This window comes from Myotis daubentonii, chromosome 7 (assembly GCF_963259705.1).
Source record: "Myotis daubentonii chromosome 7, mMyoDau2.1, whole genome shotgun sequence".
NCBI classification, from domain to species: domain Eukaryota; kingdom Metazoa; phylum Chordata; class Mammalia; order Chiroptera; family Vespertilionidae; genus Myotis; species Myotis daubentonii.
The window spans coordinates 51,891,984-51,955,465 of record NC_081846.1 but is presented as its reverse complement, the minus strand read 5'-3'; the positions used below and the strand labels follow the sequence as shown (position 1 = coordinate 51,955,465).

General features: G+C 37.9%; 1 protein-coding gene across 1 annotated transcript; it reads right to left on the bottom strand.

The window, feature by feature from the left end:
- Positions 1 to 2,977: 2,977 nt before the first annotated feature.
- SLC38A11 (solute carrier family 38 member 11) lies at positions 2,978 to 57,192 on the bottom strand. The gene is made up of 12 exons (XM_059702498.1): positions 57,034 to 57,192; positions 56,404 to 56,521; positions 54,598 to 54,672; positions 47,999 to 48,133; positions 47,064 to 47,129; positions 43,096 to 43,202; positions 40,477 to 40,556; positions 25,037 to 25,107; positions 24,198 to 24,359; positions 20,559 to 20,671; positions 13,328 to 13,459; positions 2,978 to 3,473 (listed from the first exon to the last, which is right to left on the bottom strand). The coding sequence occupies exons 1-12, from the start codon at positions 57,070 to 57,072 to the stop codon at positions 3,180 to 3,182; spliced, it is 1,392 nt and encodes a 463-aa protein (XP_059558481.1). The 5' UTR covers positions 57,073 to 57,192; the 3' UTR covers positions 2,978 to 3,179.
- Positions 57,193 to 63,482: the final 6,290 nt, after the last annotated feature.

The following is a 63,482-nucleotide window of genomic DNA, read 5'->3' as shown; positions in this document are numbered from 1 at the left end:
ATTTTCTTAATTGGGTAACCTGGACTTCAGAGTCTTTTAAGAAAGACAAAAAGCAACAATTATTGCTTGACACCATTGGACACAGTCAGAGGCAAGGCAGTCTACCTGTTCTGATATTTAAAAATGAAAAATGATTCAAGTTAGGATTGAGATGAAAGATCCTATCATCAGTGACATGGACGGGGACCCAATTTACGTTATACAGATGAAATTCCATCTATCTCCTTAAAGGAAATGTGTTGCTTGGCATTTGCATTAGTGTGTAAAGGTACTATCGCCTCCTCTCTTTAAAAACTAAGCATTTTATAAGTTCAAATGTAGTGACAACTTCAAAAATTGGTTTAAAAATCTCAAATTGCTTTGTTAAGAACAAGCATTAGCAGAGAGGGCATGAGTTTATTTGAAATCTCACTGAGGCAGAAAATAGATTGGGGGGTTTCTTAAGGTTCTGAATGGTGAATAATGAAACAGACAGATATTCTTGCAAAATAGATGTGAGTTTCTAAGATTTATTCTATCATACCTTAAAAGTGTGATAACTGCATCCAAGGCAGTCTTGTTCTACAGTGGACTTGGAAAACCAACAACAACAACAACAACAAAGAACAACAGAACAAATATTTATTTGGCCTTAATGTAGCATTCAGTTCCTATCAAAAACTTTTGACTTACTTGAAGAGTCAAGGTTAATTTATCTGAAGCCATAACGAAAGTACAAGATAATAGGCAGTTAAGTGCTAAATTACGTTATCCTTGACGTGCTTCTCTTTGTACATTCTTGGAAATCTCATCTCTCATGATGTTATGTAATAACTATGTAGGTCAGTGTTTCTCAGTCTTGAGTAATGTAGGGATAGGCTGCTAAATTTTTTTTTCTTGCACTCCCTCAGTATGGAATGAAAGAATTTTTATTATTTTACCAAAACATGTAGCAATCTAAAAATAGCCACAAACTACTTAACCTTATGATTCTTGAGCAACTGTAAAATCTACAAATTAAATACAGGAAATCTTCATAGTCAATAGAATTTAAATTGATTTAGTGGCATGCACGATGCTGAATTGAAGCAAAATCACTACTCTAAGCCTGAGCATGGATCTGCCTGCTAAGGTGCAGCTTCCTTTGCTTTCAATAGGCCTTTCTTACTATGCGAGACACATGATGACTCAGCCCTCACCACTTCTTTATTCAAAGGACAGTGACACTCTTCCTGTGGAATTTTTTTTTTGTGTGCCTGTGATTGATACAAACACACATGTATGTATGTATTACCCCTGCTTGTGATGTTGTCTCAGTATTTGGCAATAGTTAATATAATACTATGGATTATCAACTTGATTGAAATATAAATGAAACGGTGAGAAATAAAATCTTGGGTGATACTTGATATAAGGTAGCCACTCAGATGGTCCCAAAGTATGTTTTACTTTTAAAAGATTGCCATAGAATGGTGCCAGGTGGGTACTGGAAATATCGAGGGAACACTTTGTAAAGTATAGGAGTGTCCAATCACTATGCTGTATACTTGAAACTAATACAAAATAATATTAAACGTAAATTATAATTGAAAAACAAAATAAAAGATAGTCATAGATATAAAGACATAAAATCCTCATTTCCTGCCTTGGACAGTGTGGCTCACTTGATTGGATCATTGTCCTGTTCACCAAAGAGTCGTCAGTTCAATTCCCTGTCACAGCACATATCCAGGTTGTGGGTTTGATCTGTAGTCGGGGCACATACGGGAGGCAATGGATCGATGTTTCTCTCTCTCTTCCTCGCCCTTCCTTTCTCTCTAATATCAATAAAAACATATCCTCGGGTGAGGATTTAAATTTAAAAATGAGACAGATATAAGAAATCCTAATTAAAACTGAGGTCAGCTGTGGTGGACACAGCTGTGCCTCCCAGGTCCCCTAAAGGAAGCATGTGGTGCCCAGCTACCAGCAGACAGCCTCCAGCTTTCAGTTGCTTTAGGTTGGTTGGCTGCAAAGAGCTGCCTAGCCCAAGGGCACGTCCTTCCACTGGAGCCCACCTTCAAGGACTGATGCAGGCGGTGGTGCTGAAACCCGGCCATTTCTCCTGAACAGGGACAACTCTGATGGGCCAGGTATGCTCCAAGCTCCCTGTGGACTTGGCTGAGGCTCTGTTGGTCTGCACTGCAGTTCCACTTTGCCCTCCCAATCCTGCTTTCCTCCTCGCTCCCATTAGCTGTGATCCCTAATAAATACCCTGCATGCCAAACCCCATCTCAGTGTCTGCTCCTGGAGAATCCAGGCAACCAAAGCTCCCATGAATTCCTCTGAGGAACGCCCTCACCCACCCCACCCCGCCTCTGGAAGGAGTGAGAATGCCTTTCTGCAGCCCCGATTGTTCTTGCAAGCTTCTTGTCTGAAAGTTCAGCTTCCAGTTGTATATTCCTGCCAGCACTTCAAATTCAACAGGCCCAAAGCTGATGCAAAATGACCTAGTGGGCTCCTACCTCAGAACAACTTGTGGGTTTTCCCCCTCCTGTTTCATAATTTATTTAATGGCACTACCATCGTATTCTCACAAGATCAGAAGTTGGGAGGTATATTGATTCCTCACACACCTTGCTCCGTAAGTCCAGTCTATTATTTATGCTCTTAACACAGCAAGGACCTTACTCGTTTCTCCAGGGATTCACTTCCCTCTGAACGAGGGATGCTGCTGAAATTATAATGAGAGCTTCACTTTGCTTTCAGAATATTTACTCTCTAACAGGTTCCCTTCTCTTCCCTTCGATACCATAGATGAAAACTGTGGGGGGTTTTTTGTTTGTTTTTCATAAAGGACACACATAAAAAAATTATACCAACAATCACCCACTTATTTGAAAGCAGAGTATGTTGGCTCACATATTAAATAACAGAATAATGCTTTGAGAGGATGACAGCAAATGTCAAAGGCTTCACTTTCCTTCTGAAATTAAGATGAGTGCAGCGGTCGGTAAAACAAGACATTTATTTTGTCCCAGCTTAAGAAAAAGTGGATTTGATTCTTCTTTTTAAATTTCCTATTGAGCTAAAGAATAAGGAAAGCCAAGTCTTAATAAATGCCAAGGTAATAATTTTATAATATAGATACTAAAACGTGTGAATGCCATAATGTGGTTAAGAACTCTATGAAAATGTACATATTTTTTAAAGCAGTCAACTCATTGAGAGGTACTGATGTTTAAAACTGAAAGCTGAGTGGTCAGTTGAAAATGAGAAACTGAGATGTTTGTGAGAGAGAAATTGTCAGGAAAGCAGTAGAACATTTCCTGGCCGTGCGTGCAGTCCTGCGGATTTGTCACGGCCATGACGAACCCCACGACCATCACCACAGCACCAATGGGGAGCATGACACAGGACATAATCTTGTCGGAGTGTGTCCTCGGTTCTTCAGACAGTTTCAGATAACATGCTGATGGAATGATAAAAATTAGGGGAGCTGCACAAAGCACACCCTGCATATTGAAAATGAGAAACGAGATAATGTTATCGGATGGAACATTCCTTGGACAGTTTTTAAAAACATTTACAAAATGTATTTGTCACTGCACATATTAAAAGTTAGATAGGTTTGGTTAACTCAAACAAAGGAAAGAAAAAAAAATCCCCAAATAAATTGAGAAATAGGGTTTTTCTTTTCTGGTGGCATATTTACAAATGAGAGAGTGAAATAAGAGTAAAAAAATATACATACAGTAGATTAAAATATAATTCAGTAACATAAAATTATATTAAATAAGATAAAATAAAAATTTTAAGACTAGAAAAATAATCAGAAAATAAAAATGATGGTAAAACTGACTTCTGGAAAACTTGAAATTTTTCATATTTTCATTATATCATAATACCTTATACAAATTATTTCATATCTACTATGCCATTTAAATCTAAGAGATCTAGTTGTCATTGTGTTTGAGAGGAAACTATTGAGATGCATGTTGGGCATATCATCTTTTCTTTTTTACTTGAGTTTGTATAAAAGTAAGTGCCTATTTGAGAAAGAATAACTATAGCCCTAAGGGCACTCAACATGAAATTGTATTTCTAAATCATCTTTCAAGTAAAGTGAAACACATTAATTACCCTAGAAAACTGACAGTAGAACCTAAATGACTGTGACTCATTCGCCCTCCCCCACACTAGCTTATGGATAAGTCTAACCTGAGGGGAAATGTCGGTTTGAAAATTATGAGTAGTGTTTGTCTAGCATACAAATACCAAGAGTGTTTGACTTGAAAGGAAAAGAGACTTTCCCCTGGAGGAGGCCAAATTTGCACTGGAGACAGACAGCTCTGGTTGAGGGGAGGGGTATTGGGGATGGTGGAGGGATTAAGCAAAAAAGAAAAGAAGTGAGAGAACTCATGGACATTGTGGGGGAAGGGAGAGGGGGGAAGAAGGTGTAAGAATGCATAGAGGGGATAAATGGTGATGGGAAAAAAATAAAATAAAAAGTATAATGTTGCCCAGCTGCGGTGGCTCAGTGGTTGAGCATCAACCTATGAACCAGGAGGTCACTAGTTCCATTCCTGGTTAAGGCACATGCCCAGATTGCAGGCTTGATCCCCAGTAGTGGATGTGCAGGAGGCAGCTGAGCAATGATTCTTTCTCAACATTGATGTTTCTATCTCTCTCTCCCTTTTCCATCCTCTCTGAAATCAATAAAATATATTTAAAAATAAAATAAAAATATGTTAAAATTTAAGTCATTTTAATAGATTTACTAATTCTATTAAATGTTAATTACTATATATTAAACAAAATATGACATATTAATTAAATATAATTATATAACAAACAATATTCTCTTAAGCCATAAAACACAAGTTGTTGTTTTTTTATAACATATACTCAATAGCAAATATGACATTGGTTTAAGATTAAAATCAAGTTTCCATAAAATTCATGTTTTGCTATATTTGAAAAAGTTATGAAATTTGTAAATGTACAGAAACATAGAAAGATGAATACTAGTATAATGAAACCTTATACACCTATAACCTATGATCTAAAAGCTTTTTGACGACACAGTATTTGGGTAATTTTAAGTTTAAATATTTTTCTAAAAAATTTTGAGCCCTAGCCAGTTTGGCTCAGTGGATAGAGTGACAGCCTGTGGACTAAAGGGTCCCATATTCAATTCAGGTGAAGGGCACATGCCATGATTGCAGGCTCAATCCCCAGTAGGGGGTGTGCAGGAGGCAGCCATTCAACGCTTCTCTGTCATCATTGATGTTTCTAATTCTCTCTCCCTCTCCCTTCCTTTCTGAAATCAATAAAAATATATTTTAAAAAAAGATTTGAAAGCTTTTTGACACAACTGTAGTTATTTGGTAAAATCATAGAAAACTGATTTTGAAGTTGGATTATGTAAAACAACATTTTATACCCTAAAAATAGGTTTAAAGAAAATATTTTCTTCATATCACCATTTACTAAAATTACTGGGTTTTATAATAAGTACCATCCGCATAGCAGAAATATTACAACTATGATTCCCAAAATATATTTAACTTTTTAACAAAAACAGCAAATGTACAGAAGAATGAAAATTAAGGAGGACAGGTTATAAAATCAGACTAGCCAGGCAGCATCTAAAAATCTGGGGATGAACAGGACTGACCACATTTCATGGAAAATATTTCTACAGTCAGAGATATAAGAATGACAAACTACTAAGAGGTACCAAATTGTATTCTAATTTAAAATATATGGACAATATAATTTTGCCATACAAATGGATACCTGTAAAGGTACACACTATACACATGATTAGTTTTCATACAGAATTGAATGAATTATGGATTCCTTGAGCTCTATAGTGACATTTGAAACTGACATTGTGTTTTAAATTATGGGAAATCCTGGATGACTTAGTCTGTGTTAATAATAACTATTTCTCAATATCTTGGAAATAATTTTTGAAACAACAAAAAGACAATTAACACACACACACACACACACACACACATATATGTATGTATATGGAGAAAGTCTTTTCTCTTTATAGGAACAAGCTATAATTCATCTGGAATTGGGACTGTGGAAGTGCCATCAGGGTGAACACTGCCACCAGCTGCTGCTAAGAAGCTGTTGTCAGTTAGCATTCTGGGACTGTTCCAAACCTAACTTGCTGGGCAGTGCAAAGCATAGGTGTTCTGTTTATATTATAATTCTTAAGCATTGAAAAAGTAGCAATCCTATCTAGTAAAAGACAAAAAGGGTAATTGACCGTACCTTCACTACGCTTCCCATTGGCTAATCAGCGCCATATGCAAATTAACCGCCACCAAAAGATGGCAGTTAATTTGCATACTGAAGGTAGGGCTGGCCAGTGCCAGACACCATCCGGGCCCCGTGTGCGGCCCTGGGCAGCCAGGTTTAGGCGGTGCGATCGCATCACCTAAGCCCCGCCCCCAGCCGGGACCCCTGTGTGCTGCCTAAGCCCTGCTGCCAGCTGGGACCCCATGGCGATCCCAGAGCAGGCAAATGCAGAGGGCAGACGGCCCCCAGGTGGGCCTGCTCCTGGGATCGCCATGGCAAACCCAGAGCAGGAAAGTTCCCTTACAGGCAGCACCCAGCAGGGTCTGCCCCTGGTCTCTGCAGTGATCCAGTGATCCATGAGCAGGAAAGCGCAGCCTGTAGGCAGCACCCCAACCTGGCCAGAGCTCAAGGGAGAGAAAAACACACAGTGGAGGCCAGGAGCCTGAGAGATCAACACAGAGGGGCACCTACTCCAAGCCTCCATGGTGTGGCTGGGGGCAGGCCCCCAGCAGACACACACACACACACACACACACACACACACACACACACAGTGTCTGCTCTGAGCCTCCAATGCGGCTGGGGGAAGGCCCCAGCAGACACATACATACACACACACACACACACACACACACACACACACACACACACAGAACGCCTGCTCTGAGCCTCTGCTGCCAGACTGTGGCTGTCAGTAGGACATCCACTGAGGGCTCCCGGACTGTGAGAGGGACAGGCTGGGCTGAGGGAACCCCACCCCCCAGTGCACAAATTTCGTGCACCGGGCCTCTAGTTAGACTATATAGCTGATGTTTGTACTGGAAGAAGTCCAGTTGGGCCTCTTGTCTAGGCAGCCATTACTTTATTAACATATGAAAGCCCAGTCTTGCTACAGGTTGTTGTGAGGACCCAAGATCAAGTGTAAAATGATCAAGCAGTCCCAGCTGCTGTACTTCTCATAAAGAAGTGCAGTTTATTTAATCTATTTAATATGGCCATGATTCAGAATACACCACTGGGTTTGTAATAATTTTTTGAAATTGCTTGATAGGACATAAAAATACTGTAATAGTATCTTAAAGAGATCATAAAATATAGCCTTATTTATAAAGCCAGGACAGAATTTCCTTTGATAATAACACTGTTGATGCCAGGGCATTTTGCAGTCTGCTGTAGGGAAACAACAGAAGGTGTTAAAGATTTTTATTGGCAATACAGATGGGAAAAGTATCTGAATTCTCCTACCTGAATAGAAACCTCTCAAATGATGAAATGAAGCTGAAAACTAAATAAAAGAATGCTTTTAAATTTATACTTTGGACTCATGAAATGTATTCCCACATCTTAAGAACAAACTCTGGCTGGGGAGGGCTTTGATAGCTTGGACCACGTCCTGCTCACCCTCGTGACTGGCGCTCTACATCTGGGCACTGGCTTACTTTCCCTCCCACTGTAAGCTGCACACAATGCTTGTTGAGCTGGTTACCCTGGCCACAGGCACCAGCTGCTTCATCTTTTCTGTTTGTGCTGCTGCAAGTGGGAACCGCTAGGGCCCAATTAACACAGATGCCTCTTTTCTCCAATGGCAGCATCAGTGTGAGATGCTACCAAGAATGGGACTTATATTTATTTTATTTGCTTCTAAAATGAATCCTTTAAAACCAAGGATGAGTTTGCTTTGGAAAAACTTGTCATTGTTGTCTATAGCCATGAAAACTATGAAATTACAGGGAAGCTAAGTTCTAAATGAGGTTTTGCTTTTTATTAAACAAATAATATAACACTGAATAATTTATCCAATTTTTTATTATCCTGAGTAACAGCATTTCGATAACTTTACAAATTGAAGGTCTGATTCTATTATACATCTCATCTGTGAAGATCATCATTCTACTTAGTGATGATTCAGAAGCCAAAATAGAACATAATTCCTAAAGTATTACAATTATTAACTAAGATAAAGTCTATTAGTTAAAAATTATTAGTTTAGATGAAAAGCTTTAGTAGCATTTAATTTCATCTCATGGTATTCATTTTAAACCATTATTAAAATCTATCCTATATATTATGGATTACTCTTACTGGTAAACTCAATGAATAGATATTTAACTTAAAAAATGAATAGAGAAATGAACATATTTATTTTACATAATTTAGAGCCCATACTTTGGAAACCTCAGACTAGCATAATGATTAAAAATGTGGGCTTTAGGTCTGGAAACCTGTGTTCAAGTGTTGTAAACACAGTGACTTATTTAATCACTTTGCGCCTCAGTTTCTTCATCTGTAACATTAATGCAAATGAAGGAAAATAGTGCATGCAAAATGCATGGTACAGAGTAAGTATACAATACATATTAGCTCACATTGTTGTTCTAAAGTGGAACACAGATGCTTTCATTACGTTTAGTGATATATGATCCAGCCTGCATTAGTTACTGACAGAAATGATGCCTGATGTGACTCTATTAAACATGACAAATTTCCACACCAAAGGGAGTTGAGTGAAGGCCTAAATATGTCATTGTGTGTACCAAAAGACTTTTCATTGGAAAAATATGCTCAGGTGGTCTGGAAGAGAAAGGAGATCTTAGATTTTATTAACATACCAAGTGCTTTAAAATGAGTATAACGGTTTATTGGATAATAACAGAAAATTTAGCACTCTTCTTTAGTTGTTGTTGTTTTTTTTTAATGAATGTCTATATAACCAAGTTTTTAAAAATCTAAGGAACTACAAGCATGTTTTAAATTTTTTAAAAAAGTAGTCCCCTACAGCCAGCTCAGATCTTGACTTTATAACGGATACTCACTGAATATTTTTCTCTGATTACAATACCAGAATTCTGTCTGAACCACAAAAAAATTTCAACATAAGTACAATAGAGAATATTTAATGGATTGAATACTTACTATTTGTTGTGCAAGTGTCAGGGAGATTAGCAATTAATAGAAAGTAATGGTCAAATTTACAAAAATAAATCATTCCTGAAGAGTAAATAATATGTGTATGGCTTGGTGAACTTAAAGGGTATAAAAAATTGTTAGGCTATCAAGATGTGGTGAGTGGTCAGGCAGTTGATAAACATATTTTCTCTCATATCAAAATCCTACTATATTAAAAAAAGGGAACTCAAATAAAACAGGTCATGAAATAAGAAATAACAGAGCTGGTAATTATTATGTTGATCCTCTCCTCAGCCTAGTTGAAGGATTACTATTACTGTCATCACCAACAATTTTTCAAAAATTGTTATTTATTGATTAATTTTAGAGAGAGAGAAACATCAATTTATTGTTCCACTTATTTACGCATTCACTGGTTGATTCTTGTATGTGCCCTGACCAGGGATTGAACCCACAATGCCGGTATATCAGAGAAGGATGCTCTAAACAACTGAGCTTCTTGGCTAGGGCACCAAAATTTTTTTGTAACACTTAATTTCCTGGTGCTACACTGAACAATGTCCCTTATGTCCAGGAGCACTTGTAGAAATAGTTCCTAAACTGTGGTCCCCAAGGAGCAATTACTCATGTAGTAATTTGAGCACTGTGATCTTAGCACTGTGCCGTACATGTGGAGGATAGAGAAGGCAGCTAAATTCATTCTTGTCTTCAAAGAGCTTATAATTTGATAGGGAAGAACTGCTTATGGACAGTCTAAACAGTACATGATAAAAGGTAACATATACGTTAGTACATTAAGATAGCAGTTATCCATTTACATAAATCAAGATTGGAACATAAAATGATTTGGGGTATAAAGGTGCTGGGAAATTTGGTTGGTCAGAAACATGCAAAAAAAATGAAACTAGATCACCAATTTACACCATACACACACAAAAAAACTCAAAATGGCTAAAGGACTTAAATGTAAGTCAGGAAACCATAAAAATCCTACAAGACTACATAGGCAGCAAAATAGCAGACATATGTCGTAGCAATATCTTTACCGACACAGTTCCTAGGGCAATGGAGACTAAGGAGAAAATAAACAAAGGGGACTACATCAAAATAAAAAGCTTCTGCACAGCAAAAGAAATCATCAACAAAACAACAAGAAAGCCCACTGCATGAGAGAACATATTTGCCAATGCTATTTCAGATAAGAGTTTAATCTCCAAAATTTTCAGAGAACTCATACAACTTAACAAAAGAAAGATAAATGATCCAATCAAAAAATGGGCAAAGGACCTAAGTAGACACTTTTCGAAAGAGGACATACAGAAGGCCAAGAGACATATAAAAACATGCTCAAAGTCACTAATCATCCGAGAGATGCAAGTCAAAACGACAATGAGATACCATCTCACACCTGTCACAATGGCTATCATTAACAAATCAACAAGTGCTGGCAAGGATGTGGAGAAAAAGGAACCCTCGTGCACTGCTGGTGGGAATGCAGACTGGTGCAGCCACTGTGGAGAACAGTATGAGTTTCCTCAAAAAACTAAACATGGAGTTCCCATTTGACCCAGTGATCCCACTTCTAGGACTATATCCCAAGAAACCAGAAACACCAATCAGAAAGGATATATGCACCCCTATGTTCATAGCAGCACACTTTACAATAGCTAAGATTTGGAAACAGCCTAAGTGCCCATCAGCAGATGAGTGGATTAAAAAACTATGGTACATCTACACAATGGAATATTACACCGCTATAAAAAAGAAGGAACTTTTACCATTTGCAACAGCATGGATGGAACTGGAGAGCATTATGTTAAGTGAAATAAGCCAGTTGGAGATATAAATATCACATGATCTCACTCATATGTGGGATATAATGATCAACATAATTTGGTGAACATGAATAGATCCAGAGACAAATGGTAGGGGAGGGGGTCGGTTAGAGAGCAACCAAAGGACTTGTATGCATGCATATTAGCATAACCAATGGACACAGACACTGGGACGGTGGGGGCTTACCCAGGGTGGGAATGGTTGTGGGGGGGAATCAATTGGGGAAAAAGGAGACATATGTAAAACTTAAGACAATAAAAAATAAAATAAAATAAAATAAAATAAAATAAAATAAAATAAAATAAAATAAATGATTTGGGGTGAACCTACTAGGCTTGGCCTATGCAAAATGAGGAAGTAGGTACAGGTTACTTTGAATTTTGCCCATTTATCCCATGAGATTTCTTTCTATTGCTGGTCAAATAGATGGCTCCCCAGTCCTCTGTGGTTTGGGAAGCTATTTACTCCCTACTTTCCACATACTCTGCTACAAGAAATTCGTATAGTATGTTCCTGACTGAATCTCCCACTGCCTTTGTCTGGAACTTCAAATGCAAATGGCATCTGGAAGGAACAGTGTCTCGGACACTGACAATAATACCTTCACCTATCCCTCAACTCTCAGCGGAGTGAGTAAATAATGACTTGGGATCCCACCTGTAAAAGTCAGCCCTCCATAATTAATGACTAATAAATATTAAGTGTAGTGATTCTGAGGCATTATTCATGTCTCACCAAATGACATCATTATCCTAGTTCCACAGTGTAGAACCAAGGAGTCATTCTACCTCTTTGTCCCCCTAATTGAATTGAATCCATCACCAAATCCTGTCAATTTTTTTCTCAAAAACGTCATTGGGAGTTCATCTACTTCACTCTGTCTTCTTTATTGCCTATATAGCAACTGAACTTTCATGTTTATCTGTGAGATTGTAAGCTCCATGAAAGCATGAATCTTTCCTGATTTCCTCCCATTGTTATATCATTATTGTGTGGCACACAATGATTATTCAATATATACCTGTTTAATGAATAAATGAGAAGCTACATTAAACCTTAAATCTGTGTACAGATTTGTACAGAAATGAAAGGGAAATAATAATTATAAGAGAGAATAAACATAAGCTAAAGAATAAAATAACTAATATGACTTGTAGGCCAAAAATAAGATGGACTAGAAATGAGGATAGATTTTGTGTAAATGGTAAATAACTTTCCATGGAAGGCATAGGAAACAGAGTTTATGGGAAAGTGGAGATATTTTAAGCAGGATGGTGATAAATTGGAAGGAAAAGTTAAATATGTACTAGTTGAAGCAAAAAAGCCAGAATTAATTCAGATGTGATATGATGAGGACCCGGATTTGGAAGGTAGCAGTAGGTTTTACAAGAGAAAGTTTCAGAGAGAGAAAAAATGTTTTAAAGAAAAAGAACTTGGGTCATTGTCAGTGAATGTGGGGCATGGATATCACTCTCTCCATGTATTTTAATGAATTTCTCTGGACTTATTTTTACTTGGCAATGAAATTCCAGATACATTAATTTATAGTTATTTTTAGTAATATCTATGTATTATAGGAAATAAAATATGAAAAAGTGCTCTAAACCTGGGTGTTTAAACTTCAACCGCTTTGACATTTTGGATTGGACAGTTCTGTGACATGGGGGCTGTCCTGTGCATTGTGGGATGTTTGGCAGCATCACGGCCTCTAGCCCTTAGATGCCAGTAGCACCTGCCTACCCAGCTGTGACATCAAGTATGTCTCTAGCCCTAGTCCGTTTGGCTCAGTGGATAGAGCATTGGCCTGCAGACGGAAGGGTCCTGGGTTTGATTCTGATCAAGGGCACATGACCAGGTTGCAGGCTCCATCCCCAGGAGGCAGCCTATCAATGATTCTCATCACTGATGTTTCTATCTCTCTCTCCCTCTCCCTTCCTCTCTGAAATCAATAAAAATATATTGTAAAAATACATCTAGACAATGCTAAATGTCCCATGGGGAAGGAAGGGAGACATTTCCTCTGTTGGAGAACCACTATTCTAAAAGTAGAGTCCTATAAAGTGCATAATATCATCATTATAGGAACAGATTAATGGGGGTCAAGGGGAAGGAGGATCTATGTAATTCTTTCAACAGTAAAGATTTTTTAAAATATCATTATAAATAGTTACTATTAAAAAACAAACACATTTTAAATTTACTTCAGAAAGTGAATTTTTAAGGAAAACACATCTTATGTTAAATGTAAACATCATTTTTAAAGGGATGTTTAGAATGGAAGGAGTAAACCTTTAAATGTACTCACATTGAGTTCTAAAACGATTCCAAGGCAATCCATCAGCAATGACACGAACGTGGCTATGGTGATGATAACCACTGTTACGATTATGTGGAACACTGATGAAAGATTCCCACCAAAAAATATATTGGCAATTACCTGCCAAATAAACAGATCATTTAGAAAGGGATTCACAGACACAGGCAGGATTTATTAAGAGAGTATTTCATATTATGGCACTTAGGACTATATAAAATACTGCCATTCTAAATTTAAGCCATATGAATGTTGTACATTTTCCCAAATACTTACACATAGACATACACAGATCAATAACAAAGATTCTTTGTTGAACTATTATACAGGCAGTACATAGCATACTAATGTGTGAATAAATATATTTCTCAAGTGTAAGAAAGACTTTTGAAAGTTGCCTATCATTCTTCCTTGAGTCCAACAAGGTTACCACTAAGACAATCCACAGATGCTACTGAGATTATTTGAATGATTTCTAAGAAAGGAGTTACCGTAATTTTCTTTAATAATAATGGATGTGTAATATCCTTTACTGACAGGAAATTAGTTTTATGAAATCTAAATCCTATTTGAGGGAGAACCAAGATGGCGGCATAGGCTAACGCCGGAGTTTGCTGCTTTGAACAACTACTTCAAAAGTGAAACCAAAAAACGGAAGGGACATCACCCAGAACCACAGGAACGCTGGCTGAGTGGAAGTCCTACAACTAGGAGGAAAGAGAAACGCACACGGACACTCAGAGGAGGCGCAGTGCTGAAGTCAAATTCTGAGGTGCGGAGTGCGCGGAGCGGGCTGGCGGCGGAGGGCGAGGTTGTTGTTTTCAATCGGGAGGGAGTCGCAGACTCTGAGCTCCAGATCCGGGCGAGTCTTTAGGGACCCAGACTCAAACGGGAGAAGCGGGACTGTCTGGCTTCAGTCAGAGCGAGTGCAGCTTTCTCTCCGAGCTTTGCAGCGGGTGCTGGGACTCAGAGAGGCAGAGCCCCTGGGGACAGGACTGAGAGCTGCCATAACTGCTCTCTCCGGCCCACTCTGTTGATCCTGTGCGACCCGCCCCGCCCAAGCCCTGCACAGAGGCATTTGCCGGATAGCCTCAGGCAAAAGCTAGATTAGCACCTCCCTAGAGGACAGAAGTTCTCTCACTGCTGACACAGCTGATTCTCATAGCCACTTGGCCTGGAGGTCAAACCCTCCCTGGAATTAGCTACAACAATCAAGATTTAACTATAAGACTGCGAACAAAGACCACTAAGGGGTGCACCAAGGAAGCATAACAAAATGCGGAGACAAAGAAACAGGACAAAATTGTCAATGGAAGAAATAGAGTTCAGAACCACACTTTTAAGGTCTCTCAAGAACTGTTTAGAAGCTGCCGATAAACTTAATGAGATCTACACGAAAACTAATAAGACCCTTGATCTTATATTGGGGAACCAACTAGAAATTAAGCATACACGGACTGAAATAACGAATATTATACAGACGCCCGACAGCAGACCAGAGGAGCGCAAGAATCAAGTCAATGATTTGAAATGCGAGGAAGCAAAAAACATCCAACCGGAAAAGCAAAATGAAAAAAGAATCCAAAAATGCGAGGATAGTGTAAGGAGCCTCTGGGACAGCTTCAAGCGTACCAACACCAGAATTATAGGGGTGCCAGAAGATGAGAGAGAGCAAGATATTGAAAACCTATTTGAAGAAATAATGACAGAAAACTTCCCCCACCTGGTGAAAGAAATGGACTTACAGGTCCAAGAAGCGCGGAAAACCCCAAACAAAAGGAATCCAAAGAGGACCACACCAAGACACATCATCATTAAAATGCCAAGAGCAAAAGATAAAGAGAGAATCTTAAAAACAGCAAGAGAAAGAAACTCAGTTACCTACAAGGGAATACCCATACGACTGTCAGCTGATTTCTCAACAGAAACTTTGCAGGCCAGAAGGGAGTGGCAAGAAATATTCAAAGTGATGAATACCAAGAACCTACAACCAAGATTACTTTATCCAGCAAAGCTATCATTCAGAATTGAAGGTCAGATAAAGAGCTTCACAGATAAGGAAAAGCTAAAGGAGTTCATCACCACCAAACCAGGATTATATGAAATGCTGAAAGGTATCCTTTAAGAAGAGGAAGAGGAAGAAAAAGGTAAAGATACAAATTATGAACAACAAATATGCATCTATCAACAAGTGAATCTAAGAATCAAGTGAATAAATAATCTGATGAACAGAATGAACTGTTGATTATAATAGAATCAGGGACATAGAAAGGGAATGGACTGACTATTCTTGGGGGGGTAAGGGGTATGGGAGATGTGGGAAGAGTCTGGACAAAAATCGTGCACCTATGGATGAGGACAGTGGGTGGGGAGTGAGGGCGGAGGGTGGGGCGGGAACTGGGAGGAGGGGAGTTATGGGGGGGAAAAAAGAGGAACAAATGTAATAATCTGAACAATAAAGATTTAATTAAAAAATAAAAAAATAAAAAAGAAAGAAAAAAAAATAAAAAAAAATAAATCCTATTTGGTAGAAGTTAAATCTATTTTATCTTGCTTTTCCTCAACATAAATAGAGAAAAGTTGATCATCATTTTCCACTGATATTTAGATTAGGAAATCAATCAACAGTTAACTATTTAATATGTCCTATACTGTGATATGTTGGCAAAGAGAAAATGTCTAGGAGCTTTATTTATCTAGCTCTGTCTGTCTTAAAGTAATTGGCTTTACAGCATTACTGAAATGTGCTTTCCCTACCTTGTCTTGAGTTGGGGCTGGAAACATGGATAGGATTTAGAGCAGAATTATAAACTGATGCAACAGTGTAAAAAAGAACAATGAGGTAAGAACAGGAATGAAACCTATGAAGGACAAAGAGGAGACAGTCTCAACAGGATGGTGACTGCACCACAAAAAAACATGAGGCAAGAATTGGAAATGGTAGGAGATCGCCACAGGGTGGGGGACCTTCACAAAGCCAGCTCTCGAAGCTGTGATAAGTAAACATCCTAAATAAGTAACATTCCCCATAGAGGGATACCACTGTAACCTCGGCAATAATGTAATGGGGATACTAATAACTTTTACTCATTTATGGTTTTACAATTGGTATTGTCTTTCCAAATATTAACTTGCTTAAGATTCGTTTTTATAGAGGCCTCTATGATAGAATTGTAATTGTGGAAAGTCACTAGTGAGGCAGGATAGTGAGACACGCGTTTGGACACTCTTGTATGCAGCTGGCTGCTTTACCTATAACCAGAAATGGCTGTGATTATGTTTTTACCAACTGTATATTTGTGTGTGTGTGCGTGCATGTAGAAAAAGAAAAAGAAAAAGAAAAAGAAAAAGAAAAAGAAAAAGAAAAAGAGGAGAACCAAGATGGCGGCATAGGTTAACGCCGGAGTTTGCTGCTTTGAACAACTACTTCAAAAGTGAAACCAAAAAACGGAAGGGACATCACCCAGAACCACAGGAACGCTGGCTGAGTGGAAGTCCTACAACTAGGAGGAAAGAGAAACGCACACAGACACTCAGAGGTGGCGCAGTGCTGAAGTCAAATTCTGAGGTGCGGAGTGCGCGGAGCGGGCTGGCGGCGGAGGGCGCGGTTGGCGTTTTCAATCGGGAGGGAGTCGCAGACTCTGAGCTCCAGATCCGGGCGAGTCTTTAGGGACCCAGACTCAAACGGGAGAAGCGGGACTGTCTGGCTTCGGTCAGAGCGAGTGCAGCTTTCTCTCCGAGCTTTGCAGCGGGTGCTGGGACTCAGAGAGGCAGAGCCCCTTGGGACAGGACTGAGAGCCGCCATAACTGCTCTCTCCGGCCCACCCTGTTGATCCTGTGTGACCCGCCCCGCCCAAGCCCTGCACAGAGGCATTTGCCGGATAGCCTCAGGCAAAGGCTAGATTAGCACCTCCCTAGAGGACAGAAGTTCTCTCACTGCTGACACAGCTGATTCTCATAGCCACTTGGCCTGGAGGTCAAACCCTCCCTGGAATTAGCTACAACAATCAAGATTTATCTATAAGACTGCGAACAAAGACCACTAGGGGGTGCACCAAGGAAGCATAACAAAATGCGGAGACAAAGAAACAGGACAAAATTGTCAATGGAAGAAATAGAGTTCAGAACCACACTTTTAAGGTCTCTCAAGAACTGTTTAGAAGCTGCCGATAAACTTAATGAGCTCTACACGAAAACTAATAAGACCCTCGATCTTATATTGGGGAACCAACGAGAAATTAAGCACACACAGACTGAAATAACGAATATTATACAGACGCCCGACAGCAGACCAGAGGAGCGCAAGAATCAAGTCAATGATTTGAAATGCGAGGAAGCAAAAAACATCCAACCGGAAAAGCAAAATGAAAAAAGAATCCAAAAATGCGAGGATAGTGTAAGGAGCCTCTGGGACAGCTTCAAGCGTACCAACATCAGAATTATAGGGGTGCCAGAAGATGAGAGAGAGCAAGATATTGAAAACCTATTTGAAGAAATAATGACAGAAAACTTCCCCCACCTGGTGAAAGAAATGGACTTACAGGTCCAAGAAGCGCGGAGAACCCCAAACAAAAGGAATCCAAAGAGGACCACACCAAGACACATCATAATTAAAATGCCAAGAGCAAAAGATAAAGAGAGAATCTTAAAAACAGCAAGAGAAAGAAACTCAGTTACCTACAAGGGAATACCCATACGACTGTCAGCTGATTTCTCAACAGAAACTTTGCAGGCCAGAAGGGAGTGGCAAGAAATATTCAAAGTGATGAATACCAAGAACCTACAACCAAGATTACTTTATCCAGCAAAGCTATCATTCAGAATTGAAGGTCAGATAAAGAGCTTCACAGATAAGGAAAAGCTAAAGGAGTTCATCACCACCAAACCAGGATTATATGAAATGCTGAAAGGTGTCCTTTAAGAAGAGGAAGAGGAAGAAAAAGGTAAAGATACAAATTATGAACAACAAATATGCATCTATCAACAAGTGAATCTAAGAATCAAGTGAATAAATAATCTGATGAACAGAATGAACTGTTGATTATAATAGAATCAGGGACATAGAAAGGGAATGGACTGACTATTCTTGGGGGGGAAAGGGGTGTGGGAGATGTGGGAAGAGACTGGACAAAAATCGTGCACCTATGGATGAGGACAGTGGGTGGGGAGTGAGGGCGGAGGGTGGGGCGGGAACTGGGAGGAGGGGAGTTATGGGGGGAAAAAAAAGGAACAAATGTAATAATCTGAACAATAAAGATTTAATTAAAAAAAATTAAAAAAAAAAAAAAAAAAAAAAAAAAAAAAAAAAAAGAAAAAGAAAGAAAAAGAAAAAGAGAAAGAAAAAGGAAAAGAGAAAGGAAGTGAATGGGTGAGGTATATGCAAGGTTCCTCTGCCTAGTAATTGTTCTGATGGCAGAGATCTTGATTTAGTTCTGTCTTCCTGTCGTGGCAGCTAGAAAGGAAATACAAGTTCCAAGTATTGAAGACATAGCTGTGCAGGTGGAATGACTCACACTGTCCACAGACAGTTCACCAAGAAACCATATGAGGATGACCATCTGTTATTGCTCATCTAGAGATCAGATCTGAACCTAAAGTACTGGGCAGAAGCTAACATAAAACCATTTCCTGCCTCCAACTTTAGTCGGCAAAATTCTAAAGGCTCTTAGATTTAAAAAATCAACATAAATTTAGTCTAGGTCAGCGGTTCTCAACCTGTGGGTCGCGACCCCTTTGGGGGTTGAATGACCCTTTCACAGGGGTCGCCTAAGACCATCGGATAATACATATATAATTACATATTGTTTTTGTGATTAATCACTAAGCTTTAATTATGTCCAATTTGTAACAATGAAATTGGGGGTCACCACAACATGAGGAACTGTATTAAAGGCTTGCGGCATTAGGAAGGTTGAGAACCACTGGTCTAGGTCTTCCTTATATTCAACGTGGAGAACTGACCAGTGAGTTACACATTTGCAGGTGAAGGCAAGTGCTGACTGTAAAGGACCTACATAGTGCTGAACATTCCCCTTATTCCGTGTCCCTGTGCTGTTCCTCGTCCCCAGCATTGGCAGACGGTAAACACAGCTCTGCCTCTAGAAGCCTGCCCATTAGTGTAGTTAAAGCTCTGTAGGAGTTTCACTTCACACATTGGAGCCATTCACATGGTGCACTGTGTAAACAGCCTCTAGGAATAGATCCTAAGACTAATCCCTTTTCAGTGTGATTCCTGAAAGAACCACTGTGAAGCAGGATCATGTTTTTTTGCTAACTGGTACAGTGGATTTTTAGCTAATTTGCATAAAGGACTCCAGACAAGCCATGTTCTCTAAATTTTATACAAAGAGGATTAGTTCTCTTTCACCTAATCTTCCTCCACAAACCCAGGTGGACTAGATAACATAACTTGGAGTTGACTTAAAAGTGAAATATATATAATACTATTTATATTCTTTTATATGGTATATAAATACAAATAAATTTATATAAACATATAAAATATATCCATAAAATGAATGGCTTAAATGGAATTTTGGTTTTCCATGGAAGTAAGATATTTTTGTTTTTAAAATATATGAAAACTGATCAGGATCTGTCCTATGGTGCCTTTAATACATGTTGACTTATAAAATATCTTAGCAAAAAGATAATTTTGTAAAACATGTTTTAAACTTTAGTACTTAATTTCTTTGTAAGAATGTTTTTTCGTTTGTTTTTAAAAACTTAGTTTGGCTCTATTAAAGACTGGCATTCATTTTGGAATGCAGTTGTGTAAATATTTACACTTATGCTAATATAAACGAAACCAAATCCAACTTTAAAAAATATATCTTGTAAACACTGAATATAAGTTTAGCTTTAAACTGATTGAAAAGAACATTTTGGGAATTTTCAGATTCAGATTATTTACAAATCTTTCTAAATTAAATGTGGTAGAGAGATCCCCTAGACCAGTGATGGCGAACCTATGACACGCGTGTCAGAGGTGACACGCGAACTCATTTTTTTGGTTGATTTTTCTTTGTTAAATGGCACTTAAATATATAAAATAAATATCAAAAATACAAGTCTCTGTTTACTATGGTTGCAAATATCAAAAAATTTTATATGTGACACGGCACCAGAGTTAAGTTAGGGTTTTTCAAAATGCTGACACGCCGAGCTCAAAAGGTTCGCCATCACTGCCCTAGACAAAGTGTTGGAAAGGAATTGTGCTTACCTCTCTGGTCACAAAGCATTCAATTGGGTACGTCAAAATGACCGTGACTCCATAACAAAACCTTCCAAAGGTTACCAGGTCATCATTTCTGCAATAATTTTCAAATAAGTCTCCTAGAGAATGATATAAAATAGATTTACTTAATAAATATTATACATTGATATAAATATCTAATAAAGTAGATGGTGGATATTTATTATATCAATGAAGCTACATAAACTTCACTGTTTAATCCATAGAATAAATTGCCAAATCTAAATATGTTTTTGAATTCAATAACTATATAATTATTGTCTGATATGAAAACTAGTATATGTTCCACCTGAAGATTAATTAATCACTAATAGTTTTCCTCTTATTCTCATTTTTTTCTTTGGTAGATTTGTTTAAATTTGTATCAGCTTCTGTAAAGTATTTTTATCCATTGTCTTCGTACATCAGAATCAACTCCCTAAATTCTTGTGCATTGGTTTTATAAACTTGCTTCTGGTCTTTGTTTCTGGTAAGTAAGTGACTTCATTATTTTTTTAAAGGGTATTTTAAAATAAACAAATTTCCTTTTGAAATGCTATTCATAGATCAAGGACAATCTTGAAAGGAAGAGTGGACCATTGTGTCTGGGGAGATGAATTTCCTGTGTATCACACCACAGGGCCTAATCACAAACTCAGGCCACAGCAAGAAATTCCAAACATACATTATCTTTCATGGTATCCAATGAGCTCCACTGTATATGCACTGATTAAAAAGTGAAAATATGGAAGTGTAATATCTTTCATTAGTTCCAAACTCAATGAGGGACTACATATCCCTTGAACCAGTTCTTACATAGAGACTGTATTTTCTCAGATACCTCTGTAATCTGATGAGGGCACAAAAGACAGGTCAGCAAAAAAAAGTTTCCCAATACTGAAACCAAAAAAACCCACAAAACTGTGGTCTGTTTATTTCCTAAATATAACATACTTACGTCTTAAAATTTTGGTCAGTTTTCATTAGACTGATTAGGAAATTAGTTCAAAGTCACACACTACTCCATTGTTTAAAAAGAAAACAATGTACTTTCATTAAAAGCAAAATGACCTGCCTCTTCGTAAGACTTATTTCAAGTGACTCTTCTCTCCTCCCACCATCAACTAGAACAAATGTATATTACTTCCTAGTGTTTCTTTGGGGCCGAAGGGGATTAACCACAGAGCAGTAGTGGCAGAGACCTGTTTTAAGGTTGATGGAAAAGGTTCCAGCACTTTAAGAAAACAGGACAGATGCTCCCCTTCACTAACCTCCACTAAAAAATGAGCCTGACACCGATTCAAAAGTCACTGGGAATGTCAAGAACAATCTAGAGTTCTGACTGCCTCCTCACAGGCTGAAATTAATCTACTTAAAGGGAAAAGAAAAGAAGCACACAGTTTGCACAAACAAGACCAGATCTGCCTTAGGTGAAATGGCCTGAAGAAACAATGTCAGCTTTCTCTAGCTTAAGACTAAGTGTATTTTAGGGAATTATAGCTAGGGAAACACACACACACACACACACACACACACACACACGCACGCACACACGCACACAGCAACCCTACCAAACCTGTCAGCTTTGTTATATAAAGATTTAATTGTATCTGAGCAATTACCACTGTTAAATACACCAATGAGGTGTGACCAATAAAAAGGGTTTGTGTGTTACAGAGAAGACATTTAAAAACCAAGGTTTTGTATAGATTGGAGCCTATGGACCATTCATCTTGGCAAAAATAGTGACACGTGACAATATTTTGAGAAGATTCTTAACAAGACTCTCAAGGGACTTCATTACTGCTCCTTTATGGCGCACACATGTATTATATTTTTACTGCATTGGCCTTACGTTAATCACTCTCTTTTGAAACCATCTTTATTTCTCAAGTAATATCTGTCTTTAATCATAGTCACCTGTAACCTCTGTTTGAAAACTCACCTAAGGGGAGCAGGCGTCTAAGAGACAGCTTTTAATGGGTCACACTTGACCAAAATGTGGTAAGCAGCACAAAAAATGAAAATAAAATTGTACCGGAAGTCTGGAGACTTGTTTTCTACTTTGTCACCAGCCAGCTTGGGCAAGTCACTTCTGTTTGTGTTTTAAAAGGGGGTAAAGCTGGTTTTTCCACTTGCCTTCATGGAGTTGTTTAAAGGTCAAATGAGCTAACAGACCTGCAAAAGCTGTGCGGTTCATGAATCACAGCATTTAGCAGGCTGTCACACTGAATATCATACGACATAGCTAAGGGAGTGTGAGGGTCACAGGAAGAGAACGGTGACCGCTCAGTTGCTGGGCCTGCCTGCATAGAAGACCAGAGGAGAAAGTTCGGTGTGGTGCCCTGAGGTGAGGTTGGGGGAAGGGAAGAGGCTGGCTTTGAGAATAATAATGTTTTGTGTTTAAGGCAAGAATGGAACAACTAAGTAGAAATGTCCTGCAGGCTAGAGGCTGAAGATGGCTATAAACAGTTCTGGACTAGTTAAGATAGTGAAAGTCTGCAGAGAATTTGTTAAGAGGAAAAAAGGCAACTTGCCTGAACCAATTAATGGGAAGTGGGGGTATAGAGGGGGAGAGATGAATTACTTGGAGAGAAAAAAATTATTAACAGAGCAAATGAGGGCATGGTAGTGCTCCTTTCTCTTCAGGAGGAAAGGATGTTCAGTACTAATAAGTGATTCAGAGAAGTCTATGAGAAGCAGAACCAAGAAGAAGATTCTTAGCTTTGATTAGCTTTGAAGCATGGGAGGATATTGCTGTTTTCAAAAATAAAGTAGCAGTGGAGTAGCAGAGAAAGAAACTAGAATTCAGGTACTCTGAAGGGAAAGCATGAAGGAGGGAGAATAGGCTACAGAATTTTAGCAGTTTTGCCGGGCCATTGTGGCTCAGTGGTTGGGAGTCAGGTTGCAGGCTTGACCCCCAACAGGGTGCATGCGGAAGGTATCGGATTGATAATTCTCTGTCATCATTGATGTTACTATTTCTCTCTCCCTCTCTCTTGATTTCAGAGAGGAAGGGAGAGGGAGAGAGAGATAGAAACATCAGTGATGCGAGATAATCATTGATTGGCTTCCTCCTGTATGCCACCTACTGGGGATTTAGCTAGGGCTATATATTTTTTTGTTATAGCCCTAGCTGGTTTGGCTCAGTGGATAGAGCATTGACCTGTGGACTGAAGGGTCTGAGGTTCGATTCTGGTCAAGGGCACATGCCCGGCTTTCAGGCTTGATCCCCAGTAGGGGGCGTACAGGAGGAAGCCAATCAATGATTATCTCTCATCACCAAAGAACTTGTGTGCATGCATATAAACATAACCAATGGACACAGACACCAGGGGAGTGAGGGCATGAGCGGGGAGGGGGCGGGCAATTAGGACACATGTGTAATACCTTAATCAATAAAGAAAATAAAATTAAAAATATGTTTAAAAAAATAAGTTTAGCAGTTTTAAAATGAGAAAATTAGGAAACAAAAGCAGCAGAGAGGTAGGAGGTAGAGGAAAAAATAGATAGAAGAGAGAGCATTTGTCTGAAGTAGAACATGGGGTATAATTGTACCCAAAATGAAAAGTGATAACACCACTCCATGTGAATACCAAATATGGTAAGACCAAACCTCTCATTTACCTTGGGTGAAGCCAGTAAATGTCAAGTATCCACATGCAGCAAAGAGAATACTGATAAGCACAGAAACCAAGGTGGACACGTGGATGATGCGGGACCACTTAGCTACTGTGCGTTCCTCCAAAGAACCATACACTAAGAAGCAGTTATGGTGGCAAATAAATGCTGCAAACAAACAAGAAAAATCATTATTGAACAAGCACCAGTGTCCTCTTTTTACTTCTGAAAACTCAGAGATGCATGCTACTTTGGAATGAAGATGAACTGAAGTTCAAATATACTAATTTATGAGATATATCAAAGAATAATCTTTCTAACAGCTTTGGGAACGAGAAATTTCCTTCACATTAGGCCTGTGTAGTCTCTTCATGTCACTCTTGATATAAACCAGGCCTATTCAATTTTCTCTCCCATTTTCCGTTTTCTAGTGGCCTTTCCAATCTTAAGGGGAATATAAATAACACTATATTTCCGGTCCACAGCTTCTTTCCCAATCTGTGATGTAACAGAGGCACTTTAGACATCCGGCCAATTCCTAATACTTTGTGTGCAAGGTTTTAAAGAAATCCATAACATTTGCTAGATTTTCAAGTGAAGAAATAAGATGGCTTTTATGAATGTTCTGCATGAGAAAGAGACTTGTCCAAATGGAAGCAAATTTTAGTGATGAGTGAGAAAAGTTTGGGCCTAATTTTATGTTGGCACAAACTAGATCATATGCTGCTAATAGGATGTCTAAGACATAGGACATCTGTTCACTAGACACAGATCTGAAACACAGCACTTCTTCACTGTACAGAAGACTCCATATTGAGAAAAAGCCTTTGAAACCATATACTCACCAAACGACATGACACCAACAGCCTGAATGGCATTGGGTTTTGCAAATACCCAGGCATCTTCTGTTTTTGGTCTAAAAGATAGTTAATTTAATGAATAATTAAACAGATACAAGCATAACCATATCTGAGAACAAGGAATGCTGTCACAATATAAATGGAATATCTTGAAATAATATAATGAAATAATAAGGGGCCTCCATTAATTGTAAATAAATTCCTTAGGTATATCAATGCTTTCTGTTAACCCCAGTCCTCTAAAAATGCATGTCAAATACTTGGAAAGGCTATATTACCTATTTTAAATATCCACTGATTACCTAATTTTGTGACTATTTGGTCACTAATTTAACAACAAACATTTGTTATGCACTCATTTGATATAATTGAGAAAGATACAAAAATTAATAATGCAGTGTTATTCCTCAATGAATCAATACTGCCCTTTATTCCCCTCCAACTAATTCTTCCAGGTTCATCCTACACAACAGAAATTCAAAGTTGGCAATACTTTATTGAGGAAGGTGGACATGAACTAATGTCAATCAATGATGAACTTAGCCATGTTCGGGAAACTATCTTATGTTATTTCAATCTTCACAATAACCAAGTATTATTATCACCATGTAATATATTAGGAGAGTAGAGTTCTGGGTGGTCACATAATTGGTCAATCTTCTCAGATAGTAAGTTGAGATTTCTCCTTGGTCTGTCCATCTCAATATCTCTTCCACACTGAACTCTCAGTCACCTTGTTTCCACCTTTGGACATACTTCTCAAAAAGGTTGAAAATATATACTCTTTAAGTGACTCAAAGAAGCCTCTTTCTTGGTGGAATTAAAATATTTGCTAGCCTCTCTGTTGGCAGGGATTGGTTTCCCTGATTAACACATTCCCCAGTAAGGGTGAAGAGCATAGGCCCCAGGTAGGACAGCCTGTTTGCGTTTTCTGGCTCCTTCCACTTATTAGCTGTGTGATCTTAGGGAAGTTACTTAACCTCTCTGTGTTTCAGTTTTGATCTCTACAAAAGGAGGATAATGATAGTACCTTATTCATTGAGTTCATATAAAACTCCTGACAGAGAGCCTGGAATATATTAAGTGTTCAGATTATGCACTGAATTGTTGTTATTATCCACTGTCATGAACTAAAAGGTAGCAAAAGTCTAAAAAGTATGGCTAGTTTCCCTGAAAAGAAAAAGATTTAGCAAGACCCAAAGAATGCATGACATTAGAAGAGGGGGGTGGGGAAGAAAAGTCCTAAAAAGCACAAAGCCATCTATTTTATGTTTGTAATTAATTCTACAGGTAAAGTAGACACATAAACATACCATTGGTTTTAACAAAGTTAGTGAGATTTATGCATTATGCTATTTCTTTCCACTTTTGAAATGAGCAGATGTAGACACAAAGGAACTAGCTAGCCTCCAAGGGAGGCCTCCAGCTGGTACAAGGCTTGCTCCACTTCCCTTAGTTTTTTGAGTGGGAGTTGCTGCCACCTGCTGCCTCCACTACTACCTGTCAAATTCCAATGTTAATGTGAAAAAAATACATATTTTGTTCATGATCTTTAAATATTTTTTTAAAGGCAAGTACTAACAGTTGCAGAAACTTGACTATTTTTAACTTTCCAATATATTTTAAATGATGTACTTTTCCTGTTAAAGTATTTGCAGGCAAATAAAACTCATTTTTTTTCTGTTCAGTACGGATTGTAGTGGTGTCTTTTTAACTATTATATTAGTAATGAAAAGATAGAAGTTTGATATTCATTTTTCTTCTTTATTTAAGTTTTTTAAAATGTTCTTGGCCCATATGGTTCCTTCAGTATATTCCTAGCAAAGATGGAATATGGAACAGTAACTAGAGATCATTTTGGATTTCCTGTGTTCAGCATAATGATGCTGATTTTATAAGATGTAAAGTACCAAAAAAGATGTTATAGCTTGGGAAAAAAATATGTATACAAATCTAGATAAAGTGAAAAAAAATATATTGAATATGGCTTTGCAATTGTTTATGAAATAGCCTGTGATTGAGTTCTAGACAACCATTTCAAGAGAAAAAAATAAAAAAGTGTCTTTTGATATTTTATGAGATTGCTGAAACCTTGATACCCAATGTGTATGAGAAAATGAACATACAGATTGTTATGACTTTAGGCTTAGATGCTGAAAGAGAAAATGAAATATCAAATGCAATCAAGAAAATATGTAAGAAAAAATCATGACTAAAAAGAGTTTTTCCAATAAATGCAAGGGTAGTTCAATAACTGAAGAATCTATTAATGTAATTCATCACATTAACAGGTTAATGGAATTAAAAGCTAACACCATTGAAAAATATTTTGAATAGCCTATAATCCAGTATTTATTTTGATAAACAAAATATTAATAAATAGAACTTCCTTAACCTAATAGAAATATGACATACTTAGAAGTGGCAAATTATCAATATTACAGTTAAAGATGGAAACCGGATAAGGATATTCACCATCACTTCTTCCATAATACATGTGTTAATTCTAGGGAAAAAACAAGTATGTAAGAAGAGAAATACTGTATAATTCCACCTATATTTTATTCCAGAAAAGGCAAAACTATGAAGACAGTAAAAAGATCAGTGGTTGCCAGGAGTTGGGGTTTAGGGCATGGGATAAAGAGGCAGAGTGAGAGGAATTTTAGGGCAGTGAAATACTCTGCATGATACTATAATGATGGAGGCATGTCATTATACATTTGCCCAAACCCACAGAATGTACAATACCAAGAGTGAACTCTATTTAAATTATAGACCTTGGTTGATTATGATGTACTAATCTACATTCATCAATTGTAACCAATGCACCACTCTAGTAGGGGATGCTAATAATGGGGGACCTATGGTGTGTGGTACAAGATATATGGAAAAACTTGCCTTTCAATTTTGCTGTGAATTAAAAACTGCTCTAAAAAAACAAAGTCTTAAAAAAAATATGAACTGGACATCTAGCTAAACATGGTTAAAAACAAAGCCGAAAGCAAGTGTTAATTTGAGAAAAACAAGTGTGCAAGAAGAGAGCTATAACTATTTAATTTTGAACAGTGTGTTATATATTTGCATATTATGATATGGAAGGAGAGAAATTATCATTTGAGAGAGCTAAATCCTCATTTACTATGTGACAAGAGAACAGTGAGAAACCAGAAATAGCAATTACAAGCATATTATGTAAAGTAAAAAATATAAATGCCAAATGATACATCTGAACTAGGAAAAGATTTGGTAGTAGATCTCCCTGTTTCATTAAAAGCCATCAGTAATATTTGATTTTGTAGAAATATATGAATGTATTCTTTTGAGAAAAAAATAAATCCAAATGAAAGTAATATTGGGGAAAATCAGGATCCTTTAAAATGTCCCACAAAGCTTCAAATAGATCAAGGCAACATAATGGAGGCTTACTGTAAGGTTAAATGCTTCAAGTGTTTTAATATATTTTAATACTAACAAAAATAGAGGCTGGCTTACAGCAGTTTGCAGCCTTGGTATGGCAAATACTTTCCAAAGAAAAATAGCTTGCTTCCCTTACTCTAAAAAATCCAGTCATATACGTAGTTACATTTTTTAAGAAGCCTTTTTGTGTGGGAGTGGGGAGGTTTGGGGGAGTTCTTCATTTTGCAAAATTATCTCAGCTTGTATTCTTGGATTCAGGCATTTCATCCTATTTTGAAAGACAAATTCCACGTTGACAACAGTTGGGTGGAAGTAATAAGGCAAAGCAATAGGAAGCAAGCCCTAACAAATATGCCTTCAGTCTTCACAGACTTATGAAAACAAGCTTCAGGGGGATTGCTTCTGATCCCCAGAACATAAGACTTCCGATCCAAAAGATCAAACATCACACCTCTCTGTGGTACCTGCCCAGATTCTTTTCCGCTAAACACAGGCACTGCCTCTTCCAAATCAGATGGTCTCGGCAGGGTCTGCATTTTTGTTAAGAGAGCCTTACATATTAACCTCTTCAACCAGATACATCGGAGAGTTAAGGGCTCTGTCTGGCAGGCAAACAAAAGCTCCACGTTTCCTGCCAGGCCACCAGCTATTAATGAGGGAGGCAGATCTGCCCACTTCCCCAGCAGGGCCTTGGCTGACAGCTGTCTGCCGCTTCCTGGCTCCCAGCTCACGTTTCTTCTGATTCTGTTCTCTACACAATTGTGATTTACATGAATATATAAAGCTACTCAGGAAAATTCTTCTTGGGAATCACTCAAAACATCAAAACTGATTCTTTTTTTTTAAGAAAAACACATTTTACATAAAGCTAATCTTGAGTTAAAATGTACATAAGACATTATGCTGAATTTTTTTTTGCCAAAATATCTTCTTTTTTATGTGAATCATATAAAAAGCTTGCACAGCTTGGCACCACAAATATCACAAATACTTCTTTTTTCTCATTTGGGACACTAACAACTTTTGATTTTTATTGTCACTTCTTTTCTTTCTTTCTTTCTTTCTCTCTCTCTCTTTCTCTCTCTCTTTCTCTCTTTCTTTCTTTCTTTCTTTCTTTCTTTCTTTCTTTCTTTCTTTCTTTCTTTCTTTCTTTCTTTCTTTCTTTCTTTCTTTTTCTTTTCTTTCTCCACTATTGGCTCTAATTCCTCTGTTAACTCTTTACAAATTGGTGTTAACTATTTTGTCAGTTTGGATTGAAAAAGCAGAGAGTGGATCAGAGGGGGCAGGATTTCACTTTTCACTTTTTATTTATATAATTTTTAAGTTAAATTTAGTTTTTAAATTGATTTGAGAGAGAGAGAGGTGAGAAAGATTGATTCAACTCATTGTTCCACTTATTCATTCATTGGTTGCTCTTTGCATGTGGGCTGACTGGAGATGGAACACTCACTTTGGCGCCTCAGGACAATGCTTTAATCAATTGAGCTACTCGGCCAGGGCCTCACTTCTTCATATAATAAAAACTTGTTAGATTTATGAGTGTTGTTTTGATTCTCAACTGTGTTTTACGCAGAACAGAATTACATTAAAATAATGTAATGCAGTTAATTATTTTCTATTAGGGATCTACTTGGATTTACCTCTCTTCACCTTATACACTGTCTCTGTACAATCTTGTGCATAGCAGACTGTCCCTAAACTCCAGACTTGCATTTCCAAAACGCTGGGTGACTTCTTCTTCTTCCGCTCTCTGAACACCAGGTGTTACTCAAAATAAAGATATTAAAATATTAAAAACTCATTATTTTTTCCCAGACTGCTTCCTCTCCTATCCTGGTTAGTAACTTAGAAAAATCTGGGGCCCTTCCTCTACATTTCAATGCACCTGCTCATAACTCTATTAAGTAGTCTGCTGAGGTCACCTTCTATGTGTTTGTCCACCCCACCTTACCCCCAATAAGTTTTAAGAGTCCTGCAAAAAGGGATTGTTGCTTTATTGATCTTCCCAGTCCCAGTACCTGAAAAGTGACTAAAGCAAGTAAGCATTTAGTCAATGCTCATTGGCTGAACAGACTCTTCCATTTCCTCGTTTTGGCGGTGAGCGCTGGCCCATCTACAGGTCTGGTTTCCAAACAGAAATCCTTGGCATCACCCTCCTCTTTGCTTCCTCTTTCCTTGTATCATGGCTTTCTACCCCCAATCTGTGCTCACCTCTGATGCAACATAAAAGCAAGATAGAGTTTTTGAGGACATTCTTAAGGGAGAAACCTTTATTTTTATTTGATAGTCCCCTAATCAATGGCCAAGTGTCCGTCCTCTCCATGTCCCTCTCCTAATGTGATCATCTTGAACTGATTCTGTCATTATATGCATCGTACCTCTCGGCCTCACACACTTCTGCCAACGATAGCTTCCAACCTCCTCCCACACTCCTTTTCATCCAATTAATGCCAGCACATTTTAAGCAGCAGAGCACATATTGCATTATCTTGAAATTCTATTAAATAGTCTATGGAGATTACCTTCTATGTGCTTGTCCACCCCACCTGCCTGCCTGCCCAGCTTGTGTTAAGGACTCTTCCTCTGTTTCCATGGCACTTTCCTATAATTCTATTAAGTATTTTATTCAGATTATCTCTCCAGTGTCTACTCTCCCCATCTACACACTACAGGTGTCTAAGGCCATGGATTTTTTTTCCCTTCATCTTCACAGTCCCAATACCTATAAATCTATACCAGAGACCAGTATGTATTCTAACTGGCAATAACAAACAGGTTGTCAACCTCACTAAGGCAGCCATTTATAATCATATTAATGATGGACCCTGGCCAAGTGTTGTGAGGTAGTTAGAGCATCAGCCCATGCACCAAAAGGTCTCAGGTTTGATTCCCAGTCAAGGGCACATTCTATTTGTTGCTTCATGTAGGCAAACTGGTAAAACTTACCAGTAGCTCTAACAGTGCTGCAAAACTTGGAGTCATGATATTTTAGCAATGAGTCAGCAAATTTTTCTAGTATGAAAATAACCTTAGGAAAATTTTCTTTGACAAGAGAATATTTTTGTATGAATTTTTTTTTATTGATTAAGGTATTACATATGTGTCCTTATCCCCCATTGCCCACCCCCACCCCCTTGTATGAAATTTTTATTGTCCCAAGGTAAGTTTTATTTTTTCATTACTTCAAAAATTTGGTCAGTCAATCCTCAAGTTGAATCAACTAAAATCAGAAAAAAACATAGATTCATTCACTTATTCAACTGATCAACAGTTCTTTGCTGAATTCTAACTGTTAAGCCCTATGCTGAGTTAGGGATTCGGTGTGAAGTAAAACAAATGTGATCTCTGTTCTCACGGAGTTCACAATATGGTGAGAAATACATAAAATACACAACAAAACATACAAAAGATGAATAAAGATAATTTTACAAATAGCATTATTATTGTATTCCTATGTGTAAGTCCCTTCTCACGTCCTATGGTAAAATTCCAAATTTAACCAACTAAAATATTCAAGTTCAGAACCTACTCCCATCTACCACACTCTCAGATAATCCCATTTCAGAAAAAAAATAGAGGGTGCTGCACATGGACATGCAAATTCCCTTTACTGGTCTTCAGAATGAAACCATATTTACCCTCCATACTCTTACTGTTTCAACAGGAAGAAGTATCCAACTCCTCTCCAAGGATTACTCTATATCGTAAATTCCAACTTTTCAAGATCTCCTGGCTTGATCTATAACAAGTTCAATATCTTCTATGGTAAAAAAGATATTCTTTAGAGTTCTTACTCCCTCAAACCACTGTTTTGTCATGTCATTTGCATTTACTTATGCTCTTCACACACAAATAAGAAGGAGGAGGGAGAGGATCTGCAAAATGTACTTTCTTATCATTTTGCTTTCATCTTAATTCTCTCTCATCTGGCTTCTACCCATATTATTTGATTGAATCTCTGGAAGGTTACCGGTAACTTCCTGTCACCTGCAGTAGAAACCTGTGGTTTGCATCAGGCAGTGTCTGCTCCTGGCATCATTGCCTTGCTTTCCTTTGGGATCGTCCTCCCCCCACTCTGAGTCCATGTGATTTAGTTTGGTTGACCTTATCCTCAGCATGGAGGGTAATCAAGTAATCTAAACATGAGCAACTCAAAGAGGCCGTGATGATAGGGCTTGTGAGTGTCACAGGTCCTCAGTAGAGCCAATCAGAACTGACACTGGAAGTAGAGTTGGAGATAATTTATAAAACAAAGCTCTTTCTTTTTATATGGACTTGAACTTGAATGGATGTAGGCTGAGACTGCTGCTGCCATCTTGTTACAATAAAGAGAAAGCCTGTCAGAAACTAGAGACATAACAGGAAGTGAAGCAAGAGATTAAAAAAAAGAGATAAATTATGCCTGATTTCATTGACTGAGCTCCTAAATTCCACCAAATCTCATAACAGAACTACCCTTGAACTTTACAGTACTGTGAGCAATAAATTCCCTTTTCTTCATTCAGTTAGGGTCTGTGGTTGTTGTCACTGGCAACAGAAAGAACAATAATGTATACATTATCAAAACATTCTGTTTAGGAGGAACCAAGATGGCGGCATAGGTTAACGCCAGAGTTTGCTGCTTTGAACAACTACTTCAAAAGTGAAACTAAAACACGGAACGGACATCACCCAGAACCACAGGAACGCTGGCTGAGTGGAAGTCCTACAACTAGGAGGAAAGAGAAACGCATACGGACACTCAGAGGAGGCGCAGTGCTGAAGTCAAATTCTGAGGTGCGGAGTGCGCGGAGCGGGCTGGCGGCGGAGGGCGAGGTTGTTGTTTTCAATCGGGAGGGAGTCGCAGACTCTGAGCTCCAGATATAGGCGAGTCTTTAGGGACCCAGGCTCAAACGGGAGAAGCGGACTGTCTGGCTTCGGTCAGAGCGAGTGCAGCTTTCTCTCCGAGCCTTGCAGCGGGTGCTGGGACTCAGAGAGGCAGAGCCCCTGGGGACAGGACTGAGAGCCGCCATAACTGCTCTCTCCGGCCCACCCTGTTGATCCTGTTTGACCCGCCCCGCCGAAGCCCTGCACAGAGGCATTTACCGGATAGCCTCAGGCAAAGGCTAGATTAGCACCTCCCTAGAGGACAGAAGTTCTCTCACTGCTGACACAGCTGATTCTCATAGCCACTTGGCCTGGAGGTCAAACCCTCCCTGGAATTAGCTACAACAATCAAGATTTATCTATAAGACTGCGAACAAAGACCACTAGGGGGTGCACCAAAGAAGCATAACAAAATGCGGAGACAAAGAAACAGGACAAAATTGTCAATGGAAGAAATAGAGTTCAGAACCACACTTTTAAGGTCTCTCAAGAACTGTTTAGAAGCTGCCGATAGACTTAATGAGATCTACACGAAAACTAATAAGACCCTCGATCTTATATTGGGGAACCAACTAGAAATTAAGCACACACGGTCTGAAATAACGAATATTAAACAGACGCCCGACAGCAGACCAGAGGAGCGCAAGAATCAAGTCAATGATTTGAATTGCGAGGAAGCAAAAAACATCCAACGGGAAAAGCAAAATGAAAAAAGAATCCAAAAATGCGAGGATAGTGTAAGGAGCCTCTGGGACAGCTTCAAGCGTACCAACATCAGAATTATAGGGGTGCCGGAAGATGAGAGAGAGCAAGATATTGAAAACCTATTTGAAGAAATAATGACAGAAAACTTCCCCCACCTGGTGAAAGAAATGGACTTACAGGTCCAAGAAGCGCGGAGAACCCCAAACAAAAGGAATCCAAAGAGGACCACACCAAGACACATCATCATTAAAATGCCAAGAGCAAAAGATAAAGAGAGAATCTTAAAAACAGCAAGAGAAAGTAACTCAGTTACCTACAAGGGAATACCCATACGACTGTCAGCTGATTTCTCAACAGAAACTTTGCAGGCCAGAAGGGAGTGGCAAGAAATATTCAAAGTGATGAATACCAAGAACCTACAACCAAGATTACTTTATCCAGCAAAGCTATCATTCAGAATTGAAGGTCAGATAAAGAGCTTCACAGATAAGGAAAAGCTAAAGGAGTTCATCACCACCAAACCAGGATTATATGAAATGCTGAAAGGTATCCTTTAAGAAGAGGAAGAGGAAGAAAAAGGTAAAGATACAAATTATGAACAACAAATATGCATCTATCAACAAGTGAATCTAAGAATCAAGTGAATAAATAATCTGATGAACAGAATGAACTGTTGATTATAATAGAATCAGGGACATAGAAAGGGAATGGACTGACTATTCTTGGGGGGGAAAGGGGTGTGGGAGATGCGGGAAGAGACTGGACAAAAATTGTGCACCTATGGATGAGGACAGTGGGTGGGGAGTGAGGGCGGAGGGTGGGGCGGGAACTGGGAGGAGGGGAGTTATGGGGGGGAAAAAAAAGGAACAAATGTAATAATCTGAACAATAAAGATTTAATTAAAAAAAAACATTCTGTTTAACAAAACGAATTATTCCATTTTTTCAAATATGCACTGTTCCTCTATCTTAACACATTTTTTTCTGATCCTTTCTTTAATTCCCTTTATTCCTTCTTATGTATAGGATTATATTGTAGAATTTCAGGATTAGAATGGATAAGGGGTAGAGGAACTAATATGTGTTGAGGTCCTTGGGGAAGGCACATTTTATGAGTATAAATTCCTGGGGAAAGTGTAGCTGCATTTTTGGAATTATATTTGGAACACCAATCACACACACAATTGTTTAAAATGCTGTAAAAGAGATGCCACATGAAGAGAAAATAGCTGTAAATATGGACTGCATACTATCATTTCTATTTTAAATATAAAGAATTGAATATTAACAAAGCACAGAATGAAGGTTTTCATAGCAATGATGTCTCTGATCCTAGTTTAAAAAATAATGGGAGGACTGTGCTATTGCATTTTCATACTAGCACACTTTCTAGAAAGCAATTAAATTGCTCTGCTGCCTCAGTTCTTCGAAAACAAAAGGTTTGAAAATACAATAAACTGACCATTATTTCCAAAAAGAACTGAAAGTCACTGGACTGTGAGCTATTTGACATCATATCAAAAAGCAGAACTTATGGCCCTCTGAGTTATGAAAAAGGAAATTGAACTGTGTTTTATTTTTAAAACACAACCACTAAAAAGGCGTTTCCATAGTAACAAGGTCAATACCAGTAGCCATTACAGACCTTCCTCCTTTCTGATAGTGGGTTTAAAAATCTTTCAAATACCAATTTAAAAACCCTACGAAAAAATATAGTTTTTCTGATCATTCATCTGAACCAAGAATGAGGAAAAACACACATTGGAGTACTGAATTTCTCATGTTTTATGGATTATGAGCATTTGTGGCTGTCATATTTTCAGAAGGAAGCCTGCCTGGCTAGCTGCTATGTCAACCCCTGAACATGGGATTTGATTAGCCTGATTGTAAAACTGGACAAATAGAAGTTGTTTGCAGTAGTATTCAAACAGAAATAAAAGGCGGCACAGTATTAGGAAACACACTTCTTTAACATCTAAATATTGAAAGAGTGAAGTAAATAAGCACTGTTATTAGGAAAATTCAAAGGCTCAGATAAAATAAGACATCACCACTAGAGGAAGCTTAGAAAGATGCAGGCCTCATTGTGGTTACGACAGAAATAAATAGCTCTGTGGCCATAAAATCAATTCATTAAGCCCAACCAGGAAGTGTCTTCTCCTTTCTCTTCCTTTGTATTGAGATATGCTGCCTTTATGATGATCATTTGTGATATATTTTACTGCTCTTTGTATTCAAAATAGTATCTCACATAACATTTTGTATATAAAAGATACTAAGAAAAAAGTAAGTGGAAAATGAATCCTGAAAAATAATGACAGAAGAGTAACTAAAATAACATCAAATCTCCCGTCTATTTTTAGAAATGATGCATCAGTTAAAAGTGTACTCATAATTTTAATCTCTTTAAACCAAGGAGCTCTAGATCCTTGTTCACAGATTCATAACTGTTAAATAATGAACCCAATCGCCTGGTCACTGCGCAGATCCCTCAGAATCTCTGCAGGTAGGGATCTGACACCAGTATTTTGAAAAGCCACTCAGCTCAGGTCATTCTAATGAGAAGCCAGAGTTGAAAAATCATTGCTTTAAATGGTTTTCCTGAAGGTCAATTAATGAATAATTTATTTTTCTCTAACTTTTAAGTACTTGTTTTTCCCCCTCAATATTGTATCATAGTGCTATACCAAATCTATAAGACCTTTTATTATAACCTACTGATTTATTCTGTAGAATCACTTTTCATAATAAAAACTTCAATTAAAATAGTTGTCTTATACAATTGAAAAATTAAGCCAAAAATTATTAATTGAATTCTGTGTTCAATATATTTCTTTGCTCTTTGTTGCTGTGAAAATCAGAACTGAATACAGACCAACATAATAGATGCTAAGTAAATATCAGTAGAATTTAATATATGCTTTTGGGTTTTTATGCTTTCCTTTCCTGGGCCTGTACTGCCTTTTACACCCTTATCTACCTGGAAAAGTTCAGATTCATCCTTCAAAACATGCAGATCATGTTTCTCTTCCTCCAGGAAGCCCTCCCTGATTCAGACAGACTATTAAGCACTCTCTTCTGTGGCACTGCCATTACCCCTCGTTTATGCTTCTATTTTGCACTCCTACTATACTGTCATTTATTTTTCTTTTTAAAAATATGTCCCTTCTCTATAACTAATTGTGAACAACTTGCAGCAGGTGCTGACTTATGCCTCTCTGCTCTTTTTCTCTCAGGGCACACACACCAAAATAGCCAGAAATAACAGGCATTCTGAGTTTACTATATGAAAGAATAAGTGGCCACATTGAAGTGAACCAGGTGCATTTCAAAACCTCTATTGTAATGGACTGAACTGTCTCCCCCAACAATGTTCAAGTGCTAACCTCCAGTGAGATGGTGTCTGGAGAGGGGGACTTTGGGAGATAATTAGGTTTAGATGAGGTCATGAGGGCTGGGCACTCTTGATGGGATCAGTGCTCTTATAAGAGGAGACACCAGAGAGCTTGCTTTCTGCCACATGAAGACACAGCAAGAAGACCAGGAAGAGATTTCTCACCAGAATCCGACCACACTGGCAGACTCCAGACTATCCTATCTAATAAAAGAGAAACATGGTAATTGGCGTACGACCGCTACCCTTCCCATTGGCTAATCAGGGCGATATGCAAATTAACTGCCAGCCAAGATGGCAGCCGGCAGCCAGGCAGCTTGAAACTAACATGAGGCTTGCTTGCTTCAGTGATGGAGGACTCCAACGTTCCCTGCCTGCCGCTGCAGGCCTCTGAGCTGCAACTCTAAGCAACTATGTAACAAATATAGAAGCTAAACAAAACCCCAGAAACCTGCTTTAGTCTGCCCAGCTTCAGCCAGCAGTATTGCAACATTGTAAGCAAAGGCCAGAAACCTACTTTCAGCAGGGTAGGCCTAAGAGCTGGAGCCAAGCCTCAAAGCTAAAGCTGGCCCAGAATAAAAAAAAAGAAAGAAAAAAGAAAAGAAAAAAAGGAGCGGTTGGGAACTTCAGTCACCCCCAGCCTGAAAACAGCCCTCAGCCCCTCACCCAGACTGGCCAGGCACCCCAGTGGGGACACCCACTCTGAAGGGTGTGTGACCAGCTGCAAACAACCATCATCCCCTCACCCAGGCTGGCCAGGCACCCCAGTGGGGACCCCCACCCTGAAGGATGTGTGACCAGCTGCAAACAGCCATCATCCCCTCACCCAGGCTGGCCAGGCACCCCAGTGGGGACCCCCACCCTGATCCAGGACACCCTTCAGGGCAAACCAGTCAGTACCCACCCATGCACCAGGCCTCTATCCTATATAGTAAAAGGGTAATATGCCTCCCAGCACCAGGATCAGTGGAGCCGAGAGGCCTCCCAGCACTGGGATCAGCGTGACAGGGGGCAGTGCCCAAACCCCCTGATCGCCCTGCGGCTCTGTGTGTGACAGGGTGTGGCGCCCCAACCCCCTGATCGGCCCTGCTCTGTGTGTGACAGGGTGCGGCACCCCAACCCCCCCCCCCCCACGGGCCTTGCTCTGTGTGTGACGGGGTAGAGCCATAACCTCCCCATTGGCCCTGCCCTGAGTGTGACAGTGGCGGCGCCCCAACCCCCTGATCGGCCCTGCTCTGTGGATGATAGAGGGTGGTGCCCCAACTCCCCAATCGGCCCTGCTCTGAGCCCGACCAGGGGCTGCACCTAGGGATTGGGCCTGCCCTCTGCCACCCGGGAGCAGGCCTAAGCCAGCAGGTCATTATCTCCTAAGGGGTCCCAGACTGCGAGAGGGCACAGGCCAGGCTGAGGGACCCCCCTCCCCCCTGAGTGCACAAATTTTTGTGCACCAGGCCTCTAGTCCTATATAATAAAAGGCTAATATGAAAATTGACCAAACAGTGGAATGACTGGTCGCTATGATGCCCACTGATCACGAGGAGGCAGATGCTCAATGCAGGAGCTGCCTCTGATGGTCAGTGTGTTCCCACAGGGGGAGCACTGCTCATCCATAAGCCCTGAGCTGGGCTCATGACTGGTGAGCACAGCGGCAGTGGCAGGAGCCTCTCCCACCTCTGCAGCATCCGCCCAGTGCTCCCGGACTGGTAGAGGGTGCTGGCAGGGCTGAGGGACCTCCTCCACCCCCTGGAGTACATGAATTTTGTGCATAGGGCCTCTAGTGAGAAAATAAATGTCTGTTGTTTAAGCCACCCACCTATAGTATTTTGTTCCAGCAACCCAAGCTGACTAATACAATTATGAGCTGGGACTAAGTTGTTTGAAGAGAACATTATAAACATCATAGATAATTACACATTTCCCTTTTATTTAAGTCTTTACAAATTTAAGTGTTTGTTTTTACAAAGGAAAGGCCATATCAAATGCAGTTATACTAGATAATTCATATTTTCTTCCCAATAAATTTGAGGCATCATTTTTGGTATTTACCTGACAGCATCGAGTAATAAATGAAGTGATTTTTGCATAAGAACAGTTAATCAATAGAAAAAAAGTAAGCTACCTTGGGGACCACATTATTAATTGTAGCTATTCACCAGGCTTTCTTTTTTTCCCTCTCTCACAGGTCACATTCTTTGAAGATCCAGCCTGTCATTATGTCTTAAATTAATTTCATTTTGTCTTATTTGGGATAGTGAAAATATTTAAGGTCTCATGGAAACTCCATAATGTTTTATTTATTCAACAAATACTTATTGTGCATTATGGGAATCTAATTTTACATTTAAAGCCAATTTAGTTAGTTTCATTCCAGCATTCTCTTGGGACTATGGATATGAACTACTCAGTCCTTATCTGGTGAATCTATTCTACAACCAAATAATAAAACTGTGCCGTTTAGATCAGCAGTACCAACACTTTGAATTTCATGGGTGAGTAAATAAAATTTGGGAAACTGACACCAAGTTTCCAACATTTATTGGGCCAACTATTAACATTAAAAACAAATACCACTATCATCTCTCACTATTAGTTCACAAATGACAAAGCATTTTAACATAACATAACATAAAGAATATAATCTTAGTAGAGAGTAAAGGGTGGCTTTCACTGTGACTACATTTTGTTTAGTGACTAAAAGCATCCACAATATTCTTTATTCCTCTCATTTCAACCTAGATTGACGAAATTTGTTAAGAACAAGTCTATCTCTGAGGTATATATAGAAATTTCTATCATCTACCACTTTTCCTCCTGAGTGCTCTATCTAGATCCTATTTCTCACCATTCTCATCAGCCATGCAGAGTCCAAGTTAAACATGCATGCCTACCTACATGTAATTATTTCTCTCATTTTTGCAAATAATAAAGAAAGAAAAATGATGCTTCTGGTACCACTATTACTTTACATTTCAGAATTTATGCCAAATAAATATCTATGTGAAGGTCATAAATCAAAGACCAATCAATATAGCAACAAAACTTACATGTGTGGACTCAATGAAATTACCCTGGCCATTGCAATCCCAAGAATCACAGTTGTTAAAACTGTGGAAATAAGGGAGATCTGTAAAAGAAAATGTAAAGATACCATTAGTTGTTTCATAGAGCAGTGTGTGTGCCATGTTAATACTTAAAGATGCAATACCCAACTATTTAGTTAGGGGTACTGACCTCTTTTCCCCTAGATTGTCAAATAAAAAAATGACAACAGCCAACACAACAATAGCCATATGATGTGAATGCATCAATATGCCTATTTCTTTTGTCATATCAGAAAAAAATATATAAGATTTTTTTGGTGTGCCACAGAATTTTAGTAATTAGGTTATGTGTGCCATGAGATTAAAAAAGTTGAAAATCGCTGGTATAGGAATTATTTTATTGAAAGTAATAGGTGTTTCTCTTTTTACTTGAGTAAATATATGCCCAGTTTCAAATACAATAATTTAATGGTTTATTCTTATAGATTGGGTTGATAATTTCAAGTACATAACTTTTTATCAGATCATAGTCTGTTTTTTTCCCACTTAAGTAGGAGAGCAAGTATCACATATGACTGTTGTAATCTTGCAAGATGGCTTTACATGATTTTAGTGGCTTCCTGTGTAGAATACAAAATTGATGATTTTCTTTTATGAAAGTGAAAGTATGTTTATTTTTCTTCAGGCCCTATTTTAGTGTTGACTTATGCTTTTTTACTATCTATAGTTGCTCCTTCTGCTTGTCTTTATCTTACCCTCACCCTTCCAACCCAGCAATCCCCTCCCACATTTTTGGGGTGCCTTTGATGTTTCCTTTTTGTTCTCTAGTTTTAGTTGTTTGCCTTTGTGATCTTGCCATTTGGTTTGTATTTCTAAGTCTTCATTGCTTCTTCCTTTCTCTTTGGTCACTATTTCAACTGGTTAAAATATAAACTGATCTGTGTATGTATATGTTCTACACACTCATTACATTAGATCTCTATTTAATCTCTTAGTTTTTATGGATAAACACATTTTAGACTTCCTTCTCTGGTAAGATAAATATAAGACAAACTTTATTTCATTTCATTTAATGGTTGTTAACCTTGTTTTCTGTGTTGTTAGTTTTTAACTAGAAGGAAAGTTCTGTTATGAGCCCTCTGATCTACTGAAGAACAGAAATATTAAGTAACATTCCCAAGGTCACACAGCAAGAAAGTGGCAAAAGAGAAACTCAAATGCAAGTATCCTGACTCCAGATCATGGCTTCTAACTACCCTGATTTACTCATTAGGAAATTTATTTAGATTTTTCAATATGACACTTTGAAGGGGCATTTAGGGGAAGATGTTCAGGTAATAATAAGATAGAGTATTAGCAGCCTTCTGTTCATGAATTCCTTGTCATCTGCTCTGTAAAGGCAGCATTTATGTTTACATTGAACATGTGAATGGAAAATAGTTCAGCCATTTCAGATATTTTACCATAAAAAGCCCACTTTGATATACCCTTGTTTATCTCCAGATGACTGTTAGGGAAGGCAGGCAGAATAGTCAGAATACTCAGGTATCATTTCCATTCTCAACTCTACCTGAAAAGAGGGACTTCTTAACTGTGGACACACATCAAATATCACAGTAAAAAGTAAAATTCAATCAGCTGTTGGATTTTTCAAAACAGAATACAAAAATATATGTATAATTCTTTTTAAAAATGTTCCATTGCGATGCTTGGTATAGATACAGCATCAATATTTTGGGTAAAATACAAACATCCTTGAAAGTAAGGAAATAAAATATAACCAGATAAAGGCTACTCTATGTTGATGGGCATATGCAGAAAATTGAATAATTATGTGATTGGTCTCATTAGAAAGAAATAAGCATTTGTCTTTAGCAATACAAATCATAAATATTGACTAAATTCTCAACAATTAATCAATCAACACATTGACATGCAATGAATGAAAAAATAGGCACAAGTGACATTATAATTTATAAACAAAATTTTAAGCCAATAAAGTGATTCATCCCTATTTCTAAATTGTTTACTTTTAAATTAACTTACTGTCTATAAAAACAATAAAGCGTTTTTGGAAATTAAACTTGGTTTAAGTATAGCTCTTTGTATTTTCTAAATGTAAAGGGTGGCTGCCTGACATCAGTTAGAGTATCTACCTCACAAAGGAAAAGGGGCCTGACCAGTGTGGCTCAGGGGTTTAATGTCAACCTATGAACCATGAGGTCACGGTTTGATTCCCAGTTGGGGCACATGGCTTGGTTGCAGGCTTGATCCCCATTGGGGGGCGTGCAGGAGGCAGCCAAACAATGATTATTTCTCATCATTGATGTTCCTATCTCTCTCTCCCTTTCCCTTCCTCTCTGAAATCAATAAAAATATATTATAAAAAAGAAAGAAAAGGGAAAGGCATATTTAGTTCACACTCATCAACTATTTAACCTCCCATTCCCAAAAGTAAGCTAAAGATTCAACCATAGTTTACTCTAGCACATTTATAATTAAACTAAAAGAAACTGAAGATAAATACTGTAAATAAGAACTTAGACATACAGAGAGCAGTTGGACAGAATTAATGCAAATTAGGAAGTATATTTCTGTGCTAACTTAAAATGTAAATATTACCTTTCCAAGCTTTGCTATGTCTCGGTACAAGGACAAAGGCAGAGTAAAGACAATCGTGGAAAGCACAATAATGAAGTGGCGACCAATAAACAAGTTTTCAGGATCAACTAAAACACAAATTTTATAAAGTGTTTATAGGTCTGCATAACATACCAGTGACACAGTAAATATTGAATTATCAAATGACTTTAATATTAAATAATATCTAAAAGAGAAAGTTTTGAGAGTAAATATGCTTCATAAAACCATGTAAAACTAGAAATAATACATGAAAATATAAATACAAAATAACTTAAGGATAAACCTATAGTCAAATAATGTTAAAATATTTTACATTTAAATATTTTTATATCCTACTAGTCAGTTTCCTTGTTTCTACCTTTTTTTGTCTCCTTAGAGTACAGTGTAATCTTAACCTGGAAACTACAGACATCTTTTCCAAAATCAAAAAAAATTATGTCACTCCTTGTCCAAAGCCCTCTAATGGCCAAACTGTTCATTCAGAAAATAAGTTACACAGGGACAAGGCATATTCTGAGGCTTTTTGGTTTTTAATCCTCAAAGATATATATTTACTGATTTTTTTAGTGAGAGAGAGAGACAGACAGAGACATTGATGTGAGAAACATTGATCAGTTGCCTTCCGTATATACCTAGACCAGGGATTGAACCCAAAATCTAGGTATGTGCCCTGACCAGGGATCGAACCCCGGGACAATGCTCCAACCAACTGACCAACCCAGCCAGAGCTATTCTGAAGCTTTAAAAAATATTTTTCTGTATTTCAAAGAAACTTGAACAGTAAAACTTTAACAAAATTTTAGAAATAAATATTTAGATAAAAATATTCACTATATACTTTTTCCTTTTGTTGAGAAAGAAGTATTTTCCTTGAAAGAAAACAGAGAGAAGCAACCTGAATAGAGAAGTAAGTCAGAGGGAAACTGCTGAAACCTAGTATACAGTGTCTGAGCAGCGGTTCTCAACCTGTGGGTCGCGACCCCTTTGGGGGTTGAACGACCCTTTCACAGGGGCCGCCTAAGACCATCGGAAAACACATATATAATTACATATTGTTTTGTGATTAATCACTATGCTTTAATTATGTTCAATTTGTAACAATGAAAATACATCCTGCATATCAGATATTTACATTTCGATTCATAACAGTAGCAAAAGTACAGTTATGAAGTAGCAACGAAAATAATTTTATGGTTGGGGGTCACCACAACATGAGGAACTGTATCAAAGGGTCATGGCATTAGGAAAGTTGAGAACCACTGCTCGAGAGAGAGAGAGAGAGAGAGAGAGAGAGAGAGAGATTGAGAGAGAGGATGTGTGTGTGTGTGTCTATCATCAAATACTCCAGAAATTGTAAACATAAATTAAAACATACTTACAAGGATTTATATATATTTTAAAGCTGTGCTAATCACAGTGCTGTATTTGCTTCAGGAGCTCTACATCTATTCCAATGAAGACACCACTGTTTTAATTTTTTAACTCATATTGAATTCCTTCAGAGATCATGTAGTTATATTTTTTAACTATCCTTAGTGGTACCAAGTCTTTGTGTGCTTAATTCTGTGAAGTTTAAAGTCTGCAGAAGCCAAATCTGTCAAATAAGTGTGTGTAATTTTAAAAAAATAAACAAGAAGCTATTAGTCTGAAAAGTGGGACTAAATTTCTAATATGGCTAGTTAACTAAAAGAAAGTTCCAAGATAGAAATTTCAAAATGGCATAAATTTCATACACACACACACACACACACACACACACACATGAATAGAAAAATTAATCATGAGTATTTAACTCAGCCATAGCTAACAATCATCATAAAGTTGTGAATTAAAACAATAAAAGTTTAAGTCTCCAAAACCCTGAATGTAAATATTTAGATATTTCTGGTGAACATAATTTGAATTAAATTATTTGTATATCTGTTTCTATTTACCCCTTCAAACTGCTCCCCCTATGATATATTTAGTAGAAAATATATTTTCTTTACTGGGAAAATTCTAAGGCCTAGAAAAACACTAAAATAGACTGCTATGAACAGCCTGGAGGAGCTTAGTAACAGGATCGCTATACATGTAAAGGACATTTTTCACTAATGATCCAATGATGGGATCTATTACCTCTACTGATCTTTTAACAAAAATGAACCCAAATACACATTCTACATGTTTTAACAATAGTAGGGAGTACTGAACATTGTAATATTTCAAAAATTTCAAAATCAAAGACATACTACTTCTTACAGCAACATTTCTCATTAATTTGACTTGTATCATGATCCAAGAATTTAATTATTTGGAAAAGGTATAAGCAATTGCCCACTTGTTAGTCTAAGAGACATTGGTGATCTATTTCAGGAGAAAAAAATACTAAGGGTTTTATCTACTTCTAAAAATACTTTGGCATCATATTAATCTTTATAAAATAATCATACATTACAAAACAACATTCAATGATGTAAAGAAACTGTGACAAGAATAAAAGTGTGTTCTTTGCTATGTAGCCTATGTTTTAAAAGTAATTTTTAATGTTTTATAAAATTAATAACCAGGAATGGGTTACAAAGGGAACTTTAGCCTTGTCTATGATGTTTTATTTATTTTTAAAATATATTTTTATTGATTTCAGAGAGGAACTGAGAGGGAGAGAGAGATAGAAACATCAATGATGAGAGAGAATCATTGATTGGCTGCCTCCTGCATGCCCCCTACTGGAGATCAAGCCCGCAACCTAGGCATGTGCCCTTGACTAGAATCGAACCCAGGACCCTTCAGTTTGCAGGCTGACACTCCATCTACTGAGCCAAACCGGTGAGGGCTGGGTTTTGTTTTGTATGTCTTTTAGAATGAGTGTCTCAAGTACTAAGAGGACAGGCACTATGGCATCAATCTCAGCTACAATAACAACTATAGAGTTAGGTCACAATAAAATGGGGTTTATGTGGCTTGGATGAGAAGCTCTTCAAAGCACAAAGACTCTGAATTATGCAAATAGCCATATAGAATGAAAGGTTGAACGGGGAGGGGGCTGTGTCACATGGCAAAAAAGCCCACTTGAGAATATTCATAGCTGCTTTTCATAATCACCCCAAATTGGAAACAACCCAAATGTCCCTCAATTATGTGACAAACTGTTATTCATTCATACAATGGAATACTCCCCAGCATTTTTTTTTTAAGAGCAAACTACTATATACCAAAAGTCATGGCTGAAATTCAAATGCACTATGCTAAGTGAAAGAAGCTAGTCTCAAAAGGCTACATACTATATGATGCCATTGGTTTGGCCTTCTGGGAAAAACAAAACTAGACAGAGAAATCAGATTTCAGTGGCTGCCAGGGGCTAGAGATGAGGGAGGGTTTGACTAAGCATAGAAATAAAGAAAATTTGGATATTATGGAATTGTTCTGTATTTACATTGTGGCTATTGCTATATGACTACATGCATTTGTCAAAACTAACAAGACTATCCAATAAAAAGGGTTAATTTTACTATATTAAGTTACATATTAATAGAAGTCATGGGGGAAAAGATCACTTGCTTATCTAAGAAATGATGTAGTAAAAATAGTACATGAGAAAATATTACTAACAGATGGTGATTTGTAGCATAAGATATTTCAAATATACAGTATTCTAAATATAGTAATAATATTTATTATCATAATATTTACTATAATTATAATACATATTACTGTTAATTCTTACTATTATGCTAGGTATAGTTTAATAGTGATAATATTTCTGAGTACAGCAATAATAGTAATAACATTTTTAAATAGCTAAATAAGAATTACACTGTATGTAAAGGTAGATTAATACTTTAGGATCAGAATGGATCATAAATACTGCCAGATATTTGAGGTCATCCAGCTCTTGAACTTGCAAATATTTAACTTATAAGCTATTATGAACCACATTAACTATATGTAATAAATATATTACTTACCTCCTGGGATTCTTTGGAAAACTTTGCTCAAAGTGTCTCCAGTTATTATGTTGTAACTTATCATGGCTAAATACATAATTAAAATAATATAGTCACCAACAATTTTCATATTGAATATTTTGAAAATAATCAGTTACTACTTCACAAGTATTGGTATAATCCTACTACTTTCAAATATCAATTTTGATTACCAACATGTACAACTTAAAAATAACTAGACAATAGATTTTTGGGAGATTATCAATTTGTATTAAAAATATTTTCACTTAAGCATTTTTAAATAATGGTGAGTCATTTAAAATGTGACTTACTTGTAATTAAAATTCAGTTTCCAAATCATTTTTTAGGAACACATGTATTGCTCAAAGTGAGTATTGATAACAGAAAATTGTAAAGGCTCCAAATATCTCCTCATTTAAAAAGTAAGACTTTTAAGAAATATGTTCTTAGTCTTTGGTGGAGACTTAAGAAACTAATGGTTTAAATAATAGCTTCTCTATTACTATTACAATTTGGCCATTGTTGAATGTTAACATTTTACTTAAGAAGTGCTAGGTGACATTTTCACCATTATGGTACACGGCTTCTATAAATCCTTAGGTTTTCAAATTGTATTTCAGCCTTAGAAGAAATCTATTGTTCCTCTCACTCACTTTTAATCCCAGATCATTCTATTTTTTCACCAAACTAGGGAAGCACAAGCACTAACCTAATGAAAATTACTCTCATTTTTTGTCAATGAAATACTCAGAAAACCAACCAAAAGGACCAGGAAATAAGTAGAAATGGCTAAAGAAGTAAATGCTTAATTTGGAATATATTTCAATGACTGGTACTCTTTAATGACTAAGCAATGACTATTAAAACTATTTTACTCAGAAATAGAAGTATGTTTACGCAAATAAGTAGAATATGTATCTTCACATTCATCTTACCTATAAAAGGATACAAAAACTGTAGAACAGAGAGGAGGAGATACCCTGGAAAGCCAAAGGTTTTATTGACCAAAGACTGATAAGTGTCTGTTCCAGAGAGAGTCCCTCCTTTTATCAACAAAACAAGGGAAAAGTCTGTGGCAAAAATAACAAACAAATGTCAGATTATATTTAATACAAAGGTTTTTCATGTTTTTGACTTAAATAAAAAGAGATTTTTTAAAAAGTTTAATTTCATGCTACAGTAAATTAGCATAGCAAGCCTTACTTTCTTTTCATTACATATTACTTTTCATGAAATGGTACTGTTTCCCGTTATGTATTTTTCAATCAAGATACCAGTATACTTAACACATCTATGCAATGAACTGGACAGAAGAAGGTGCGGAGACTAGAGTCAAGCATTAGTTTTTCATTTTACTTCCTAATTAACCAATGCAAAGACTATTATGATGTGGCTCAATCATCTATGCAATAGAATGTAGGTAATCAAATATTTCATAGGCATTCAACATCTAAAGACTGAGATGAAAAATGCTGTGAGCATACATAAAAATAGATTTTGAGACTCAGACCATTTGTTTTATAATAAAGTACAACTAGTAATTCTATTTTATAGTTATTATGGTTGAGAGCACTCTAAGAATTTTTGAAATTTATAATTTAAAGATTTAAGTTTCAATTTTAGAGTTGAATATTATATAAATAAAAGTTATTTTTTTCCCCATTTTACTCAATGATCCTAGTGAATGCCATTTAACCTAGTGAACAACAATGCAATGTATTGGGTACATAGCTATGCACAGGGTGTGATTATTGCTCTTTTCTCTTACTCATGTTTCCACCCACAGGTGATTTTTTTTTTTTTTGTCCTTTAAGTAACTTGAAAATGCATTAAAAGACAAAGATGAAAATGCCAATAATTGTAGTATGATTTCCACCCTGAGTCTCTCCCACATCATTGAAACTTCTTTCAAGTTCTTCAATAACTCCAAATTGATAAATCCAATTGCCACACCCTAAATCTTAATCTCATTTGTTCTTTCAGTAACATTTTTTTCCTGTTTACCATTTCCCTCTTTTTTGATCATCCTCTTTGGCCTTTGTGACTTCACTTTCTCTTGAGTTCCCTACCTTTTTGGTCATTTATACTCAGTTTTTCACCAGTTTTCTTTTATTCAGAATTCTTAGACTTTTTTTCTCACTCTTCAAGATGTCCTGCTGTGATTCTATTCATGTCCATGGTTTCAATTTCCCATAGATATTAGTAACCCCCAAATTTGTATCTCTAGCCCAAAACTCCAGATTTCTATACCTAGCTGCCTAATAAACACTTTACATCGGAGATCTCATAGACATCTCAGTTTTAAAATATCCAAATTCTAATTTATATATTTGTTTTCGAACCTGCTTCTTCATCCATATTTCTCCAATCCCTGAATAGTATCAACAGAAATTTGAGAATCACCTAGATTTCTCTTTATCCATCATCTTTTGTATTCCTTTGGTCACCAAGTTTATTACTGCATCATAAATTATTCAACTGTATATCCTCATTTCTAATACTTAACCTGCTTTATTTTAGCCTGGAATATGACAAAGGCTTAGGATTACTGCAATAAAGGATTACTGCAATAACCTTCAAATAGTTTTCTCATTCACCAATCTCTCCCCCTACCAAAACATTTTTTATATCTGCTAAGATGTTCTTAATATTCCCCCTCAGGTGGGTCTTAACCAAATGATAAATCTGATCATGTCTTTTGCTGAAAATACTCCAGGGGATCCTTTAAAGACTTTGAATAAAAATCAACTTCTTTTTATGAGGCAGAAAAAATTTATGTATTAACTATGTGACCTTGGGTGAAGGACTTGACTTTTCTGAATTATTACTATACTAGAGGCCCGGTGCATGAAATTTGTGCACTGGGGGGTGGAGGGGTAAGTCCCTCAGCCTGGCCTGCAACCTCTCCAATCCAGGACCCCTCGGACATCCCTCTCACAATCTGGGACCACTGGCTCCTAACCGCTCATCTGCCTGCCTGCCTGATCACCCTTAACCACCTCTGCCTGCCAGCCTGATCATGCCTAACCATTCTCCCCTGCTGGTCTGATCACCCCTAACCACTATGCCTGCCTGCCTGATCACCCCTAACTGCCTCTGCCTTGGCCCCGCCACTGTGGCTTTTGTCTGGAAGGATGTCCAGAAGACGTCCAATCTACCCAGTCCAATTAGAATATTACCCTTTTATTAATATAGATTACAACCACAAAAATGCTAGCGAATACACAATATTTCCACAGCCCTTTTTCTAAATGCTTTACATGTATTAACTTATTTAATATTTACAACAATCCTAGGTAGTTGCCATTATTAGCCCCATTTAATAAGTGAGAAAAGTGAGGCACAGAAGGTTAAGTAAATTGCCAAACTCCACAGAGTTAGCAATGGAGCAGTCAGGATTCAGGTCCTGGTAGTTTGGCCCCAGCATCCATGTACATAATCAAACCCTCAACTCTGTTGCATGTAACTGTAGACCTTGAGCAAGGTATTTTAATCCATTAAAGTTTCAATTTCCTCCTCCATAAAAGCAGAACATGAATAACTACTTCTTGGAGTCAGAAGGATTAAGTATAATGGTGGCTTCATGCTCAGCATCTGGCCAGTCCTCAGGAAATGGTAATGATGAGAGCTACTCATGAGAGCTTTCATAAACACCTCTGCAAACTCTCTACCAGCATCTTTTTCTACTTACAAACATCAGCCCTAAACTTCAACTGGACTGAATATTTACACAGTCCCTTTGGTATTTCCACATGTCCATCGGCATAGAGTAACCTTCCATTTTCTTTGCTCACTCATATATTTTCATAAACATTAGTGGAGATATCTCCTACTCCCCAAAATATGCCTGCTTCTTTGAGGCTGTGTTGAATGCCAATGTCCCGATCATCATGCACATATTTTTATTATGGTATTTCTAATGAAGTGCTGTAACTATGTATTTTTGTCTGCCTGAGACACTACATAGTCAGCTGCATACAGGCAGGGATAATGCTTTTCATTGCTAAATGGCAGCAGTGTCAGTAAATATTGAAATCAATCAATGACCAATATATAGCAGGGTTCAAATTTAATTTGATAATGACCTAATAAATTATATTTTAAAATATTCTGCAAGCACAAAGGTCATAGCAACTAATTCTAATTCCTTTGTTTAAAACTAGGAAAAGCTTCACGGAAGAGTTGAGTAGTGCCTTAAAATTTGAACAGGATTTTACCAGGTAGAGAGAAAAAAAAAAGAATGTCAAGCAGGGGGACTATCCACGGGAAGGCAGCGTGAAAGCATATTCTCTATGTGAGGAATGATATATCCAGAATAGCTAAAACATAAGGTCCACACATGACAGTGTGAAAGAGAGGTGAGAGTAGTTGGAGATGAGACTGAACATTCACACTGTGACTACACTATGAAGGAATTTGAATGCAATACTTGTTTGTTCCTGTTGTCATTATGGAATCTTGGAATGCTTTGATTGGGGGAGTAACAGTTATCAGGTCAAGGTTTTATAACGTTAACTTAAAGCAACATGGAGGACTGATCAGAAAGAGGACAGATGCTAAAGGCAGTAAAACAACAACTTACTGGCCAAAGAAGATAATCAATGAAAACCTGAGTAACAGAGAGGAAGTAACCAATTTCACAGGTGTTTTAAATTTTGGTGAAGAACTGTATGCTTGGAATGAGAATGTTGAGTTTCATAAAAGTTCAAGCGGTATTGCTTAAAGTTAACAATTTGGTAAGAATTTAATCAATAATAAATATAAATGATTTCATCTGCTTGTAAAATACAAGCTATAAATATATTATCTTAAACCTTTTAGGAATCTCAAATATCAATCACTATAACATTTTGATCTCAATTTAAATACATTATATGCAAATTTTAGTTAATCCATGAATGAGTCTATGTTATTCAACTTGAAAATTTTCTTTTAAATAATTCTGTATGCTTGGACAATAAAAATTATTTTACTCTAATCAACAAATAACAAAATCTTAGGGGAATTAAAAATAAAACTGTTGTAAATAGTTATAATTCTTTTATTGTTTCTCAACATTTCACAAACATGCAAACAGAACTTTGAAAAACTACCTGTTGAATTGGCCATATTTCATTAAAGGCCTTAAAAAGACAAAAAGATAATACTAGAGACAAATTATTGTGTAATTACAGTGTCAATTTAAAGAAAAATTTAAAGAAAAGTGTAATATTATACCTTACTTATAAATTTTGCTTTTAAAAGTCTAATTAAAAACAAAATTAATCATAATCTCTAAAAAATTTTGCTTTTGTGTGGGTATCCTTTATTTATCAAAATAATATAAGGATTTTTATCACATAGCTAAATTAATGAGTCAACTAATATATGACTTTGCAAAGGACTGCTCACAATGACTGCTATAGGTTTATATATAGCATCAGTTGAGAAAGTTATTCACAGCATGATTTATTTGTATATAATACTAGAGGCCCAGTGCACAAAATTTGTGCATGGGGGGGGCAGCGTCCCTCAGCCTAGCCTGCACCCTCTCCAATCTGGGACCCCTTGAGGGATGTCCGACTGCCTGTTTAGGCCCGATCCCTCTGGGACAGTCGGACATCCCTCTCACAATCCAGGACTGCTGGCTCCCAACTGCTCACCTGCCTGACAACCTGATCATCCCCTAACCACTCCCTGCCAGCCTGGTTGCCCCTAACTGCCCTCCCCTGCAGGCCTGGCTCCCCCAATTGCCCTCCCCTGCAGGGCTGGTTCCCCCAAACTGTCCTCCCCTGCAGGCCTGATCTCCCCCAACTGCCCTCCCTTTCAGGCCTGGTCCCTTCCAACTGCCCTCCCCTGCTGGCCATCTTATGTCCACATGGGGGCAGCCATCTTGTGTGTTGGAGTGATGGTCAATTTGCATATTACTCTTTTATTAGATAGGACGATTTAGTGTTAGTAAACTGTTCCTTCTCCTTAAGTATTGAGTTCTTAGGTGATCTATATATTTTAATTTATTTAATGTGTGTAAATATTTACAGTGCACTTAAATAGACCATGGTTATTATGCCTAGGTGAAATTTAACTATTTGTCAGTGCTGATTGACTGGGAAGCAGGAAATTAGAAATGATAAGGGTAAGTCCTTAAATGAGGTATTTTTTTATTGTGTGATAAATGCTTGTATGAATAGGTTGCAATTTTAAACACCAGCAATTCTGAATGTTATGGATCCCATTACTAAGTTACAAATTAAGCTACAAATTAAGAACTATCTAGGCTAAAAGCAGCTCAGGTTTTGGGTGGTGAGGAGTCGGCAGGAGGAAGGAGGCCAGTGCCTTCGCAGCCCTGACCGTGGTGTCGACTTCATGCTTTACTCTCTCTTTTTCAGCCTGAGAAAATGAGCAGTTACAGGCTGGGCTTGGGAGCCTGAGAGTTTATGGTAGATAATATCTGGGTAGGGTCTCCGGAGCAGAGCTGAGATAGAGATTCTTGGGCAACTGAGGGAGTGCTCCCAGGAGAAGGTGAGTGAGAGGACACGGCAAGGGAAAGGGCTAAGCAAGGATGAGGTCCCAGGTGGAGACCAGCTATGCTCTGGAGCTCCAAGTGCACCACACATCGGTTCCTTCCTGGAGGCAAGTTCCTATATCATCAGTCAGTCACTGGCTGGAGGCTGTGGGGACATGGCAGCTGAAGGTCATAACCTCATCAAGGAAGGCGGTGCCACTGAGGCTCAGGTCACCACTCTGGAGAAGGGAACACTGAGGTGTTTTGCATTATCTGGTAAAAAAGGATCAGGGTGGCTACACATAGCGGCCACCATAGCAGCTACCACAGCTGATGGTTTCTGTGATTGCTGCCTCTTTCACAGTGATCCTAAGGAAGAGGAAAGACCCTGTATTTGTCATGATGTGAGCTGATGGTATGACAAGGCAGAGAGGAGGACAACAGGAAGAGGAGCTGATTACAAGTGTATAGTCTGCACTTAGAGGGGGGAGTGGCAAAACGTGGGTGTGAATGAACATGGTTCGTGAAAAGGGGGAAGCAGAAGAGAAGGAGTGAAAAGCACCCAGTTGCTGCACTTAAAGACAGGGGCTGGTGGGGAGCCTGAGCAGGCATGGGGAAGGTGGGAGTACCAGGGCTTTCAGTTCCACCTGCACAGACGTAGCTGGAAAAGGCCACTCACTCTTGTGCACCTGCCCATGGTCACAGTGGGAAAGGAGGTCCTGATGAGGACACTTTCAGCGCGTGGCTGACTTGGGTTTAATCAGCCTTTAAAATGACTTTCCCACCTATCACTTTCTGCATAAAGTGAAAGGCACATGAAAAGGATTTAGGCTTGGTAATATATAATGCTCTTCTAATCTGTTCAGAGGATTAGCAAGAAAAGTAAATCTCCTCAGACATAATGTTTAAATTCTTTAGGATTCTTTGATCCAGTAAAATCAATTACTGTACAGTATGTGTGTGTGTGTGTGTGTGTGTGTGTGTGTTTGTGTGTAAAATAGTCCTTGTGCAATTTAAGTTGCAGGAACTAGCAATTATACAGTATTTTACCTGTAATATATGAAACCCAGAATAAAAGCAATATTCCCAGAGGAAAGCCAGCTTGCTTCATTGAATATGGCAATCCTGAAAAAAACACAAAATGCCCCACCCATCATATTAATAAAACATATAGAAATACAGAAGGTTTCTCCAATTCCTGTATATAATAGGCTAAGTAAACTGACATAGTTATAGGACATAATTATAAACAATGCATATGACTACTAAATTTAAACAATATATTAATACTTATTTCAGAATAAAATGTTTTAAATTAAGGACACATCAAGAGAGCAAGTTTATAAGGTGATGAAATAAGAATAAGAAAGAAGCAAAGAAAAATAGATGTCAGTTCACACAAATAATGTTCACCTCAGAATGAAGGAATCATGTGATCTAGAATATGGAGAGTAAAGACCCAAAGCTTTCTTACCTGGGCAAACAGAGAGGATAAAAAGAGCATAGAAGGGTGATGGGATTTAAGGAGTCAAAATGGGCAACCATGTAAGAAAAGGAGAGAAAAATGAGAAGGCCAAAATATTTTAATAAAGCTGAAGGGGGCAATACGAAATATTTTCTTATGAATTGCTTGGGAAATGAACAATAAAGTATTTAAAGTAAAATATATTCAAAATATGCCCACCCAGAAATTTTACTTTCTGAAATATTTTTCTTTTAAAAAGTCTGCTGAACAGATTAAGAGGCATTTTAAATGTTGCTGACATGGATCAGCATAAAATGTTCACATCAGGAATTAAGTCTGGAATTCTGCCAAGTAGAGCTGCCCACTCATCTGTGGTACATGGAAGCAAAATTTCAAATAAGTCTTTAACTCTGTGTCACTACTCTGCTTCAGCTTTCTCCACTTGATGTACCATTTGAAAAGGAAATTATCTATATATTGGGACACTATAGATAAAATTAAAACATTAAATTATGAAGGGTAACTATTCAATGATGACTGTGATTAAAATGTCAAAACTTTACAGGAAAAAAGAATATTCTCAATGAGTAGTCCAGGGTTTAATTTTGTCCCTACTTTTTCTTAAATTGGATATTTTCAAATAACAAAAAGAATTGCAAGTATGAAAAAAATAACTACCTTTATTAATATAATGCCATGAACTTAATTTTGTCATAACTTTCCCCTTGCTTCAAATTGAGAAAATACGAGCTGATCATTTCTTTCCATTATGATTTGGCTCCTTTGTTTAAAAAGTCATAAGCACTTTTGTTTAACCAATTTCTATTTATTTAGTAAATGATATTTAACATTGATATAAATTCATAAGTTTGTGCTTTAAATTTAACACTATGTAGATGGGTAAGGAAATGTTGTCTGGATTTAATTTTTCACAAGATTGTTATGTTTTCACATTAAATTTTTGTACCTCCAATATTTCCAAATATTGATGTCTTACACCTCAAGAAGGTCATAGAAAGGTGATTCAAGTAATGATGGGCACTTCAGGAAGAGCGAAAAAGTAAATTAGGTCACATTATCAATAACCAGGCAGCCTATCAAAAACTTTCAGCATCTCTCATATGATGCTCCCCCTACCCTAACTCATGTGGAGGATGCTCTCAAACTTAGAAAGAGTGTGGATCACCACCCAACCTTCAGGGAAAAGGGAACTTATGTAATGCCCATTGTTACACTGGAAAAAAAATGGAAGACTTTTATGAAAGAAAATTACCAACTTATCATTTAAGACCTTTACTTTAAAAATTCAATAAACACCAGCAACACAATAAGAGTCTTAAATTTGGCCTTTTCACTTAAAATTAAAAAGACAACAACAAAGCAACACTTACCTATTATACCAGATCCTATAATAGAGTTGACAACATTAAAAACAGCAGCAGACTGACGGCAAGTTTTCCCTTTGTGCTTATGTTCAGAAACGAGGGTTTCTTTGTCAGCTAGATCTCTCTATTTAAACATATAAAATGGCCAATAATTATAAAATTAAACAAACATTTACTAGTTCAAAAGACAGAAACATGTCAGACAAATACGCAATGTAGGAGACTAACGATATCAGTAATGATGATAACATCAATCATGATGAGGAAATAATGAAGATAATTATAAATAGTAATAATAATGGCTAGTAGCTCAACAGAGCTTTGTAAATAAACTCCATCCTAAAATGTCCTGATTACAGCTTCACCAAGTTCAAGGACTGCTACATGGGACCCCATAAAGGATCTGTTAGGGAGCCAATGATGTGATTTTATGAAACTAAAGGGGTTACATTAAAAGTGCCTGGGAAGAAAAAAAAAGAAAGAAAACAAACAAGTCAAATCAAGGCAAAACTTTTTCTCCTGGAGAACTTCCCGCGGTGCTCACGCCGGACCCAGTGCCGTAAGCTGACCTCCGTTGCAGGTGAATGAATCTTGCGGGGACTTCGCTTCAGAACCTGCCCCAGCCTCCAGCGTTACCTGTGGCGGGATGATGGGCTGCTGCCCCTGGTAGCCCATGGCAGCAGCGGGTCCTTAGCAGGTGGAAGGTGAGTGGTCCTGGGTGCCCCACTTCAGCGGCACCTGCCTCCTCCGAGACCTCTCGCATCCGGGGTCCGCGGCGGGAAACCTCCGCCAGGCCCGCGGTTCCTCTGGCCCCACCCCCGCCCCTCCCGCCGCCGCTGGCGGCAGCCCGCAGCTCACTCGGCTGGCTCAGCCCCGGGTGATTTCCCTGAGGGACTTGTGCATTTAAAAGCACCTTCCTCCTGCAGAGAAGCCAGCAGATGTTTCTGATCTGGGCAGCCCTCTTTCCTCCCTCTCCCACCCCAGCTCCAGCTGCAAAGTATAGTTGGTTCTGCCCCCGGTGCCTGTCCAGCGTGTACAGTTACGACGGCCTCATTTTAGTCCACCCCCAAGTTAGCAGCTCCTTAGCTGGACTGAAGCACAGGTAAGCACGCAGTAGCACCCTCACCCTCAGTATCTTTTCCATTACCTCCTCCTCCCCATACCACTTCAATGGCAAAGGTGACGGATGAAAACGCAGGCTTTTTCATTTAAGTGGAAAACAAACAACTTTCCTAGAGTTTTAGTGAACTCGATTACTGACCATGCTTTGGTTAAATATCTCCTGTGACTTTTCAGGAAAGGAGACTTGAAGAGGGGAAAGGAAGATGGATTGGTAGCATTCAAGGAGTGAACTTTAAAGGGGGTGGTTTGTAAGGTGATGGGAAAAGGAAGACACCTGAGCTAGAAAAAAAGTCTTAAAAATGTCCATTTATTCACCCTTTTATGTTACAGATGAGGAAAAGGCCCAGCAAATATTCAATCACACAGAGGATACATAGAGAGCAGTTTCAGGGACAGTAAGAGTGGTAATGTAATATGAGTACTTATCAAAGAATTAAGGAGGTTCTTGTTCCTAGACATTTATTTATAATTATGAAGCATTTTAAAAACATGGAAAATCTAAGAGAATCCTAAAGCATCCTATACTCTCTGCCATCAAATTAACAATCACTAACACCTCATCATATTTTTTTCAAATTGCAAAAATAAACATTTAATGTCACAATAGAAACCCCACTTATTCTGCTTCACTCCTAGAGGCATCCAATTCGGGAAATTGGTGTGTATCTTTTCTACCCATGCTTTATATTTTAATTCATTCATTTGAAGCCATAAGTGATACATAACATTGAGTTTGTTCAGCTTTTTACTTGTTTTGGTTGGAGTGGAGCATTCCAGCTTCTGGTCCCAGCTTTTTGTATACTGGACCAGAAATTGCAAGTTCATTACACATATTTCAACAATTTATCTTAAAGTTTTTTTTTTATAATTTCAAAAGTATTATTTGTTTAATATAATTTCAAAAGTACTATAGTGTTAATGACAAAACATGAAGAAGAAAGAATTGGATACATAGAATCACTGGCAATTCACCCATGCAGAGGTAAACATAGTTAATGTTTTAGAAGCCTATAGTTTACTCAGATATTACAGTGTTTGAGGTAGAGGATAAATGCATATACATGCACAGAAAGCAGTTTTATTAAATCTGTCTTTGCCCCAGGTAAAGGCCATGGGAGCCAGACTTTCAGGAATGTAGAAAGCCTTAATCTGAACTTTTTATCAGATGGTATAATTATGTAGGTAGCATATTATGCTCAAATAGGATTATCACTTTTCTTCATTATTTGGTTACAGTGAAGGCTATGTGACTTCTAAGGGCATCTAGCTCTCTTAGAAGTAACCAGAGAAAGATCTCTCTTGGCAGAAGTCTAAATTTATAAAGCTCTTCCTGATGGCTAACCAGACTCCTTTCTGACATTGTTAAGATTCAAATTTGCATAAGAATAGAGATAAAAACTTTCAACCCACATCCTTAGGGAAGTTACATTTTCCTCAGCCTTGGAAAGGAGTCTGAAGAGCAGTATAATTTTGTCCTTTTGTAAAAATGGCTGCTTGATATTTTCTGTAATATCAGGTCATTGGCTTAGCTGCTGGAACAAGTAGAGCCTTAGTATTCATATGCAGTGTCTCAAATAAGATCTCCCTCTCTCTCTCTCTCTCTCTCTCTCTCCCCCCCACCCCTTTCCAGAGGTGGGGCCCCCGAATCTGCAAAGGGCCAGTTGGATATGTACAACATCGTTCACGGGCCATACAGAATTATCAGCTTAAAAATTAGCCTGCTGTATTTGGCCAGATATTTAATTGACTCACCCCCAATGCCTTGGCCAGGCCAGACATTCTCCACACCCTGGACTAAATAATCAAAACATACTCTTTTTGGGGAGGGGAACATTGATTATCTTACAAAATCATTCTTGTAGCTATTTTCTACGATCTATGTTACTCATTATCAAGGGATGTCTTATTCTTGTGGTACTATGTTATTATTATTTTGTAGTTTAGGTATTTTTGTTGTTTTCTAAATGTAATTATTAGAATTGTGTAAAGCCATTATTATGCCATTTTTGGTTAGAAGTCGGGGGGAGTGGGCCCTGAGGAATGAGTTTAAATTGTGTGACTGTAAACATTGGTTTGTCCAAAACAGTCCTGGTTTAGGCTTCTTGTCCCAGTGTAATTATGAATAGCATCTTTTTTATTCTCAAAAGTGTCCCGGTTTGAATGACAGGTTACAATATTATGCGACAAAGGCACATTGGGGATAAGAGTATAATGTAGAGGGAGTTTTGGCAACTGTCTGCTATTGGCTCTAACTGTTCTCCTTTCCTCTGGCATTATAGAGCCCCGCATTTTTGTCTAACTCACAGCCGCCTGAAAGGAGGAATGAAATTCACAGCTTCACTTGCTGCTGGTTGTGGTTAAGTTCTGACCAAGAGGATGCGGGTAGAATGTACATCATTAAGGAGAAGGTTAATACCTTTACCTCCTTTCTGCTCCTTCCTACTAGCTGGAATGCAGAGACATGAAGGCTGAAGCTGGAGCTTTATCCTGGACCAACCACCTGTTGGGAACTTCAGTTTGAAGATGATGGAGTAACAAGATAGAAGGTGCCTGGGTCCTGGTGGATATGCTAGATCTGGATTGTTCAGGTAATATGAGAAGGAGATAATCTTTCATCTAGTTTAAACTATGCTGTTTGGGATTTTCTGTCATTTACAGACAAATATAACCCTTAATAACACCTCCTATGGGTACCAAGACTGTGATTCTAATAGTCAAAAGGATTCATGCAATCCTGATATTTTTAAATAACAGCACCTCAAGTTCTTTAACTGAGCTCCTTGTGGGAACAATAAAAATGTTTGTTGCACTTAATTAAACTCTGTATTAAAAACATACACAGTTTACTATTAAATGAATATATAATCAACTATAAGTCAATTGATTTTGATATTCTTAGTTTTTCCTCATTAATGAACTGGTAAAAACCTTGGCTAATATGGCCAAGGGGATGTTTTCTCTGTTGATATGGTGTGGGTTCCCTTTTGTGTGTGCTATGTTGGTCATATTCTTAGATCGTTTGGTCAGCACTGGTTGTGCATGTCTTGCTTCAGGGTCTGTATTGCTTATCACAGAGAATTATTACTAGATTTGGATCACTAACCTGAGGACTGACCCAGAAAAACTGGAGCTGTGACTCTGCCTTGAGTGCACTCTCAGCACCTTCTGCACTACTGCCTATATTTTCTGCACATGTGATAGAGAGTGCATTTAAAGTCTCTCTGCAAAGGTTTCTATTGGGGATCGAACTCCAATTTGACCTACATCTGTACAGCTCACAGTATTTACTTTGTAAATCTCAGAGCCGTTCCCCAAGCTCCAGAAGCTGGAGGTGAGCAGCAATTATGCATTAGCCACTCCACACCTACTACAATATGAAGAGCATAATGTAACACAATAGGTGAGTAAGCTGTGATTGGTCCTCAAATGGTACCAGTTTTTATCACTCAATAAATAAGCTCAAGCACCTGGAAAGTGACAATGTTGAAGAAATGAAATTGGGTGCTACCTGCCCTTTCATACCTGTTATGTAACCTTCATTTATCCTATGAAGGTTACACTAGGATAAATAAAAGCTGATTTACCTATTTTGATTTTTTTTCTTTTGTTTTAATAAACTTCCATTTGCAATATTTCAATCCTGTATCAGTTGAACTAAACTGGGAGAAATGAAATTCTGTGCCCTCAGTTGATCCGGTAGGAAGATTAGAGTCTCTCCCAAATAGTGCTCTAGAGACTATACTATCTCAAGGACTTGCAGAACTGGAGCAGAGAGTGAGGTGGGACCCTGGCAGTGGAAGTGTGAATGACACCTATGGGTGTGTACTAGTATTCTCTTCTAGCTGGAATGCTGCCTTCTCATGAATGATGTGTGACAGAAATACTCTTCATCACAAAGTCTAGCAAGTGGCCCTAGCTAGTTTTGCTCAGTGGATAGAGCATCAGTCTGCAGACTGAAGGGTCAAGGGCACGTACCTTGGTTGCAGGCTTGATCCCTGGCCCTGGTAGGGGTGTGTGCAGGAGGCAACCAATTGATGTGTCTCTCTCACATCTATGGTTTCTCTCTCTGTCTCTTGTCCTCCCTTCAACTCTCTCTAAAAATCAATGGAAAAATATCCAGGGGTGAGGATTGACAACAAAAACAACAATAACAACAAAAAACAATGGCAAGTGGGCTTAAGATCAGGAAGTGGGATTAAAGGGACCACCAAAATAACTTTGTGACTAGAGCCTGGATTGCCAATAATATAGAACTATGGGGCTGGCAAACTTCTAAACCTCCTAATCTGACTGTGTCTCTTCCTTTCTGGTTTCAGATACTTTTGTTTATTCCTAAAATATAATACCCAGTCATTTACTTAGTGCTCTATGTAATTGTGGAATGTCTGTGAGAATGGAATGGATCACATCTATATTGTTCTTGTTGATGATGATTATTTTATTTCTTCACTGAACCCAGTATAGTTACTGCTGCTCATTAAAAATGTACCAAGTAGAAGAAACAATCTCAAGAGAAATCAGTTAGTAAAAAGTCTTGTTAAGAGAGAATGAGTTTAATGTGGCCAGAAATCAGGGCCATCAGGAGAACATTTCAGTAATGAGATCATGATGCTCATTTGCCTCTAGGGCATCTGAGAAACTGAGAAAGGCCTGGATCATCTCCATCTATTAATACAACCAGAATATTGAAAAAATAAGGAAAATACAGGAAAAGATGACACACAGTTGTGACACAGTTTTAAATCTTTTTATTTAACAAATTAATCCTCTGCTGTTAACTCCAAAATATGATGTAATATCACTGTTATTCATCTATATATGTAAAAGCCTAAGCGACCTAATGACTGAACGATCGGTTGACTGATCGCTATGATGCACACTGACCACAGGGGGGCAGACGATCAATGCAGGAGCTGCCCCTGGTGGTCAGTGCACTCCCACAGCGGGAGCACTGCTCAGCTGACCTATGGGCACCAGACACGGGGCTCACAGCTGGCGAGCGCCGCTATGGTGGTGCGAGCCTCTCCTGGATCAGGACTAAGTCAGCAGCATGACCCTGCTGCAGGCACAGTGGGGCCAGGATGAGCGGGAGTGGCAGGCAGAAGCAGCAGGTGGCGTTGGACTGTCAGTTTTGGCCCAATCCCCACAGACCATGCCAAGGGACCCCACTGGTGCTCGAATCCGTGCACTAGGCCTCTAGTATAATAATAATAATAGGATATATTAAAATATATTTATTTGTAATGCAGAACAGTGTGATGGTGTTTTAATGTTTAAAATTGATTATGGAGGACAAAGTTTAATCTCTTTAATGCATCTCTGAAACTATATGTATAACTTCATGTAGTATTAAGTTCTAAATTTGAGATTCATCAAGCATTGAAGACTCAAGTCAAATAAATGACCCTTTCAACCACCTGTGACAGACACTGTCTTACAAATGTTTAGTAGACATGCCCCAAATACTAGCAATTGAAGGTAACAATTATCCACTCATGTTTTAAGAGGATTATCTACTCGTCCTCTATAAGGAAGGGGAAAATTTACTATGCTCCATTTCATAGTCCCATACTAGCCACATATCTGGAAGTGCATAGATTCTGACTAGAAAAGTAGTGTATGATCCACCAGGTATGCTCACATTTTTTTTTCATTGTTTGAACATTATTACTATGGGTAAAATTTTTGTGTATAGCACTCTATAGTTTCTGAAAATAAGACATATTAGCTCTGTAATTGGGAGCCAACCTTCATTAAAAGATGAATAACTTGATTAGGTAATTAGTGTAAGTAATGTACCAAATGAGTAAAATAGATATATTTGCTAGAACAATTCAAAGGATCAAGTTATCTTAAAAGGCTGGGTGGGTGGTCAGTGACATTTGATGGAAGACTGGAAACTGATAAAATTTAGCCTAGCAAAGTTGAAATTTAATTTGTAAACTTAACATCCTAATCTTGGA

Coding starts and splice junctions, on each gene's coding strand:
- SLC38A11 (XM_059702498.1), bottom strand. CDS start 57,072: ATGGGCTACCAGGGGCAGCAGCCCATCATCCCGCCACAG. Junction 48,134..54,597: donor CTGGGTTTCATATATTACAG/GTAAAATACTGT, acceptor TTTTTGCCACAG/ACTTTTCCCTTGTTTTGTTG. Junction 24,360..25,036: donor TGTTGGTGTCATGTCGTTTG/GTGAGTATATGG, acceptor GTTTGTTTGCAG/CATTTATTTGCCACCATAAC.